We start from the raw sequence: 71,305 nt of genomic DNA on the forward strand, positions 1-71,305 counted from the left end.
CAAGTTTCTATTCCCTGGTTTTTCAATTTCTCAAATTTCTGTAAGGATTATTAGGATTTTTGCTACATTAGCTTATCAACCTGCACTGTCATTGGCTTTACATTTTTCTTTAAGTTGGTTCTTAATAAATTTACTTTTAAAGGAATCTCTTTTTGTATCACTTCTATAAATGGAAAACCAGTATCACTTGCCATAAATAGAAGGTCAAATGTGAAAATAAATACAATGTAAATGAAGTTATTAAGTTTCAAGTAGACATTGTTTCCTGTTAAAGGCTTTGACCCCAAACTCTGCTCTTTGTTAAAAAAAAAAAAAAAAAAAAAAAAGCATCTAATGGATCAGCAAGTTGGAAAAGTGTCAGATTCTAGCACCAAACAGACCTTCTCCTGGAGTGTTGAGGTGGATGGAGTTGACAGTGATACTATGTTGTTATTTATTTATGGTGGTACTGGGAATGTGCTGGGCACTGAACTACATCCTCATCCCTTTTTATTTTTAATTTTGAGACAAAGTATTGCCAAGTTACTGTGGCTGGCCTTAAACTTGTGATCCTCCTGCCTCAGCCTCCCAAGTAACTGGGATCACAGGCAGGCACAACCATGCAGGGAAACCTGTATTGTGGCTGGGAGCCTCTCAAGTGCAGCCATGCCCAGGGAACCACTCTGTACTTCCTGCTCAGGCTGCTGAGGAGCACTTGGAGACTCCCCTCTAGTCCCTCGCATGCTAGAAGTTGAAGGAGCAGTCAAGCAACAAGTAGCCCCCAGGCAGAGGGACCAAGAACCCTGCGAAGCCTCTGTCCCCAGGTGTCCTCATCCACTTGCATCTTGAACACCTTCTTCTGAGCCAGGTGTTGGAGGAATGAGACCTGCCCCTTCCCTCAAGGAACTCATAGTATAGGTTGGGGGATGAAGGTAGGGGTGAGATGGGACACAGACTTGAAACTGATGCAAGGTAGAAATCAGGTCAAAACTGACACAAGGGCCAGGAGTGGTGGCGCACACCTGTAATTCCAGCAAATCAGGAGGCTGAGGCAGGAGGATCACAAGTTCAAAGCCAGCCTCAGCAACTTACGATAAACTGTCTCAAAATTTAAAAAATAAAATAAAAAGGGTTGAGGATGTAGCCCAATGTTTAAGTGTCCCTGGGTTAAAAGAAAGAGAAAGAGAAAAAGAAAAAGAAAAGAAAAGAAAGGAAGGAGGGAAGGAAGGAAGGAAGGATGGAAGGAAGGAAGGAAGGAAGGGAGGGGCTGGGGTTGTGGCTCAGCAGTAGAGCGCTCGCCTCACACATGCGAGACCCTGGGTTCTATCCTCAGCACCACATAAAAAAACAAGCGAAATAAAGGTATTGTGTCCAACTACAACTAAAAAATAAAATATTTTTTAAAAGAAAGAAAGAGAAAGAAAAGGAAAAACTGATACAAGATGGAAATCTTGTCACTCATGAGCTGGGTAACTGTATCAGTTGTCATGGTCATGGTCATCAGCTGACAAGATGGTTGTGGGGACTCTGCTCACGAGGAGTAACAGTCTACCAGGGGAAAAACAAAGAGAGACACTGGGGTTCAGAACTTAGGAGCTCCCCTGCCAGTGCTCAGGAGAGACAGCATGCGCTAGACAGGAAACCAGGGTAAGGTGTCTGGCTTTCAGTTTGACTTTATTTCCCATCACTTTAGAGATTAAGAAAAGTGTTTTTTGTTTTTTTTTGTTTTTGTTTTTGTTTTTATTTTAGGGCCTCATGTTCTTTCTCTGTACAACAAGAGACAGGAAATAAAACAAGATGTTCTATTGCAAATTTTTTTTAGCTGTGACACTGGAGGATGCTATAAAATGAAAGGTGACTGAACCAATGGATGGGTGGATGGAGGGAGAATAGATAGCTGGGTGAGCAGAGTTGTGGCTGGTGGATAGATGAACACGTGAACAGGTACACATGATCTTCCTGAGGCCAAGTCCAAAAACTTGCTATCCCCAGAATCATCTTCCCATTCCCAGACCCAGAGCATGGGGTTCCAAGACATAACAGAAACCTCAATTGAAGGAGGATGAATAAGTGGATGGATTAATAGGTGCATTCGTTTTCTTTTTTCTCCTTTCTCTTTCTTTTAAACCTCTCTCATTTTTAACACCACATTTAACACCATCTTTCTCATGTTGGTTCACTCTTTTACATCTTTAAGCATTTAAATTGTACTTACTGTACAATAACTTTAATGTCTGGGGTTCTAGGCCAAGGCGAATCCTGTTGGATGTTGTGTCTGCTTTGTCTCATTCACCACAGATTTTTTTCTTACATTTTGTAATTTGAGGTATGATCTGAGCTTCATCAGAGTTTTATCAGTAGGAATTGACATGACCAGGTTTGAGGATGCTATACTTTGGATCTTCAATGTCTCCCAAAGGTCCCATGTATTAATGGCTTGGTCCTCAGGGTAGTACTATTGGAAGGTGAAACCTTTAAAAGGTAGGGCCTTGTCTATGACCATACTACCCTGAATGCACCCAATCTTGTCTATAAGATAGGGCCTAGGGGGAGGCATTGGGCCAGGTCCCTGGGGGAGATTTTGGGACCCTGGCCCATCCAGTCTCTCTCTGCTCTCTGGTTTTTCTTCCACCATGTACTCCTATCACGAGGTGCTGCCTCACCACCGGTCCAAAGCAAAGGAACCAACCTGTTATGGACTGAACCCTCCCAAACTGTTGCCAGGTATGGTGGCTTATGCTTGAAGTCCCAGCTACTTGGAAAGATGAGGTAGGAGGATCACTCGAGCCCATGAGTTCAAGACAACATAGTGAGACTCCATCTCGATAAATGAATAAAATTATGAGCCAAAATATACCTTTTATCTTTAGAAGTTGTCTCAGTCATTTTGTTATATTAACAGAAAGCTGACTAACAAGGATTAGTCTTTCTAGAGAAGTTTTGTGTTTGATTTTTGCCTCAGATAATTCAGGGGTATTACCAATCCTGGACCACAATATTTATTAAATGTATTTGGGTTTCCCAGACCATGAAGATGGTGTAAATTTAAACCTCAAATCTAAGTGAGAACAAACTGTTGGTTATAAAATATCAGGGGACACTTTTTATTGTTGTCAGATCTCAGGGTGAGACAGACAAGCTCTTTTATACTCCCTGGGCTGGGAGTCAGATGTCATCCTTTAAAGGTCTAAACTTTCCAACAGGATCTCAGTTTTTAATTCCCTAGGGAAGTGGAACTCACTAGCCTCTGGAGGCTGAGTCACAAGGATCCAAGTTTGAGGCCAGCTTTGGCAATTTAGTGAGATCCTATCTCAAAATAAAAAGGACTGAGGATGTGGCTCATAAGTAAACTGCTCCTGGGTTCCATCCCCAGTACTGGTACTGAAAAAAAAATTCCCCAAGCCTCTTTTTTGCCAAGAGCCTCAACCACCCAGCACCTCCCACAGCTATGGTTTTCTGTTTCCTCTTCATGTACTGCTTCTGGGGAGGTCTCTTACTTTCTTGTGGCTTGGCTATGCTTCTCCCCTCCCCCACCGCCCCCATACTGGGAATTGAGTCCAGGAGCACTCTACCACTTAGGTACACCCCCCAGCCCTTTTTATTTCTGAGACAGGGTCTCCCTAAGTTGCCCAGATGGGGTTTGATCTTGTGATCCTCCTGCCTCAGCCTCCCAAGAAGTTCAGATTAAAGGCATCCACAACACACCTAGCTTAGCTGTTCATCTTAAAGGACGTTTGCTTAATTTTATAAAGTGCTTCTGGATGTTTCATGGTAGACATGCTTGGCAAGTTAATCTATTTATAATATCATAAACCCACACACACTGACACAAAGCCAGACTATTTCCTCATATAAATGAATTTCAGATCTCTTTCACCAGGTGCTGGGTGTGGTGGTACATGCCCATAGTCCCAGCTCTCAGGAGGCTGAAGCAAGAGGATCACTTGAGCCAGGAGCTGGAGGCCAACCTGAACAACAGAGTAAGTACCCTGTCTCAAAAAGCAAGCAAACAGACATCTCCTGCATCTTAAAACACAGCCAACCATGAGCCAGGTACTATGGTGGTGCATGCCTATAATCCCAGCGGCTCAGAGGGCTGAAGCAGGAGGATGGCAAGGCCAAAGCCATCCTCAGCAACTTAGTGAGGCCCTGTCTCAAAATAAAAAAGAAAAGGGCAGGGATTGTGGCTCAGCGGTAGAGCACTCGCCTAGCATGGGCAGGACCCGGGTTCAATTCTCAGCAACACATAAAAATAAAGGCATTGTGTTGTGTCCATCTACACCTAAAAAATAAATATTAATAAATAAATAAAAATAAATAAAAAAGAAAAGATACAAAAAGGGCTGGGGATGTGGATCGGTAGTTAAGTACCCCTGTGTTCAATCACTGATACTTAAACACACACACACACACACACACACACACACACACACACATACACACACATATACACACACACACAGCCAACTAACAATGAATTCTCTCTTTCACATATAGCATGACTTCTCATCTCCTTCATAGCCAATTCTGGAAAGAGTTATCTAACCTAACAGTCTCAATTTTCTTGCCGGCTTTTCCAGAACTCTACAGAAACTGCTTTTGCCAAAATCACGCCTGTATATTTTAATCAAAGGACACTTGTAAGCCTCTTGCAGGCAGCATTAGACATGGTGATTCACTCCTTGGAACTTTCTTTTCCCTCGGCTCCTATGACTCCACAGAAGCCTGACATCCCTTCTTTCTCTCAGTGGTCACACTCCCTGGCTCTCCTTGCTGGGTGGCAATCTCACCCGTGACTTCAATTGCTGTCTCAGACCCTGCTGATCTCCAAGTCTGTACCTCCAGCTTGTACATGCTGTCTTCCCAAACTGATGATTATAAAGCAACACAGTATGATTTCTATATTAGTCAGGGTTTCCTAGAAAAACAGAATCAACAGGAAGTATGATTATTAAAAGGGGATTTAGCCAGGCACAGTGGTGCATGCCTGTAATCCCAGTGCTTGGGAGGCTGAGGAAGGAAGATGGGGAGTTCAAAGCCAGCCTCAGTAACAGTGAGGTGCTTAGCAACTCAATGAGACTCTGTCTCTAAATAAAATATAAAATAGGGCTGGGGATGTGGCTCAGTGGTCGAGTGCCCCTGAGTTCAATCCCTGGTATCGGAAAAAAAAAAAAAAAAGGGGGCTGAGATTGTAGCTCAGTAGTAAATCACCTCTGGGTTCAATACTTAGTACCAGTAAGTAGTAAGTAAATAAGGGCTGAGGATGTAGCTCAGTGGTAGAGCCTTCATTTAGCATGTATGAGGCCTTCAGTTAGATCCCCATCACTACCATCCCAATTGCTAAAAAGGGTTTCTGACTCCCATAATTTCATGAACAGTTTTCTTTTAATGACAAAGCAGTCAAACATGAAAAGACTTATCAACTGCTCAGATACAAGGTGTCTGATTAGAAAGTCCTAAAGCTCCAGGAGTTTCTACTAGGACTCCCAGTGCACCAGGGAGATATAATATGGGTTTTCCCCTTATACTAACTCTGGCATATTTAACTCCATTATAGGAATCTTGAGAATGAAAGACTAAACTAAGCACTTTTCTGTTTCAAACTCAGCAGTGATATCCCATCAACTGCAGGCCCAAACCCCTAGAGGTCTCACAGAACCAATCACCATGTTTTGTTTCATTTGAGGTCCTAGGGATTAAACCCCGGGGCTCTCTACCACTGAGCAACATCCTTAGCCCTTTTAATTTTTTCTTTTTTTCTTTTCTTTTTTTTTTTTTTTTTTTTTTTGAGATAGGGTCTTGTCTCTTGATTTGTACCTTGCGAAACCCAGAGCAGACAAAGAGCTGATGCCTGATGTATGTGAGTTTCTTACACAATGTGTGAGATAGCAGGTGCCGGTTTAAGCCACTAAGTTGGTAGTATTTGTTATCACAGCAAAAGGAAACTCATACAAGCTCTCTATCTCCTCTGATCATCCTTCCCTGCCTTAGCTCAGGCTTGGCCTTCTCTAAACTCCTGTCATACTAAACTTTTTTCTTTCCTTCTAGTCCCCTTTGCATATCCTGTTCCCCTCTTATAATAGTCATCTCCCTCCCTCCACTTTGTCTTGGTTATTTTCTACCTTTAGATCTTAATCAAACCGTCATTTTCTAGGGAGGCCTTCTTCAGAGGCAGCACTATTAGAAAAACAGATACTATTTCTAAAGTCTAATGTGGCTCTTATATCATCAGGAACATTCTAGGCTTAAAGTAGCAGGGCACTGGTTATTTAAATCCAGTCTTAAGGGATAGGGAGCAGATACACTGAGCATTGGGGGACTAAAGGGTTGGAAAGAGTGTTGGGGCTTCAAAACATTGCTGAGCCTCCCTTCCAACCCTAAATGGCCTTCAAGAAACCTCTTAGCAGACCCTTTACCATTGGTCATAACCATGTCACAGGGGCATTAACATTTACAAGGGAGTTTGAGAAACCACATAGCTAGCAGTAAAAAATGGGTTTGTCACAGGGAACCCAGGCCAACAGTGATTCACCCCCTAGGGCTAAGTTCACCCCAAACAAAATTAGCACTGTGTTAGCAAGAAAGAAGAGTAGGAGGTGAAATGAAGAACATTGGGTAGGTAATGAACCATGAAGGGTGTCTGCCATAAGGAGATATAGATTGATGATAGATGATAGAAGGTTCATTTTGCCATATATCACAAAGCACATCACTTTATTAATAAAAAATAGCATTTCTTTCAATAAAACTAATCAGTTGATATATAAATCAAATGGAAAAATCTAAAATAAACTTTGATAACATAATAAACAATGAAAATATTCTATCAATAAAAATAAATGTGCCGGGCATGTGGCACAAGCCTGTAATCCCAGGGGCTTGGGAGGCTGAGACAGGAGGATCCTGGGTTCAAAGCCAGCTTCAGCAATGGCAAGGTGCTTAGGAACTCAATGAGACCCTGTCTCTAAATAAAACACAAAATAGGGCTGGGGATGTGGCTCAGTGGTGAAATGCCCCTGAGTTCAATCCCCAGTACCAAAAAAAGGAAATAAAATAAAAACTAAAAACATACGATATGGGTGCAGTGGCCCACGCCTGAAATCCCAGCAGCTCTAGAGGCTGAGACAGGAGGATCGTGAGTTCAAAGCCAGCTTCAGCAAAAAGCAAGGCGCTAAGCAACTCAATGAGACCCTGTCTCTAAATAAAATACAAAATAGGATTGGGAATGTAGCTCAGTGGTCAAGTGCTCCTGAGTTAAATCTTCAGTATCCCCAGAAAATAAAAATAAAAATAAATGTATTCTGGGCATGGTGGTGCATGCCTGTAATTCCAACAACTCAGGAGGCAGGACGATTGCAAATTTGAAGCCAGCCTCAGCAACTTAGTGAGGACCTAAGCAATTTAATGAGACTCTATCTCAAAATGAAAAATACAAACGGCTGGGGATGTGGCTCAGTGGTTAGGTGCCCTGGGTTCAATCCCTAGAACTAAACCAAACAAACAAACAAACAACAACAACAAAAAAAATGTGAAGCTGGGTGCAATAGCACACACCTATAATCCAAGCACTTGAGATGCTGAGAAGAAGGATCCCTTGAGCTCAGAAGTTTGAACCAGCCTTAGAAACACAGTGAGACCCCCATCTCAAAATAAATAAATACATAAATAAAGTAAAACAAAAACAAACGTGGACATTTAAAGTAAAGCAAAATACTTCTTTAAAAAATTGATATTAGCAAATGATTTAGGAGTAACTTCCTTTTTTTCCTCCTCCAGTTATTGGATTTCTCTGGAAATAATGCTAATATTTTATTAAACACTTGTCTCAGACTGTTCCCTACAAAGTTTCTAGTTTTAATTTTGGAAAAGAACATTCTGTGGTAGATAATGAGAGAAAATTCAAAAGCATAAAATAGTAAGATTTACTTTTTAGGAAAACTTAGATTCATGTTGTAGAGTTCTATATTAATTCTAGAAGTCCAAGTTCCCAGAAGTCCAAATCTCAAGCAAATATTAAATAACTGGGCATGGTGACATTTGCCTATAACCCCAGTGACTCGGAGGCTGAGACAAAAGGATTTCAAGTTCAAGGGCAACCTCACCAATTTAGCAAGATACTGTGTCAAAATAAAATAAAAGGGGATGAGGATGTACCTCAATGGTAAAAAAACACCTCAATACTGCAGAGAAACAAAAACAAAAACAAATGTATTAATATAAATTTAAAACAGTGCTGAGAGTGGAGGGGACATCAGCAGCTCATACATTAACATGAATTTCTACAAGACAGAAAATAAATGGTATCATACTGACAAAGAAACTAGAGCAGTAGAACCTTTGCCTAGAACCTACCCAGGAGGGGCTTGGGATGTGGCTCAATGCTAGTAGAGGGCTTGCCTAGCACGTATCAGGCCTGGGTTCATCCCTAGCATTGCCAAAAAACAGAACAACAGCAACAACAAACAAACAAAACCAAATAGAACCTACCCAGGAGAGGTGAGGGGCTACAAATAGAAGGCACTGGATTTGCAGAGAGGAGTGGGAAGTGGGAGAGAAAATGAGATGATTAATTAAAGGACAATCTCATAACCACTCCGTGGCTATCCTTGTGTATAGAATCAAGATTTCTTCCCTGGACAAAAAAAAAAAAAAAAAAAACCCAAGCACATGGCACAGGTGAGGGAAGTGGATGGGAGGTTGTAGGTAAAAAGAGACCACCTGCCTGACTCTAAGGGCAGCTTCACTCACCTATCTGTTTCTATTCTCTGAACTTCCAGGAAAAGCTAGAAACCTGGATTTTTAGTTAAAAGTAACCGAATTGTTAACAACTTCTTGAATATATATGTAAATCTCTGTCCACAAAAGCTACATGGGGCCCATGGACCACCAGATGGAGGTTTCTTCTAAACAAAATTGAATGAGCAACCCTGGAAGTTTCCAGAAGTGAGTGTGTGTGTGTGTGTGTGTGTGTGTGTGTGTGTGCGCGCGCACACGTGCATGTGCATGTGCGTGTGCGTGCATACCTGCATGCATATGCACATGCATGCACGCATGCACACCGGTGGGATTGAACCCAGGAGGAAATATTTTTAGACACCTCTAGGGATGTAGAACAAAATGATAAAGAAATGGGAAAAAAGAGTTAAGCGATGGAAGATCAATTCATTCAGTGTATAACATAATTTCTAGAAAGAGAGTACAGGGGAAATGGAGCAAAATAAATAATCAAAGACTCTATTTGATGGAGAAAAAGGTGGCTCTCACCTTGGCTGCATGTTGGAATCACCTGAGGAGCTTTTCAACCACTGCTGGAGGACTCCCACTTCTGGCAAGATGGAGGAGCAGGGCCCCCACGGGAAACAACCGCCATCACCATCACAAAGACATAACAAAGACAGACAAAATACAGGAAGACAACAGTGTTCCAAACAGTGCATCAGACAATGACAAACAATAAGGAAGGCAATGAAATCCCAGAGAGAAAGGAAACGTGCAAGGTTTGCTCTTCTAGGATTGGCCACTTACTCTCTCAAAAGAGTTCCCAGTGGCAGAGCAAGGAGGGAGAAGTGAGGTGGAGCCCAGAGGACTTTCTGAGCTGAGGAAATGGAGCTGAGGGTCTGAGGAGACCACAGCAGCTGGAGCTGGAGATGAATACTGGGGAAGAGAGAGCTTCAGAGAGAGAGCCCCAGAGACCTTCAGAGGGTTCCCTCAAGTACTCAGCAGAGAACTAATCAGCACATGTGTGTGAGGAAACTACCCAAGGACAGGGAAAGAACCATCTGAAAGGATTAGAGGGAACAGTGCCCAGGACTCACACAAGGCCAGGGCCAGGGTATTTTTCCACCACCCAGGCTGCTAACGTTCAGATTCACACAGCACTGGGGAGGGAATAATTAACCCCAGACTGATACTGCTCTGGGCCTGCCTAACAAGTCCTAAAGATTATGCCAATATCTGGTGCTCTACAAAGTTAGATTTACAATATTTGGAAATCAAAGTATTATTAGGCAAAAGAAACAATGCAGAGACAACATACAGGTTGGGAAAAACTATTTACAAACAACACACCTGATGAAGTGTTAATATCCAAAATATATAAGAATCTCAAGGGCTGGGGTTGTGGCTCAGTGGTTGAGTGCTTGCTTAGCATAAGTAAGGCACTGAGTCCAATTCTCAGCACCATATATAAATAAATGAATAAGACAACTAACAAATATATAATTTTTAAAAAACTCAAAAACCAAAAACAAATATCCTGATTTTAAAATGGGCAAAAGACCTGAACAGACATTTCTCCAAAAGAAGATATACAAATGGCCATCAGATAATGCCAGACATGGTGGTGTGTACTTGTAATCCCAGCAACTCAGAAGGCTGAGGCAGGATGATTGCAGATTTGAGACCAGACTGGGAAATATAGCAAGACCCTGTTTCAAAATAAAACATAAAGATGACTGAGGATGCAGCTCTGTGGTAAAGCAGTCCTCGTTTGTCAGGTAATAATTAGCAGTGAGCAGTGAAATGCATGCCAAGGTCACAAGTGTTCTTTAAATTGCTATAGGGTTTTTCTTTAAACACTTTCAAGATGGACAAGAAAGCAAAAGATGGTCGTTAATTTGTAGAAAATAAATGAAAACAAAGGAGTTAACTTGGAAAATATGTCAGGAGAAAAGAACTAATGTGACTAAATCTTGACAAGGTCCATTGAGGTTGATATGAAACTCGGGATTGTGGCTGTAAGTGTTTCTGTTGTCTGGGAAGGAGGATTCCTTCAGTGGTGACATGCTAGGATAACCTCTGACCAGCTACTGGCCCCAGTGTCCACATTAACGGGATTGACTTGTAGATGAAGCCCTCCTAAATAGGATGGCCACAATGACAGTTCTGGAGAGGACCAACTAAGGTCAAAAACTCCACCATCTGACGTGAAGGAGGAGTTGGGCACCTGATTGGTGAAGGGTTGCTGGAAGAGGACCCCAGTTCTCCTGGTAAACTTCAAACAGTAATAAATTTGGAGGCAGCATTGTAACCCTTGTCATTCTCTGCTGAGAGATGTACTCTCTCTCTCTCTCTCTTTCTCTCTCTCTCTCTCTCTCTCTGAGAGTGCTCTCTGCTTGAGCCTCACTTTGCTTTCACTTTACTTTCATCTCAATTTCACTTATAATAAAGTTCTCTCCTATGGATTTGGGTGTCTGACTAAATTTTTTTTGTTGTTGGAACATAAGAACCAAGGTTTGGAGTTTTAGCTCTCTGCTTTCCTGTGACAGTTTCAATACCGGTACCCACACCCTCAGAAAGAAAGAAAGAAGTGGCCGGGGGGCGGGAGGTAAAGAGGGGAAAAGAAGGAAAAATAATACTTGATTTCAAAAGAAAGCAGAAAAAAGGTAGTGTGGTGGCACATGCCTGTAATCCCAGCAACTTGGGAGGCTGAGGCAGGAGGATCGCAAGTTTAAGACCAGCCTCAGTGAGACCCTGTCTCAAAAAAATAAAAACAAGTGAGGATGTAGCTCAATAACAGAGCATCCCTAGGTTAAGTCCCCAAATCCCCAGTACCCAAAAAAAAAAAAAAAAAAAAAAAGGAGGAAAAAGGGACCAAAGAACAGATGGGACAAAGGAGAAATAAATACCTTTGGTAGTGGCTCTTGCTATAGAGCCCCCTCCTGCTGGTGCGTGAGTACATGTGTATGCATGTATGTAACTGTGTACCCCTCTGGGCACCTGTAATGAGCCCAGTCAGGTTTGTGTGTATGTATGTGGAGATGGAAACCAATGGGCCAGAAAAAGAAATAAAAGGCATCCAAAATGGAAGGCTATTTTTTTTTTTTTAATGCAATAGTGAATATTGAACCCAGGTCCTTGCACATGTTGGGTGGCGAAGACAGTTGGGGGCCGTCTTCTCTTCCTCATGGTAGCCTTGTCGGGAGGATGATACCAGCGCAGAGGCAGTTTGCAGAGCCAAGCGGTCAGGACAGGTAATCCAGATGTTCACTGCAGGAGCGTCTCCGTCTTGGCCCTGGAAGAATTCCGGAGCAGAATAAGGAAGGGCACAGAATGGGCCCAGGTTTGGGGTCAGCCATGACCCTGCGTTCTGCTCCTTGCATATCATAGGCAGCATCCAGCAGAATGTTCTCAAGGTTAAGGTCTGATGGACAGTGCCCTTCTGGTGGCAGTGGTACACAGCAGCTGTCACCTGTGTGAACTACCTTTGTCACACTACCTTTGTCACACTTTTAACTACTATAGATTCATATACTTTAGCGTTAAGAGAAGAAACTCTTGTTTTTAAAAAAATAAAGAAGAAAAAAATTAAAACATAAGGAAAAATAAGAGAAAAAGTGTGAGTGAGATAAATTCTTTGTCCTTCACATCTCATTATTTGGGAGGGGGGATACTGGGATTGAACTCAGGGGTATGCGACCACTGAGCTCCATCCCCAGCCTTATTTTGCATTTTATTTAGAGACAGGGTTCACTGAGTTGCTTAGTGCCTCGCCATTGCTGAGGCTGGCTTTGAACTGTGATCCTCCTGCCTCAGCCTTCCCAGTCGCTGGGATGACAGGACTGTGATTTTGTGTGTGTGTGTGTGTGTGTGTGTGTGTGTATGTGTGTGTGTGTGTGTATGTGTGTGTGTGTGTGTGGTGTAGGGGCTCAAACCTAGGGTCTTGTGCATGGGTGGCAAGCACTCTATCAACTAAGCCAAATCTCCAACCCACAACACATTCTTAAAGCTATAAAAGATCCGTCTTTACAATCCGAGAGGAAGCTTCTGGAAGAATTAAAAGCAGAGCCCCTTAGAAGTGGTTATCTCAGGGGGATGGGAGTGGATGGGGATTTTTTTTTAACTCTCTTCATTTTATATGCTGGTAAGTAAATTAACTAACTGGGGAGTGAATTAAACATGTCAGAAAATTTATGATGAACTTTTTTGGGGAATTCTGCTTTAATTCTTATACTCAGAGCGTCACCAGATCGTTGACTCATAGATTGTGTAAACAGTTCTTCCGAATGTTCTATGTTTTCCCCAACAGACTTTTCATCCAATGGAATTAATTAGTCAGGAATAAAATGTGTAAGACTTGATTTGGCCCTTGAAATCTTACATCCAATTTAGGTAATTACTATACCAACAATATAAAAATATATTAACTGTAATCCTTCATCTAAAAAAACTGCAGAGTCTCAGTGAGTTCCCCTTTTGGGCTCATAACAGATTGAAAAACAAAGCAGATTGTACAAAAATTCAAATTAAGTATTGTTTTGGTTTTTAGTGAGATTTACCAGGACTTTATTGCTTATTATTTTTTAAAGCGGGAAGCATGTTTTGTATTCAGCTTTAAAGAAAGGAATATTTTGGATGAGTGCGGTGGAACAGGCCTATAATCCCAGGAAATTGGGAAGCTGAGTCAGGAGGATCACAACTTTGAGGCCAGCCTTAGCAGTTTAGCCAGGCCTAAGCAACTTAGCAAGACCCTGTCTCAAAATTAAAAAAAAAATAAAAAAAATAAATAAGGGCTGGGGATATAGCTCAGCTGGTAGACTGCTTGCCTTGCATGCACAAGGCCCTGGGTTCAATCCCCAGCACCAAAAAATAAATAAATAAATAAAAATAAAAAGGGCTGGGAATGTAGCTTAGTGATCCCTGGGTTCAATCCCCAGTACCAAAAATAAATAGAAAGAAAGAAAGAAAGGAAAGAAGAAAGAAAGAATGAACCTTTCTTTTTAAAACTATATCAGTTACTTAGGTTCTTGGTAAGAAATTTAGAACACCAATTTGTGAGGATTTTTTGTGGAGACGGTGATAACAGATTTGTGGTGTGTTCTATGCAGAGGAACTCAATTGAGGGACAGAGGTCCGATCACAAATAGCAAGCCACTGCTCAAGTGCTTCTGGAAAACTGCTCTCTTCCTCTGTGGCACTCACTGAGGATGATCAAGATGGTCCCGGAGCGATGCTCACACTGAAGGATTTATGCCCAGGCTCCATGACTTTTATTGCCCATCTTTGGTAGGATAGTACCTGGGCATTTTGTGAAGTTTAACCACCCTGGTACCATGGTTTTTGTCACCACCGATTGGTTTTGTGACAGAAGAACCTCCTTCTTTCAATGTTCCATTTAGCAGCTGAGTACTCTATCTTGTATTTCTGCCAATTACTTTAATCAGGACAGGTTTTTGGCTGCACTGGGTCTCCATTTCTTGGGCGCCTTAACCTTAGGATTTCCCTTTTAAACTGTGCCAATGGCATCAGGCTTCTTGGTTCCAAGTTTCTTCTCGTTAGTGTCCGGCTTCTCAGCTTTTTCACCTGTTATTTTGCAAGATGGGAAAAAGAACTGAGTCCCCTGCTTGCTTTTTTCCTTTGGTTAAAAAGTGTCCAAATGGGGCTCCAGGTGTGACTCAGTGGTATGCTCAAAGCTTCCTTCCTAAGCATTGCAAACACCAAAGCAAAAGAGCATCCAAACTGGGCACAGTGGTGCACACCTGTAATCCCAGTGGCTTGGGAGGCTGAGACAGAAGGATCGCAAGTTCAGAGCCAGCCTCAGCAAAAGTGAGGCACTAAGCACTCAGTAAGACCCTGTCTCTAAATAAAATACAAAATAGGGCTGGGGATGTGGCTCAGTGGTTGAGTGTCTCTGAGTTCAATCCCTAGTACCAAACACACACACATACACACAAACACATACACACCTAGGAGAACACAATTTGCAGGACAGCTCTTTATTGGTTCTGTGTGAGGCTCCTGACTTAGGTGAAGAACTGAAAGAGGAAAGAGATGAAAGAGGTTACCAGGAAGTCACCAAACTAAAGATATGTATGATCACTTTGCCTTGCTAATTTTCCAGATGTGCTGTGCTGTATTCTAGTCATCAGAAGAGCAATAATTATCTAAAATAAGGAAAGTTCACATATACTGGGGAGAAATCAATAATAGAAGATGTTATTCATAGCCTGTGGTCAGATGTTTGAGTGTGTGTGTGTGTGTGTGTGTGTGTTTCGGAGGATTGAATCCACAGGTGCTTCACTGCTGAGCCACAACCCCAGTCCTTTTATTTATTTTTCTGAGACAGGGTCTTGCTAAGTTATCAGTACTACCCTGGAACTTATGATCCTCCTGTCTCAACCACTTGAATTATGGGAATTACAGGCATGTGCCACTGTGCCCTGTCTGGGGTTAGATTTTCTTAGGTATTTATAGTTTTGTTTCACAATCCTGAGCTACTTAGGGCTTCAGAGATCTGGCCTTAAATGTTACTGAGTAACTGCCAAAATGATCTATGACTCATGAAGTCATCGGAACAAAGTATAGAGATGCTGAAACATTTATGGAATTTTACCTACTCTATTGTCTTGGAAGGCTAGCGACAAAGTAATGTATGAGTCCCCAGAATAAAACCACAGTGGAATGTTTTTAATCCAAAATTGAATTATTTTAAGATACAGCTTGGTTTGCTAAGAATGTCTGATTCCACCCTTCATTGGCTGTGGCACACAAAATCTCAAGCCTACTGAGGCAGTCCACTGACAACCTGCTTTGACCTCTTTGACCCTGTAGATTGGATGGCCTAGCTTTGGGTGTCCATAGCATCAGTCGGTGGGTGGAGAGGGGTGGGAGGAGGAATGGGTAGATGGAAGCATACAGGGCACTTAGTATATATGGGTAGTCAGGAGGGCCGATGGGGTGGGTGATCAGGCAGGTGGGTAGGTGAGAAAGAGGATGGATAGAAGCTGAGTGGGTAGGTAGGGGAAGCGGATAAGCAATAGATTAATGGAGGGGGTGGGTATTGATGGGCTGGTGAACTTGAAGTTCACAGGGCTTTGAAAAGTAACTGAGGTACCTTGGGCAGTCCGATGAGGATCTGATGAAGAGATTCAGCTGGAAAAGTGGATGAAAAAAAATCCCACTTCAGCTTTCAAGTTGTTCCTCAGCTTTCTTCTTGAGCAGATGCTATACTTGGTATTCCTTGCCACCTTGGCTATTGTCTTAGGAATCCATAGTCAAAAATCAGAGAAGGGAAGGTGGTGTGGTTGCAGTGCCCTCTGGTGGTTATTTGAGGATTTGGCGTTCTATATCTTTTCCTTAAGGATTCTTCATTGTCTGTTCTTCCCCACCTCCACCCCAACCAAACACAAGAATATAATCTCCCTGAGGTCAGATAATTTTGTTTTCTTTTACTCATAGTTTCATATTCACCATCTGGAAAGGTTCCTGGCACATAATAGGTGTTCAAGAAACACTTATTAATGACAGATTTTAAACTCTGCCCCACCCACTTTTTGATGGGTGACCTTGAGCAGCTCTCTTAACTTTATAAAGCTTTAATTTCCTTGTGAGTAAAATGAAGATGCTAACACCCACCCCCCACAAGCATTAACCAAGGGAAGGGGACATGTACTGGACCAGGCCACTCAAATCAGTTCTTGTTTTCTTCCCATCCACCAGTCCGCATTGGTGCATCATATACCGATGGCAGTATATCATTTTCATTTGGCAAATTGATCTGATGGGCACATTTGCCAAATTAGCTTTACATATGGGCTTGGGGCAACTTGGGGAAATGATCCAGGATTAGTCTGAGACTGGCCAGGCAAGGAGGAAGTGTAGCCAGCTAGACAGGAAGATCCCAAGGAGGTGTGAGATTCCTTTCCTGCCACCCATCCCTCCCTCCCCACCCCCACAGCCACACCCCATTGTTCCTCCATCCTGAACCCAAAGGGCTCCCTCTGTCCCTGAGGCTTTGCTTTGCACATTCTCCATCTCCTGCCTGCCTTCCTTTCTCTCCAACCCCATGGGCATGACCTGCATTCAAGCCCTCTTGGACAGCCTCCTCCTGACTCTCTGCCTCCACTCTGCCCCCTCAAATGCACCTTCCTGCAGTGGACTGGATCTAAACTACAAATAGGCTTATCTCATTTTCCAGCTTGACTCTGATTGTTCTTGGGACACAGTCCAAATCCTCTGACCTACCACTTTGTGGTCTGGAGCCAGCTCATCTCCTCGCCATCTCATCTTTCTTGATTCCAGTTTCAAATCTTACACCACACAATGCAAGCTATTTCTACCTCTGGGCCTTTGCCCATGCAGTCTCTTCTGCCTGGAAATCCATCCCTCTGCAAGAAAGGGTGTGTGCTGCTTTTGTTCACCCAAGATCCATTTCCTTTTCCTCTGGTAATGGATTCCTGCCCACCACCCCTCCATCCCCATTCCCCCCTCTAGGTCTCAATTTGGAGATTCCTGTAAGGGCCAATAAAGCGAGGTCCTAAGCAACTCAGCAGAAACCCTGTCTTAAAATAAAATATTAAAAAGGGCTGGGGATGTGGCTCAGTGGTTCAGGACCCCTGGGTTTAATCCTTGGTACCCCCCCCCAAAAAAAAAAGTGACCTTAAGATTCAACCTGGCAGATTTCTTTTTTCATTGCAATGCTGTGGGTGTGACATATACCCTCCACAGCTTATCCTCCAGCCACAGCCACACCCACACCTCCCTCCTGGCCACAGCCCACTGTCTTCATTTCATCCCAGTTTCACCCATTTAGTTTATCCATTTTGGTCCTGGAGGTGTTTTAGTTTGGGACTCCTGGTTCACACTCTGCTGCTCTCCGGCTGATTCTCCCCTGAATCCTACGTGTTTTGCCTTCCAGTTCCCAGATCACCGCTGAGCCCGAATCTCTTGCTCTGCTGCCCAGGAGTGCCCTTGTTCTAAAGGGGTTCAGTTCTCTCCCTTCAAGCATGAGGAGCAGGGAAGGCCACCTTGCTGATGTATCCTTGCTTCTCTTGAAGGAAAGAGAGGAGGACCCAGGGTGGAGGTGGGAGTTAGCGTAGGTACATCGCCCACCTGGCTCTTCTGAGCTGAGACCTATGGGAATAACCCCTTTGGCTCAGCGCTTCACCCAAGGCAACATTTAGGTTAGTCCAGCATCTCCATAAATGAATCTGTCTGCCTCGTGCTTTCTAGGTAAATTCTAGGATTGAGAGGAGTGTGACGGCAGCCATGGAGGTGAGCAGGACCTGGCGGTGTGTGCTTGGGAGCTGGCCTGTGTCCTCTGCTTAGATCCCCAGGTCCTGACGTAGTGAGGAAGAAAGCTTAACATTTGGACATGGACCCTCCGCCTGCCTCATCCTCACTCCCTCACTGACCTTTGCTCTGGCCCCAGCAGCTGTGTCCACCATCTTCCCCACCAAGTGTTAGCCCCATGGGGCCAGATCCTAAAAGGCCCTCACCCAAATGGGAGTCTTTCGTTTTGGGAAGGATGCATAATGGGGTGTTGGAGACCCTAGAAGTGAGGAGGGGACAGGTTCTTACTGCCACCAGAGAGCTTCCAGAAGTAGGTAAGGGGCAAAAATTCCTAATAACTTGTACTAACACAGGCATCGGATGGAATGTTCCCACTGAATAGCAGACCTCGTGCCACATAATCTTCATATAGAAGAAACTATTGATTATAAAACATCTTATTTTTCAAAAGAACACTATCAATTAAACTATGAGCAACACTTTCTTATTGCTTACGGTTTCTATTTTGTACATACGGAAAGAGCTATTTTAAGTCAGGCACGATGGCCCAGCTACTAAGTAGTGCCAGCTACTAAGGCAGCTAAGGCAGGAGGAGCACTTGAACCCAGGAGTTTGTGTCTAGCCTGGGCAACAGAGTGAGAGAGACCCTGTCTCTAAAAGAAGAAAGAAAAAAAGAAAGCTATCTTGGGCTATTTCAATATGGATTTTCTTTTCCCAGTGCTGGGATCAAACCCAAGAGCTTATGCATGCCAGTCAAGTGCTCTAACATTGCAAGCCCCTTCAATATAGATTTTGTCAGGGGAGTGTACTAGGGATTGAACCCTGGGGCACTCTTCCACTGAGTCACATTACCTATTTTTTTTAATTTTGAGACAGGGTCTTGCTAAGTTGCCAGTCCATTTGACATTGGATTTATATTGGGTATCTATGAGCTTCATGCATAGGCCACAGTGGTTGCATGATGACAGGGGTCTTGTTATAAAACACTGTGGACCATCACTGATTAAAGGGGCACCCTGACGTCATAGAAGGTAGCTTGTGAAAAACAAATGTGCATCTTGGAATAGATGAACTATGGTGGTCTCTAATACTTACTGACCACTTGCTATGTGATAAGTATCAAACCCCATAAGCTTAGGTGTTTATTAGGACCATTCTACAGATTACAAATTGAGGTGAAGTCAGTCCCTGGCAGGTCACAGAAGCAGTAAATGGCAGAGCTGGAGCCAAATCCAGCCTAATGCTGAGTGTGTCCTGTTGGCCACTGAACCTAAAGATGTGTAACCTAAGGGTCCCAGCAGGTCAGGTTGACACTGCTGTGGTGGTATCCTCTTTGGCTTTAGGAACGGCGGGAATGGGGCACTGGAGTGGCCCCTTCAGCAAACAACTTGAGGGAGAAGTCAAGGGCCGGGGCAGCCTGGGTCAGCATCCCCAAAGAGATGACATCAATGTGGGGTCCACAGAACTGAGAGATATTGCTCAGTGTGACACCCCCACTGGCTTCCACAGCTACTCTTGGGAACTGGGCCTTCAGTGCCTGGGCTATAGGATGCAGCTCCTGCAAGACACAAGCAAAGGGGAAGTGAGAGCCCCCAAAAGCCCCCTCCCAGGAATCAGAGGCCACCTCACCTCAGGCTTGAAGTTGTCCAGCAGAACCAGGTCAGCCCCAGCCTCGGCTGCACGCACAGCCTCCTGCAGGCTGCTGCACTCCACCTCCACCTTCAGAGCGAAGTCGACTGCCTGCCGGGCGCTCCTGACTGCCTGCCAGGAGGAGGAGAGAGAGGGGGAGGATGGGTGGCCTGGCACCAGGCACTGGGGCCCCAGGGAGAAGGCACTGGCATTCAAAATGGCCCAGGTGGATAACGAACCCGGGATTGATGAGGAAACCGATCGGGGAGGTTCTATGAGGTTAAACCACATAAGAGGACCATGGTTGGGGGTGAAAAAATGGACCTGAGCTCAGCTTGACTCAATATTCAAATTAAAAGGACCGACACTGAGGGTGGCCCTGTGCCACAGCTTTGGAAATAGGCCCAGAGTTCAAGCGATCCTCCCAAGGTCCACCGCCTGCCATTGACAGTGCCATTGACAGGCAAGTCTGTCACCTGTGCAGATGGGACAGCTGGGGGTGGAGGAGTTGTTTCCCTGACCCCCCGGCCACCAGGCAGTGGTGGGGGCGAGGGTCAGATGGGAGCGCGGCAGGGACTCAGCAGACACGCACCTTCTCCACACCACCGGCGGCCACCACGTGGTTGTCCTTCACCATCACCATCCCTCCCAGGTCGTAGCGGTGCGACGCAGCCCCGCCCACCAGCAGCCCGTACTTCTCCACCAGCCGGAAGCCTGGCGTGGTCTTCCTGGTGCCCGCCACGTGCCCTGTCCAGCCAGTGTCCCTGGCGATCTTCACAGCCGTGGCGGCAGCGCTGGCAATGCCACTGCAGCGGGCCAGCATGTTAAGGGCCACCCGCTCCCCCAGGAGCAGGCGGTGGGCGGGGCCCCGCACCTCCGCCACCTGGACCACGGGTACCAGCTGCGATCCCTCGGGGAGGAGCCAAGTGACCTGGCAGTTGAGTTGGGCAAAGATGGCATCGAAGAAAGGCCGCCCAGCCAGGACCCCGGGGGATTTGGCCCACAGAGCTGCCTGCGACGGGGCGGCCCCAGTGACTAAGGCGGCGAAGTTGAGGCCTGGGCAGTCTTCTCGGAGCCAGCTGTCTGCCAGGGCTGCCAGGGTGGTTGGGGGCAGCAGCAGAGATAAGCCTGGGAGGGAAAAAGAGAGACAGCTGTGGCATTGGACTACCTCCCTTGTAGCCAAGGGTGACAGTCAAAATAGTTAACAACTTATTAAATAGGACACTAGCACTCAGGGTGAAGACCAGGATCTCAGGGAAGGGACTGTCACTCAGGGTGGGACTGGTGCGTTTGTACAAGGTTGCCAAATGGAGCAAATAAAAACACATCTAGTTAAACTTCTGATATGCATTAAAGATTTTTTAAAGAGCACATGTGCTCCTTCCTGTCATGACTGAGCTTCCCTTTTTTAAACTTTATTTACTTAATCTTATTATAGATTTAAAAGGAGAGGGCATGAGATCAACACTCTTAACAAATTTCTTTTCTTTTCTTTTTTTTTTTTTTTTTTTTTTTTTTTTTTTTACTGGGGATTGAACCCGGGGCACTTAATCACTGAGCTACACTCCCAGCCCCTTTCCATTTATTTTTTAATTTTTGAAACAGGGTCTCACTACATTGTTGAGGCTAGTCTCAAACTTTCGATCCTCCTGCTTTAGCCTCCTGAGTTGCCACCATGCCAAGCTCTTTTAACAAATATTTTAGTATTCAATGCCATCTTGTTAACTACAAATACACTGTTATATAGCACATCACTAGAGTTTTTTCATTTTGCAAAACTGAAACTCTACTCATCATATAACAATACGTCCTTGATGACATTTAGAACATATTAAACATTATGTATAGTTTATCTGAAATCCAAATTTAACAGAGCACTCTGTATTTTATCTGGCAAGCCTAGTGCTGGGTCAACAGCTAATTACCAACCAGAAGAGGAGCATTTTAATATTTTAGCAACACATACAACCATCCTGCAGGCACCACCTGAAGGTCACCCTGCCTCCATTCTGGTCTGCGTTGCCAGGAAAGATTAGTTATTTATAAACTGAAGCCCTCCGGCAAAATGGGACCTTGTGTGTCCCTTTCATCCTAGTACCTCTATAGTAGCTAGCACTTTAAAGCTGGAAATTCGGAATTTTACTGACGCAAAGGACCATAGGGAAAGGCAAATGGGTGAGGGCACCGGTAAACTGGCCACAGGATCAGAACCAGCCCCCTTGTGGTCATGGCTGGCTGTCCCTCTGCATTTGGACATGTCTCTTAAGGCTGAAGCTTCAACAAACTGTGATCTCTCTAGAGATGAAAGCCGCACAAGGAGAAAACTTGGGATAACTGGTTTGAACGCCTGTTCTGAGAGACACCACTTCAAGGACGTGGGCAGGGTCTATAATGTCCTTAATTGCCTGAACCCAGGGGCTATTCTTTCAGGATTGTTGAACTGCTTGACTGCAGAGGCAGAACCCAGACGCGGTACAACATCGCCATCTATCGGCCAGAAAAAGAGCTTCAGCCTCCTGGGCATTCGCCACCCTTAACTTTGGCTTCCTGGGGTCTAGGAGACAATTAGCTTGTGCTTTCACACACACCCATGCACTTGGGCTTGCTCCACTCCCAGAAGCAGGCGCCCTCTTGTCTAGTCTTTTCCTAAAGCCAAGCACTCAATCTCCACCCCCTCATCGCACCTCTCCTGTGCCAGTCCTCAGTGGCTGCACCCCACCCTCCTCCACATTCTCTCCCACATCTGAGCTGTGAGCTGCCTGTGCCTAGGCTGGGTGCTGAGAGCAAAAAAACCCTTGTCCCCGTGTACACCCTTCACCATCCCTCGAGGAGAAGGCCTGGGAACAAACGACAGCCATGCAGGGACCGGCCCACCCCACTTGATTCAAATTAGTGAAACCAAGCATTGAGGATGTTTGGGTGCTTAGCCGGGTTCTGCAACTAACCAAGGAAGGATATTTTGCAGTCATTGCAGAGAATTTGTAATATGTAACATACAGAGAAAGGATAGTCTTTTCTTTTCTTTTTTAAGTTGTTGATGAACCTTTATTTTATTTGTTTATTTATATGTAGTGCTGAGAATCGAACCCAGAGCCTCACATATGCTAGGCAAGTGCTCTACCATTGAGCCACAACCCCAGTCCTGAGAAAGGGCATTCTTGTTCACTACCAGGAGTTTGATGATCAACTGACAGCTCAATAAGAGGGCCTTGGGGCAGCTAGGCCCATCTCTTGCCTGTCTGTTGTATAACACGTGGCTAATGAGTGGCAGGATTAGCCAAAAGAAATAATGATCATTATTTCGAGAATTGCTGAAACTGAAAAACACCTCATGACTAAGTAAGTAGGATGTGCATCATCCAGGCCTCCTGCTGCAGGAAGGCGCCCACCAGTCTGGGGAACACCCAAAGGCCACCTATAAGCCATCTTGGATCAGTTTCCTGGCAAGAAGGGCTCCCCTTTTCTCTTACTGAGCTGGCTTGCCAAATAGTCACCTTCCGAGACACAACACCTGGCCTCTCAATTTAATTGGCTGATCATGGGAGAGGCAGCCAGACAGTAATTCTGGCAATACAAGATGCATTGTTTTTTTTTGTGTTTTTTTTTTTAAGCAAATTTGAATCCTTTAAATTAATAGCCAAGGAGCTCAGTATCAGATAAATAAACTGTTGCATCTATACTATGGAATTCAACTCTGCAATAAAAAAGTAACCAACTACTGATATGCACAACAATAGGAAATTTTTGTTTCAAATATATAATTATTTTAAGCACAAAAAGCAAGATTCAAAAGGGGATGTAGCTCATTGGTGGCACACATGGGCAAGACCCTGGGTTCAATTCCCAGTATATTAAAAAAAAAAAAAAAAAGGCCACTGACTATATAACTCCATTCATATGATGCCCTAGAAAAGCAAAACTATAGCAACAGAACAAACAAATAAACAAATGGGTGGTTGCCAGGGCGTAGGAGAGATTGGCCACAAAGGGGCAGCACCCAAGGGCTGTTTGTTTGAGGATAGAACCGTCTTATCTCTTATCTGTGGTGGTGGCTGCGCATCGGATGCATGTGTACCCAGAAAAAGATGAATTTGACTATTTGTAATTATACTTCATAAAACTCATCTTTAAAATGAAACAATATAAAAGGAACATAGGAACAGATCACTCAGAGTCTCTCTTTCCAAACCAACCCAGGCTCCCCTGAACTCTTCAATGAGGAGGCCCTCACTTTTGTGTGTTTGTTCTGTATTGTCCAATTTTAGCAAGAATCCTGCTAAGAAAGTTTAGCCAAAATTCCCCCACCCTCTTGATCACTCTCATCATCTGATTCAGTTCTTCTGATCTAATTCCTCATCCTGTCTTCAGCAGTTTTTATTTTGAGACAGGGTCTCATTCAATTGCTTAGGTTCTTGCTAAGTTGCTGAGACTGGCCTCTAACTTGTGATTCTCCTGCCTCAGCCCCCTGAGAAGCTGGGATTACAGTCCTGTAACTCCATTTTTCATTCATTCATTTTTTTTTCCTTTGTAATATTGGGCATCGAACCCAGGGCAGCTCTGCCACTGAGTTTACCACTAGCTCTTTTGTTTATTTATTTATTTTTGGAGACAGCCTCTTGCTAAATTGCCCAGGTTGGCCTCCAACTTGTGATCCTCCTGCCTCAGCCTCCTGAATAGCTTGGAGGACAGGTGTGCACCACCTCACCTTGTTCAATCATTCTTTTGACCCGTCCTTTTTGAGCACCTACTCTCCGCCAGGTACTAATTGTTGGGCCACAATGGTGACAGACCGGGCAGCTCTTTCAGGGGTGTTTGTGCCTGTAAGTGCCTTTGTTGCCATCACCCCAATACACCCCTCCACATCTCGCTCCTCTATGGGGGCTTCTCTTACATATGTTTTATTCAGTGGGCCTCACAGAGCCCTGCACTCAGCTCCCTGTCCTCTTGCCACTGCCATGCTCTGTCACTGTCTTCTTCTCCCTACAGCGGCCTCTGCCTGCTGTTGAGTTTGTATTCTAAGTGCCCTGCATGCTGAACTGTTCAAATCTGCTGCTTTTTATAGGTTAAAATAAAAGGTCCAATATTGCCCATTTTGTGTTAATATTTATTTTTTAGCTGTAGTTGGACACAATATCTTTATTTTTTATTTATTTATTTTTATGTGGTGCTGAGGATCGAACCCAGGGCCTCGCCCATGCTAGGCAAGTGCTCTACCCTGAGCCACAACCCCAGCCCTGTGCTGATAGTTTAATAGTAAGTACTCAGTGATACTTATCGCCTCACAGGGGCCACATGTAAAACAACTCAGAACTCAGACTCCAGGACCACACCACCTGGGTTTGAAAGTATTCACTTTTAGCTGTGGCCAGTGACTCAGCCTTTTGGGGGCCTTAGGTTCCTCATCTATAACAGGGACAATAACAATAATGGCCTCATTATGTTATTATTAGGGAAGAGATAAAGGGCTGTTTGATGGATTGCTTAACCCCCAGGCATAATCTCTGAGCCAAGTCTCTGGACCTGGGGTTAGAAAATAGCAAGAGTTAACATTTGCAAAGCCCAGGGGCATCGTCTGGCACATAGTAGGTGTGTTTGCAAAAGAAATGATTGAAGCATTTCCCAAGTGTGGTGGGGGCCCTGGAAGAAGAGGTGACTAATTGTCCCTGAGAAGGAATGAGTCATGTTTGCCAGACAGAGGTGTGGAGTGGAGGCAAGACATTGGAGGCTGAAAAAAGAGGCATTCGGGGCTCAAAGGCAAAGAGCAGAGGTGGAGAGAGGGCTGAGCAGAGAGTGCACAGGAGAAATGGCAGAGTACAACAGCACTGGCCTATTTAGCTGAGAACCTGGACAAAATCCCAAGCCAGTCGGAGGAGGGGACAGCAGAAGGCAGTAACTGAACAGAAATCCTGTGGCAAGTGGGCACCGTGATTCTTATATGCTGTCTCATCTGAAACTCCCCACCAGGGATTATTCCCATTTTACAAGTACAGAAGCCACACCTCAAAGTTCCCGTAGGGTGCCTGGGCAATAGAGTCTCTCAGCAGCCCAGCTGGGGAAAGGACCAAGTTTGATTCTGCAGAGATTAAGGTTGAGATGCCTGCAAGGGACGTAGATGGCCATTTCCAGACAGTGGGTAAGAGGATGGGTCTGGACTTCCAAAGAGATGGGGGGTAAGGAATAGAGTTGGGAGCCACCAGTAGCACATGGGCACCATGACTGAGTGTCAGTGGAGGAGATCCCAGAGGACAGGAAGAAGAAGTGGGCTCTGGGGAAGATCAGTAAAAAGACAGAGAGGTGTGGCTCTCGCTTTGAGGGGCAGTGCTCAGAGAGAATGTCCAGATGTCTGGGAGGAGAGGGTTCAAGAAGTGGAGTGGGGCCCACTTGAGAAAAAAAGACTGAAAATGGGCCACTGGACTTGGCAAGTAGGAGGTTGTGGCCAGAGCAGTTTCAGTGCATAGTGATGAGGCAGAAGCCACATCACCATGGTCAAGAAGTATGTGGGAGGTGAGAAATTAGACAATGGGTATAAACCACTCCTTTCAGAAGATATAAATAAAGGCCCTCAAATGAATCATGTGGAAATATTTTCAAACTTTCAGATGCTCAGGCCCACTGCAGACCAACTGAATCAGAATTGGGGAGGAGGGTCCCACGCATGGAGGTTCTGGAAGAGTCACCCCCACCCCTCTGTGACTATCACGCCTGAGGGTTAAGAAGCCATGCTCGGGGCTGGGGTTTCATAAAGCACATGATTAGCATGCAAGAAGCCCTGTATTCAACACCCAGCACCCAAGGGGAGAAAAAAACGAGCCAAAAAAACAGTGTTCATCTCAGACCACAACATATTTCTGTACGTCCATTGATTTGAAATGCCGGAAAAGGCGAATCAATAGAGACAGGCAGCAAATTAGTGATTGCCAGGGGCTGAGAATGAACTAAAGAGGAAATGGGGGAAGGGAAGAATAGAAGTTCATTGGATTAGACAAAGGGGAATGAAGGGGAGGGAGGGGGGATGGGACTAGGAAAGACAGTGGAATGAATCGGCCATAACTTTCCTAATAAACCACAGTGTAACCCCACATCAGGTACAACCACAAAAACGGGAAGTTATACTCCGACCATGTTTGATATATCAAAATACTATCACATGTAACTAAAAAGAACAAATAAAAATATCTTTCAAAAAAAGAGGAAACGGGGTTGTGAGGATATCCTATGGGGATTGCTGCATATTAAAATCATTGATTTGCCAGGTGCAGTGGTCCACGCCTGTAATCCAAGCAGCTCAGGAGGCTGAGGTAGGAGGATTGCCAGTTCAAAGCCAGCCTCACCAAAAAAACGAGGCCCTAAGCAACTCAGTGAGACTCTGTCTCTAAATAAAATACAAAATAGGGCTGGGGATGTGGCTCAGTGGTCGAGTGCCCCTGAGTTCAATCCCCCAAACCAAAAAAAATAAATAAATAAATAAATCATGGATTTGTCCTCCCCCCCACCCACTGTGATACTAGAGATTGAACCAGGAGAGCTCTAATACTAATTCACATCCCCAGACCTTTTTATTTTATTTTGAGACAGAGTCCTCGCTAAGTTTCCCAAGCTGGACTTGAACTTTGATCCTGTCTCAGCTTCCTGGATTACAAGCCTGTACTTTTGCACCCAGCCATTGTCTGTACACTTAACCAACAGGAACCAATGTTCTGATACAAGGCATAAACCATTTTGCAGCCCTTAGTGAAACCAATTGATCCAAATGTGCAACATTGAAGGCCAATATCAAGAATCCAGGAAGCCAGACACTGGGCACCTTCTGATGGAAGAACACACCACCTCTCCCAGTGTCAATCTCTTGCCAAAACAGCTGGACAGAGTCAGATCAGACTTCTAGATGCAACTACCCATTTATTAAACAAACAAAAACAAAGGATAAGGGAACATGTTAAACTATACTATGGGACTACTACCAGCAAAATTGAGACTACAGCTGGGCACAGTGGCACACGCCTATAAACCCAGCAGCTCAGGAGGCTGAGGCAGAAGGATTGTGAGCTCAAAGTTAGCCTCAGCAACTTGGTGAGGTCCTAAGCAACTCAGAGAGACCTTGTCTCAAAATTTTAAAAAATAATAATAAAATAAAAAGGGCTGGGGATGTGGCTCAGTGGTTAAGCGCTCCTGGGTTTTCTCTAGTACCAAAAATAAAATAAAATAAATTCAGACCACATGTAACTCTACCACAAAATAGACTAATTTCTTCCACAGATAATTGCAAGGAAAACAAAAGATTAAGAGACTCTTGGATTCTACTGTTTTTTGTTTTTGTTTTTTTGGGGGGACTGGGAATTGAACCCACGAGCACTTTGCAACTGAGATACATCCCAGCCCTTTTAAATTTTACTTTGAGACAGGGTCTTGCTAAATTGCTTAGGGCCTTGCTAAATTGCCAAGGCTTGTCTCCAATTTGCAATCCTCCTGCTTTGGCCTCTTCATTGCTGGGATTACAGGCCTGCAAGAAGGTAGCCTGCATTTGGGGGATTTTATTTTATTTTTTAATTTTTTTTTTAGTTGAGGCTTCATCACCTGGGCGTGATGAACTAGTCACTCATCTCCAGCCCCTTGTCCCTTTCCAGAGCTCAGGAGTGGGAGAGTTAGTGGGCAAACATCACTGACAGTTCCCAGCTTCTAACCATGGCTTGATCTTTCTGGTGATCAGCCCCATCCCATAGTTGCCTCATTCGAGCTAAAACTGTCCCTGTCACCCAGGAAATTTCAAGGGACCAGCAGCTCTGTGTCAGGAAACAAGGGCAAAAACCAAATATTAGATCCAAAGATTCTTCTAGAAGCCCTATTGCTCAGGAAATTACCAAAAGATTCTTTTTTGAAGTTTCGAACACCCCAGGCACTTCCACCCTCAGGGGCTTCCCTCTTGGACACGTCTCCCAGCAGTTGTTCTGGCTGCCTAATGTAGTTCTAGGTGCTCTGCTTCAGGTTCTAGGGATGAAGACCAAAATATGTATTTCTTATTCCAAATCATAATATCAGAATGGGGTGCTGGTTCCGCACCTCAGCCGCACAATGGAACCATGTGGGAAGTTTTACCAAAATGCTGATCCCTGGGCCCCTGAGTCCTACCCCTAGAAATTCTGGTATAATTGGTCTAGCATGTGGCAACCTATATCCAATTTGTAGGAGAGCTGGCAGCATCTGAGTACAAGAGAGAAGAGCTGCCACATATTGGTGCCTACTATATGTCAGGCACTTTCCTTATCACAGATCCTGATGTTGGATCGGAAAAAAAAAAAAAAAAAAAGAAAGGAGACAGGTGCATGCCTGTAATCCCGGCCACTTGGGAGGCTGAGACCAGAGGATCACAAGTTGAAGGCCAGCTTTATTGACTTAGCAAAACGCTGTCTCAAAATAAAATTTCAAAAAAATGACTGGGGATATAGCTCAGTGGTAAAGTGCCCCTGAGTTAAATCCCTAGTCCCAAAGAAAAAGAAAGAAAAGAGACATAAAGGAAGGACAAGAAATAAAATTTTAAGTCAGAAGTTCCGCATACTTCTCCAGGCCTGCAACCTCCTAAATCAGTCTTCTTTCCCAGGCCCAACACTCCCAAATTCCTGGGGAATATGTAAACCTACCATGTACTCTGTTAATTAACCCAACAAAAATGAATTAAGCAAAGAGAGATACAGCTGGGTGCGGTGACACACACCTGTAATCCCAGCGGTTCAGGAGGCGGAGGCAAGAGGATCGCAAATTCAGAGCCAGCCTCAGCAATTTAGTGAGGTGCTAAGCAACTCAGTGAGGCCCTGGCTCTAAGAAAATACGAAATAGGGCTGGGGATGTGGCTCAGTGGTCGAGTGCACCTGAGTTCAATCCCCAGTATCAAAAACAAAACAAAACAAAACAAAACAAAAAAACAGTAAGAAATTTATAATTTAGGGAACTATCCAGTGTAGATATTGATCAGATAATGAAAACCCTGTCAGCCTAAGTGTTAGGAAACAGACAGATAAGGACGGTAGGAACACGAGGTTAAGAGAATAGTTATATAAAATGTGCCCACCGTGCTGACCCCCACATGCTTCCTTTTCTAAGAAGCAATTTATCTGCAGCCTTGCTTGGACTCTATGGACAGGCTTTTATACCCCTTAGCAAACTACCCGTTCACTGCAGAAGAAATGCAGGCCCAAAATAATATTGATAAGAGGAACCCAAGTTACCCTGAAGGAGGAGACTTTTGTGACCAGATCCTGAAACTCTGGGAAATAAGGATAGTTACCCCTAACCGTAAAATCTATAAGGCTAGAGGATTGCATGTATGGTTGAGAATCCAATTAGATTCAGTCAGCATGGGTCAAGGTGACCAGAGTTACCATGACAGTAGGGATTTGAAAGTCTGAAGTCACCCTGCATCAAAAGTCAAGAGATAGACCTGGGCAGGACTCTATGGAAACTTCTCTGGAATTCCCAATAAAACTGGATGCAACTTGGTGAGACCTTGTCTCTAAATAAAATACAAAATAAGGATGGGGATGTGGGTCAGTAGCCAAGTGCCCCTGAGTTCAATCCCTGGAACCCCCCACCCCCCAAAAAATAAAATTGGAGTGCAGGAGAGGCACGTTGTCCCTTTCCTATCTGAGAGGATCCACTCTCTCCCTTAAGAGTGTCCCTTTATCCCCTTTCCTATCTCTACTGATAAACTGACGCCTGCTACTGAATGACATGTCTGAAATCTTTCTGACTTTGAAAGACCCCAGCCCAGCAACCTTAGGCTTAGTTACAAAATTATTAGGGCACGTCACAAACCTGCAGACAATGTGTTTTTCAGATAATCAGTTAAGTGTGACCGATTGAAAAGGGAAAAACAGGATGGTTGGGAAAGAGCAGAAAAACAGATTCCAGGGCATGCCTGAATAAACAGGGGCTAATAAGCAGGAACAGAAAAATCAGAATGCTCATATGTAACTGTCATGTGGTATTGTTCCAGGAACATAAAATGAAAAATAACTTTACCCTTTAGGTAACCTATATGCTGGGTTCAAAATAGCCAATAAGAAACCTGTTGCTTACCGCGCGTGCGAAACCTGCCCCTTGACCCTATAAAAAGCCTGTACCCCAAAGCCCGGTGTGCCAGCTCACCGAAGCTCCGGCTGAGGTTTCGCTGAGCACCCACAGACGTCTGTGTCCGAATAAACCTCATGCGTTTGCAGCCAGTGCCTCGTGCGTCTTTCCTGGACAGGGAATCGGTGGGTCTTTCATTTGGCGAGCCAGCCAGGAGAACTCCTGTAACCCCGTCCGGATCCCTGCCCGAGGAACACCCGATAACCACTGGGAGGTAAGCTGGCCAGTTCGTGTCATTGTGTGTCTCTGTCTATGTCTGATTGTTATCTGTTCATGCGCAGCGTCTGTACAATTACGCGTAATTGCTCTGTATTCTGGGCAGCTTGAGAAGGAGTTGACGAACTCAGACTTCTCCCCTGCCACCCTGGGAGACGTCCCAGGGACTCAGGGAGGCCCATCTGGGGGGGCCTCCAATGTTCTGTAGAGTACACTGTACTCGTGGGTGACGGAGGTGACGGTATCCCTCCTCTCCCTAATCCGTTCGGTTTGTGCTCCAGCCGCGCAGCGTTCTCTGTGTCCAGTCTGATATTTGTGTCTGTCTTCTTGCCTTTGTACTTTCTCATTCCATCTAAGACTAACATGGGACCTTAAAACCAGTAGATATCCCTTAACACTTAGGTGGCTTCTTTAGTCCACAGATCCACCATGAGGAAAAAAAGAGTCAAGAGAGAAATTTGAGCCGATCAAAGTACATACCCTCTTCCCCCTTTAAGACCTAAGACAGATAAAAACTGACTCTGCTGGAAAGTTAGGAGATATGCCAGATTGCCTGAAATTGGGTCTATCCAAAAAAGTTGATCCTTTAAGTGGAGGAGAGACTGAGAAACTCCCAGCAGCTGCCAGAGCCATCTTTGCTCTGGGGAATTTCCTCATTCTTTCCCTGCACTGCAAGGATTACTCCACCTGAATGCAGTAAAGTCAGTCACACCGAGACCCTTGATTTTATACCTATAGTTGCCCCTATGTAAAAACATCTGGTCCACTCGTGGAAAATCTATGGTGCCACTGATAGGAGTCATAATTAAATGGAAGTTCAAAACCTGGAGAGATATTTTCTTATCTAGTTGTCTGATTGTTTCTTGGGGATAATCTAGGTTAAATGTGTGTCTAAAGATAATTTTTTTATTGTAACAATCTGGTACCTAAATAAGTTTGAAGCATTGCATAATCCTGCAGTTAAAAGTTGGGGTTAGGTAATTGTTTAGTTTGTGATTTCAGATAATTCATGCCAGAAAACTTAAATACTTAGGATAAAAAAAATTTAAAAGAACTCTACTTCCAAGTTGGCAAGTAACTCCCAATCATTCAGTTTTATTTTCTCCATCAATTTTGAACTGGGTAGCCTAAAAAGATTTCACTAGGTGTACCAGTGCATTAATTTAGGCAAGGATAGTAAATTATGATTTGGTATCTGTTCCCCTTAGTGTGTAAGATTCAGAAAAAAAATGTTAAATTAAAATGTTGGTCTGGCTTATTAAAATAACATTAAATAACAACAGTCTTGAAAATATTTAAAGCTTAATTTTGGATATACATGGTAGTGTGTGGTTCTTTTTTAAGATTTTTTTTCCAGGTGATTTAATGTAACTTAGTACTACTTTAAAAACTTCAGAACAAAGAAAGTGACTTAATGATCCTGAAGGGATCTCTTCTGATGGTAGTTTTATATTATTAAATAAGATCCTATTTTCAGTTTTGTGTGAGCAAGTTTTTCTAGTATAAAAAAAAAAATAGTAAAAATGTCTTTTTATGGGAACTCAAACTAGATTAAACCAGAGGGTAAATTGTATGGCATTTACTAATTACTGGCCAGTCAATTTTTTCTAGGATTTTTGCTTTTTCCTTAAATTTTGTATTTTTTTTGAGCTCATGATTTTGATCCTACAGACAAGTTAATGTTTTTCTGATAAGTTCTATTTTTGATCAACTATGGAGTTTTTAAACATTGCAATGAGATATCACCTGAGAAAGCAACAAGGCCTTTGCTATTGTATTGTGTTACACTTGTTACGTGTTATATGTCAGTATGTCTGTATGTGTGTATGTCCGTGTATCATGTAGTGATATGACAATTGACAGATGAGGAGCGCTCATAAAATATTTTAAAAATGGATCCAAATATCTTTGACTCACGTGATTAAAATGGTTCAATTTAAATTGGGTAAACAGATAAAAAAAAAAAACTAGAAGGTTCTAGATATAAATTTAATAAAAAAAATTTCTGGATAAAAGTCTATATGATTAAATAATTTAAAAAGTTTAAGTAAATAATATAAAAAAGGTCTGTGTAAGTTGCTTATAAGTTTTTAAACAAGTAATCTTAAAAAAATTAAACAGCTGGTTAAACAAGTGCTGTTGTTTTAAAAAATTGTGCTATGTTATCTCTTTAAAAAGCTAAACTTGGTTAATATAAAAACATCAATGTAATTGTGGTGCCATTAATATGTTTATATCTTCCAGGTATACAAGTCTGTAAGGTAAAAGCTTCAAAAGAACATTATATCAAACTGGTGTCCTAAAGTTGTATGGTAATTTTAGGTTTAAAAAATGTTAGAAATTTATATATATCATTTGTGTTCTATAACTGGACTTGTTATCAATAAGATATGTAAAGTTCTATGTTACTTTTTACACTGAGATACAATTTAAATATATTTTTAGGTTAATGAGAGCCTAATCTGTGTAAAGGTTTTATTGCAAAACACAAAAGTACTTTGCCACTTTTCTACAAAAGGTTAAAAGCTTTCAGCCTTTCTTTAATTCATGTTTTAAATGTGATATTATGTTATGTTTGCTCAAGTTCACAACAATTTATGTAGGCTTTTATAAAATGATGTCTAAAAAGTAAAGATCAGTCTCAGAACTGCAGTACTTAAGATTTATAAAGAGCCCCGCCTTACTTGAGATAAAGCTCTATGTCCCATCCCACTATATGTAAAAGTGACTATAAAAAAGTAGGCTAGATTTCAGTACATTTAAAGTTATGTCCAAAAGTTAGTTTTTGTTAAGATTACTAAGATCTCAAAAAAAAAATTATAATGTATAACTCTGCCAAAATTCAAGGTAGCTACTATATAAACTGAATATGTTTTTACTCTTTGATAATTTTATCTTGTAGTTTTCAAAATGGCTGAAAGACTGCCTGTTAATGTTTTGCAGAGGTACTGATTTAAGAACTCACAACCTGGGTTAATATAAGATAAAAAGTTATCACCTACAGGATAGAGAGATAGACATTAAAGCCCAGTGCTCTTAATATAAGGCTGTTGACTTATTTGCTGGATGTTTAAGATCAAGTTTTAAAATTAAAAATTTGGCTTTTGCCCTCTGAGTCAGTCTGAGTCAGGGGATAGGGGACTTTTCCAAAGGGCTCTGCAACTCTAGGCCACATAACCTCCTGAACAGGGAGATTAATGAGACCAGTGGAGGACAGAAAGCCAATCAGTGCATTTGCTGTAAAGAGGAGGGTCATCAGAAAAGGGAGACATCCCTGATGCTTCCGAGGGAAGCCACATGGTCAAGCAAGGCCTGGACCCATCCTAGCGCAAATGGCACTAGCAGATCTGAAAAGCTGCTGTAAGTTCCCGAGGACTCCCAAGGAAACTCAGCTGACTGTTAACAATAGATGGAAACAAAAGTCAGTTTGACTTGCTTCATCTTAAACACTTAGCAAAGACAGTCAAGGCCAAAACACAGTTATTCCTGGACATTTTAAATAAAATAATAGTTAAATGTAACTTCCATAAATAAATAAACTGGAGACTTCAAAAGAGATTCTTATGTAGGAATGCCTGATAACTATCAAAAGAAAACTGCCAGAGTAATTTTAACTTAAGGTTAAGGCCTTTATTTCTAACCTACACAGGTAGGCTTAATGTTTACTAATATGGTTATCCAGCCCTAATAACAGAATTAAAGATTTTACAAGATCAGATGACATTAAATTATTAAACTGTGTCTTAAAAAAAGGACATCTGTAACCCTAAAAGTTAAATGTTATGTTTACAGTCCTAATAACTGGGGATGTTAAAGCCTGGTAAAAAACTTATGTACAGTGACATGTTCCAGCTGCTGCAACACTTATTCAGTACTCATGGTTTTTGTTTCTCTCATAGAAGCACCCATTCCCAGATGACAACCTGTTTTTCCCCAACCAGACCTCAAATGGAACTGACTTCTAAAAGGAAACTCACGTCCCCCACGTCGCTCCCCAACGTCTTCAAGCCCCCTCATGTTCGACACCCCTTTTCAGCTCTGAAGCAGCAAGAACGAGTCATCGCCCCTTCTCCACACAGCAATAAAGTTTCTAAAATTAGGGGGGGAACAAAGCCAAAAGTAGATAGATAGTATAGATAGGTAAATCGAGTCAGGTTGGATCTAGGAGGTCAATTTTAAGTAAGTCTGGGAAGTTAAAGACTGTCCCCTGAGGATTACTGTTTACTAAGATGTAGAGCCAGCCCAAATAGGCCCCCAACTGAGGGAACCATGATTGGTTCCCAAGTTTCCAGACAAAGGGGGGAATGAAAGACCCCAGCCCAGCAACCTTAGGCTTAGTTACAAAATTATTAGGGCACGTCACAAACCTGCAGACAATGTGTTTTTCAGATAATCAGTTAAGTGTGACCGATTGAAAAGGGAAAAACAGGATGGTTGGGAAAGAGCAGAAAAACAGATTCCAGGGCATGCCTGAATAAACAGGGGCTAATAAGCAGGAACAGAAAAATCAGAATGCTCATATGTAACTGTCATGTGGTATTGTTCCAGGAACATAAAATGAAAAATAACTTTACCCTTTAGGTAACCTATATGCTGGGTTCAAAATAGCCAATAAGAAACCTGTTGCTTACCGCGCGTGCGAAACCTGCCCCTTGACCCTATAAAAAGCCTGTACCCCAAAGCCCGGTGTGCCAGCTCACCGAAGCTCCGGCTGAGGTTTCGCTGAGCACCCACAGACGTCTGTGTCCGAATAAACCTCATGCGTTTGCAGCCAGTGCCTCGTGCGTCTTTCCTGGACAGGGAATCGGTGGGTCTTTCAACTTGACAGCAAGATCAGGGTGTGAAGAGGAGTCTTCACATTGCCTCAGTTTCTTGGAAGGCCCCCAGCTCTGTAACATAAGGATCCTGAGAATGACCAGACCACCAGAAACCATCCTGCAATCACCAGACTGATACCATTCCCACGTTCCTTCTTATACCCACCCCTCACCAAGTTTCCTTTTAAAGAAGAGCCAGGGGCTGGGGATGTGCCTCAGTGGTAGAGTGCTTGCCTGGCTTGTGCAAAGCTCCGGGTTTTGCCAGAGACTCAGGAGGCTGAGGCTGGAGGATGGCAAATTAGAGGCCAGCCTGGGCAATTTAGTGAGACCTTGTTTTGAAATTTTTAAAAAATTAAAAAGGGCTGGTGATGTAGTTCAGTGCCTCTGGGTACCTGAATAAATAAATAGCTGGCAACCCCCAAAATGCATCTCTCACTTTGAGATGGCCCAAATTATCCCACAAATGTATATTCTTTGCTTTCCCAAATAAATCTCTGTGTCTCTACCCACATATGCTGAAATTCTTTTCATCATGTGTGTCAAAGAATCCCATTGGGCCTGAGTTGAGTCCTCCTTCCCTCTCTCTCTCTCTCTCTCTCTCTCTCTCTCTCTCTCTCTCTCTCACACACACACACACACACACACACCCACGTCCATCCCTGAGAATTCCTAGGGACCCCTTTCCCCAGATAGTCTATTCTCCCATACAAGCCTATCTCAGTCTTTCAAGGCAGGGAGCATTCATATTCATACGTGGGAATTCAAGACTCACAAATGTAAGGGGAAAATTACCCAAAAGAGCGGAGCTAGAAAAAATATTAAAACTAGAACTTAATAAACATGGACAGGCCTTCCCCTCTCCACAGCAGGTCACTTTTAGAACACCCTAGCAGCTGTCCCCTGCAGGGTTCCCTCTGGCCCACTTATTGGAGATCAGTTGTTTTGATTGCATAATCTAGAGGCACAAAGTTCCACTTGTGAAAAGTAAATAAACACATCTGGTTTTCTTTGGGCCCTGACCAGCTCATGCATTTCCAACAAAAGGGACTCCTGTGGGTTGCTTTGAATATCCGGGCTGCTAATTAGCAGCTGTCCCTGAAAGGCACATACTTCAGAGAGAAGCTGCTTGTAGGTGGAAGACAGGCATAGAAAGCTCTAGAGAGGCTTCCTCCAGGGAAGATAGTTGTGCCAGCCCAGTCCTGATTTCTGGCCTTGCAGTTATTGCATGTAAAAGTTCTTCAAGATGCCAGGACTTCAGAAGTCATCGTTTTATCCTGAGGGATGTAACCTTGATCTCTCAAGGGAATTCTTGCTTTTTTGTGTTTTATTTATTGGTTGCTATTGGGGACTGAACCCAGGGGCCCTTTACCACTGAGTTATACCTCCAGTCTTTAAATTTTGTTTTTTTTTTTTTTTTTAATTTTGAGAAGGGTCTCACTAAATAGTGAGTCTAAGTTGCCAAGGCTGGCCTCAAACTTGTGACCGATCCTCCTCCTGCCTCAGGTTTCAGAGACCCTGGGATCATAAACATACTCCAGGTGGAGGTGACAATTTATTAAGTGGTTGTCTGGACAGCAATAAAATAAGTATCTCTCTCTCTGAAGTTTCCCAAAGCTTGATATTTTCCACATTCTTCTCTTTATGAACAATGTAAAGCGATACAAATAACTGAATAGATGAGGATTCTCCCCACCTCTGGCCCTTTAGCCGTTGGATTTTGCTGGATCATTGACTGATTTATTGTGTTTCTATGATGTGCCTAACCATAGTTCCCTGCTGGAGGGCCAAGGGATGATGTTGGAATCCAACTTCCCATTCCTCCATCTTTCATTCAATCACTTAGCAAACACTTTTACTGGGAATGCAGGAGCCAGTCAAGGCCTAAAGAGAACCAGATGTTCCAGATGTGCCTTTGTCTTAAGGCCTGGCGAAGCTTCCCAGAATGCACACAAAATAAATAGGGCAAGTTTTGCTCTGTGCTTTCAACAAACAGTGGTGTTAGATGAGGCTGCCAAAGTAAAAAGTGTTCTGTAGTTAAAACCAAGTTACGGTGAGGTTCTATGAGCCAAACCCAGAGCCCCAATGTTCTCTGTCCCGGGTGTACCAGGAAGAGTCCAGATGGGGGGTCAGAAACACCTGGGCTGGAACCATGACTCAACCAACTACTCCCTGGGTGATCTCAGGCAAGTCCTTTGCTCTCTGAGAGTTTTATGGGGATATTATTGGGCTTCCTGCTGTGAGGACAGACTGGTGCAGTTCACAGCAAGCGCCTGAACCAAGTGCCTGTTTTGGAACCCAGGTGTCTGACTCAAAGCTTTGTTCTCATCTATTTATCTGTTGATTTATTCAACAAAACACCAGGTGGAGACAGAGGCTAGGAGGCCTGCATTTTCTTCTGCAGCACAACAGCCTTCTGATGAATGTTCTTTCCTTTTTTTCTTGTCTCCCCAGTAAGAAAAATGACTTCCAAATAAAGCCTGGCATGATCCTCAATCACCCTTATTAAGATGTGGAAGCAAAAAAGAGTCTGGGATAGGTTAGCTCTAGAACCAATTGGAATTTGATGGAGAGGGAGGCCCAGAGCAGAGAATAGAGGCCACAGGCCGCTAAGGAGGCCGAGTCTCAGGCATGGAGGGAGAATCAAGAGAGAAGGTGAGCCTCAGAGGGAGCCAGACTGAGCTGGCCTTGCATGAGAGGCCAGAGTAAGGTTCTACTCTGGAAGCAACAGGAAATCACTATGGAATTTTAATCAGATGTCACAGGATCAAAGGACCTAGGAATTAGACCAGAGACTCTGCACCTAACGGAAGAAAAAGTAGGCCCAAATCTTCATCATGTTGGCTTAGAATCTGACTCCGTTAACAAGACTCCTAAAGTGCAAGAAATAAAATCAAGAATCAATAAATGGGATGGATTCAAACTAAAAAGCTTCTCAGCAAAAGAGACAATGAGGTGAAGAGAGATCGTACAGAATGAGAGCAAATTTTTGCCACACGCCCATCAGATAGAGCACGAATATCCAGGTTATATAAAGAACTCAAAAAACTAAAAAAAAAAAAAATGAATAACCCAATCAATAAATGGGCTGAGGAAATGAGCAGACACTTCACAGACGATATACAATCAATCAACAAATTTATGAAAAATCGTTCAACATCTCTAGCAATTAGAGAAATACCAATCAAAACCACTTGAAGATTTCATCTCACTGAAGCCAGAATTAGACAGTCAGTATAGATAGGTAAATTGAGTCAGGTAAGGAGCCAATTTGGACTGAGTCTGGGAAGTTGGAGATTGTCCCCTGAGGGATTGAAATGTTAATTCCTTCAAAGCCCTTCCTCCACCCTCATCAAGATCCTGCCCCTGCTCCAACCTGTTGCCAAGGTACCCTTAGCATACCAGCCATGGCCCTTCTCCCTCCTGGGAGAAGTCTATGTTACCCCTTTCTAAATAAACCCTGTTTTATACGCTTGCCTCGGCTTGCTTCTCTAATGTTCAAACTTCAACATTTAAGGGAGGGGCTGGTAGCGCGCCCGCCTGGCATGCGTGCGGCCCGGGTTCGATCCTCAGCACCACGTACAAACAAAGATGTTGTGTCCGCCAAGTACTAAAAAATAAATATTAAAAAAATAATAATAATAATAATAAAAACATTTGAGGGAGCAGAACTCGCCACTGGTTACCAGCAGAGTAACCTAGAGTGGTTCACTCTAGGCAGAACGTCAATTATCAAGGATTCAAGCAACAGTGAGAGCCGGAGAGGATGAGGGAAAATGTACACTGACTCATCGCTAATGGGACTGCTAAATGGTGCAACCACTTTGGAAAGCAGTATGGAGATTCCTTAGAAAACTTTGAATGGAACCACCATTTGACCCACTCAATCAGCATACTACAGTGATGCAGCCACCTCAATGCCTGTAACAGCTCAATTCACAATAGCTAAACTGTGGAAGCAACCTAGATGCCCTTCAATAGATGAATGGATAAAAAAACTGTGGTATATATATACAATGGAATATTACTCAGCCTTAAAGATGAATGAAGTCATGGCATTTGCAGGTAAATGGATGGAGCTGGAGAATATCATGCTAAGCAAAGTAAGCCAATCCCAAAAAACCAAAGGCCAAATGTTTTCTCTGATAAGTGGATGCTGATCCATAATGGGGGGTTGGGGGCAAGGGAAGAATGGAGGAACTTTGGGTGGAGCAGAGAGGAGAAAGGGGCGGTGAGGGGGTATGAGGGTATAAAGATGGTGGAACGAGATGGACATTATTCCCCCTCTGTATGGGTAGGATTGCACCAATGATGTGACTCTACATCATGTACAACCAGATAATGAAAAGTTGTACTCCATTTGTGTAAAAAATATAAAATTAATTAAAAAAAAAAAAAGAAGTCACAGGATCAAAAATGAACTTTAAACATTTAAATTGTGTCTTGGTTGGGGGGACTGTTGGGCCTGGACAAGATTAAGTAATGAACTGTGATGGAAGGGTGTCCCTCTGTGGGCCGCCTGGATGCTCCCACGGGCCCTGCCATGCTCACAGCTTGGCCCAGCCTGACCACTCAGCCTTGGCCTTGGCCTACCCCTGCCCAGCGGCATCTGGACTAGCCCCTTTCTTTCTTCCACATCCCCAGCCTGTGTTTGACTTCTCCCTTCTGGCTTAATTCACGTGGGTCAGTGACCCGGGCAGCCCACAGTTAAATGAAACCGGAACGTGAGGTGAGATCAAAGGGGAAAAGACAGAGACAAGGAACTACATGTCCAGCCCACGACCACCAGGTGGTTTCTGTGAGCCAGGCTGTTGTTCCTAATCCTCCCCACAATCCTATGAGAAGGCAGGATTTTCACAGAGAGGGAATGGTGCACAGTGAGGCTAAGCATCTTGTCTGAGATCACACAGCAAGCAGGTGGCAGGGGTGACACCTGAATACAAGTTTCTAACTCTAAGGTCATTTCTAAGCTGTGTGGTGGGAGGCTGAAGAGGTGGATGAAATGTGGATGAGCATCCTTGAGGGTTTTTTTGTTTTGTTTTGTTGCTGGGGATTAAATCCAGAGGCACTTAACCATAAAGTCACATCCCTAGCCCGTTTTACTTTTTTATTTTGAGACAGGGTCTCACTAAGTTGCTTAGGGCCTCACTAAGTTGCTGGGGCTGGCTTTGAACTAGCGATCCTCCTGCCTCAGTCTCCCGAGTCGCTGGGATCACAGATGTGCCCCATCATACCCTGCCCGTGCTTGACTTTCTGAGGTTTTCACTTACTCTTTAGACTTTGGGTCTGATGAACATTGTAGACTCCCTCTCAGAAAAAAGAAAAAAAAACATGCATTACTATGTGCACACAAAGGCATGTAATTTCCCATACGTATTTTGGGGCTCTTGAACTCCCCCAAAGCCTATCCATGTTTCCTCGGTAAAGAACCCCAGCCCCAAAGGAATCAGGTGAAGATACCTTGACATCAGCTAAGGCCATTAATCCTCCCTCCAACCCACAAAGCCAATGCCATCAAGTCCATTTTCCAGATGTGGAAACCAAGGCTCCTGCAGCTTAAGACACTTGCTAGGGTTCCCCCGGCTGATGAGTGGCAGCTGGGACTCAAGTCCAGGTCAGTGTGATTTCAAAAGGGAAAGGCACAAAGGAGACTGGAAGGTAGGTGCTCAGTGAGTCATCCTGAAGGGAACCCCAAGAGCAGATCCCACAGCCAAGCAGAGGGGTGAGTGTGGGGGTCCCTAGGAGGCCTGGATGGGGGTGAGTGGCTGGAGGCTGGGGAAGGAGCCCCCAGGGAGAGAAAGTGAAAACACAGGGAGATCAAGGGAGGACCTTCTGTGCCTAGGCCCTGGGAGGGCACCTGCCAGATGGCCTGTCCTCTGTCCTCCTGTCAACTTCGAGGGCAGGAAACTGTTACTGTCATTTTACAGATGCAAGGAAATGAGTCTCTGAGAAATCAGTGACCTGCCCAGTGTCCCACAGCCTGGGCCTGGTGGAGACTGGACTCACACAGGAGCCCTGTGGCTGCAGAGCCTGGCCCTTGTCACTCTGTATACAGGCTCACTCCCAGGCAGGGACTCACAGACCCCAGGTCCCTTCCCCCACCGAGCCAGCCGCAGACAGGACTTTGCCTTTGTTCCTCCTGAGCCTCCAGCGAGTGGCTATGGAGGGGCAGAGTCCAGAGTGGCTCCCCTTCCCACTACCAGTCCCTGTCTGCCCCCAGGAGACCGGCTTCCTTCAGGGGGCTCCTGCTCTCTAGGACTCCAGGGCCCTGTCTTCTCTGGAGCTCCTTGGGGACCCAACAGGGAAGGAGAAAGCAAGACAGAGGAGGCCTCTGGGTTCCCTGAGGTTGAAGGAAGGTGAAGGGCAGGGGAGTGGATGGGGAGGCCAGAGAAGGCGGGAGGGATGGAGAGAAGTTGGGAAGAGAGGGGGGCAGCCAGCAGTGGGGAGAGGAGTGCGGAGACACTGGGGAGAGAGGTCCCTTCACCTTCAGTGTCCATGGTGACTTGGAGCGGCCGGCTAGAGTGTCCACTGCTCAGATCCCGTGTTCCCAGAGGCCCAGGGTGGGGGTGGGGCTGCCAGAGGGAGGGAGGGGAGGGAGGGAGGGGCCAGGCTCTGGCCGGTCAGCCCTTCCCAAGGAGGCCTCCCTCCCGGCCTCCAGCCCTCCTCCAAGACCAGAGGCCCTGTTCTCGCCCTGCATCCTACTTGGCCCTACTCCCAACCCCCCGCAGGGCTGGAGGCTGTGAAAGCAGGAATATGGCTCCTGGAGAGGGCCAGAAAGCCTTTTTTATTTATTTGTAGTTGTAGATGTACACGATGCCTTTATTCATTTATATTCATGTGGTGCTGAGGATCGAACCCAGACCTCACATGTGCTAGGCAAGCGCCCTACCACTAAGCTACAACCCTGGGGAGCCTCTTGGATGGCTTACTGGGAAAACCATGGTTCCATTTCCTAATTCCGATCTCTTTTACCTCCAATGCTCTTTTCTGTGTGTCAGTTTTCTTAGCTATAAAATGAAATAACAGCCGGGCATGGTGGCGCACACCTGTCACCCCAGCGGACTGGGAGGCTGAATCAAGAGGATCTTTGAGTTCAAAGCCAGCCTCAGCAATGGCGAGGCCCTAAGCAACTCAGCGAGACCCTGTCTCTAAATAAAATACAAAAAAATAGGGCTGGGGATGGGGCTCAGTGGTTGAGTGTCCCTGAGTTCAATTCCCGGTAACCGCCCCCACACACACAAAAAAAAAAAGAAAAAGAAAGAAAGAAAGAATGGCTACTGAGCATCAAGTCAAAACAACTGCAGGTGACAGAGAAATGTCCCCTTCCTTTTCCTTCCCCCTTCCTGGGTGATGGCTTGAATTCCCACCTTCCCCACCCCCCAACTTAACCCCCAAATTCATACATTTAAGGTATATGGAGGTGGGGCCCTTGGGAGGTAATTAGACTTAGATGAGGTCATAAGGAACAGGAACAGGGCCCCAAAATGGCATTAGTGGTTTTATAAGAAGGAGAAGAAAGAGTCCTGCTTTCTTTTTCTCTTTTTTTCTTTTTTTATACTGGGGATTAAACCCAGGGGTGCTTAACCACTGAACCACATCCCCAGCACTTTTTTAAAAAATATATTTTATTTTAAGACAGGCTTTCTCTGAGTTGCTTAGGACCTCACTAAATTGCTGAGGCTGGCTGCGATCCTCCTGCCTCAGCCTCGGGAGCAGCAGGGATCATAGGCATGATGACCCTGAGAGCCCTGCTTTTTTGCTGTTTGATGTTCTTTACCATGTGACAATGGACTAGGAGGCCCTCAGCAGATGCAGGCAGCTTGATAAGGGACTTCCTTGTCTACAAAATTTTGAGCAATACATTTCTTTTCTTTGTAAATCACCCAGTCTATGCTGGGCTCAGTGGTACACATTTGTAATCCCAGAGATCTGGGAAGCTGAGGTAGGAGGATTGTAAATTCAAGGTCAGCCTCAGCAACTTAGCAAAACTCTGTTTCAAAATAAAGGGTTGGGGATGTAGCTCACTGGAGCACCCTTGGTGCTAAATAAATAAATAAACAGTAAATTACCCAATCTTTGATATTCTGTCATATCAACAGAAAATGACCTAAGACACCAAGCCATAGTAAAGGCACAGGGGTAACACATCCCTGGAACACATCCCATTATTGGAAGGAGATGCCTACTGAGAATTTGAAAAGTGGATATCTCCCAAATTAAGGAGTGAATCCTAACACGGGCCGTCAGGGTGCCCTGGGACCCCCAACTAGAGCACACCTGGAATGTGACCCTTGAAGAGTTTCTTTAACAAGCCTCCTGTCCATTCTGATTGGGAGAGTCACAGCCTTTGGGACAAGAATCCCTTGGGTTTCTCCTTTGCTAGCAAAGCAATAAACCTTCTTTTCCCCTTTTCTTAAAACCTTGTCTTCGTTATTAAATTGGTATTGATCCTCATTGGGGACATGGACCAAGCTTTCAGTTACAAAGGCTAATCAGAGCCAGGCTTCTGAGTTAGAAAACTGGGAAACTGTCGATAACCTGTACTGTCTGGGTGCAGTGGCACAGGCCTGTAATCCCTGCAACTTGGGATCCTGAGGCAGCAGGATGGCAAGTTCAAAGCCAGCCTCAGCAATTTCTTGAAGCCCTGTCTTAAAAGGGCTGGGGATGTTAAGTACCTCTGGGTTCAACTCCAGTACCCATAAACAGACACACATACAAAAAACCTGTACTTGGACTTCAGGCAAGTTCCTGTCCAAGAACTTGCAATGTTTCTGTTCTTCAGCAGAAACTGTTCTTGCTAAAGTTGCTCACAGAGCCGGGTACAGGGGCACATGCCTGTGATCCCAGTGGCTTGGGAGGCTGAGACAGGAGGATCATAAGTTGCCTCAGCAACTTATCAAGGCCTTAAGCAACTTAATGAGACTCTGTCTCTGAACAAAATATAAAACGGGTTAGGGAGGTGGCTCAGTGGTTAAGCGCTCCTGGGTTCAATCCCCGGAACCAAATAAATAAATAATAAAATCCCTCACAGGAACCAGTGGTTGCCAAATCCTCTGGTACTTTCCCAGCCCTTTCTCATTTCTCTCTGGGTCTAGGATGAGGCCAGGAGGCATCTAGAGTGTGAAATTTAAGGAGGCCTCATCCTCATGTTCACTTTTCACCTTAAGCATCTTACTCAAGATCCGGGCCTGCTTCTGAAAGACCTTCTCCAACTATTCTTATCCCCCTGCCCTGCAACCAATGCCATCTTCTCCTGGTGTGTCTGTCTGTCTGTCTCTCTTTTCCAGTGCTGAAACTGAACCCAAGACCTTGTCACTGAGCTACATTCCCCAACCCCAGTTTATCTTTTTTATTTTTTTTAATATTTATTTTTTAGCTGGAGTTGGACACAATGCCTTTATTTTCTCTATTTTTATGTGGTGCTGAGGATCGAACCCAGGGCCTCGCACGTGCTAGTCAAGCGCTCTACCGCTGAGCCACAACCCCAGCCCCAGTTTGTCTTTTAATGTTTCTTTTTGGTCTCCTGCAGGCCCTTGTTCCTATATCCAGCTCTCAAATCTTGGTGTTCCCTCACCGTGGTAGAGACTGGTTCTCCTTTCCTCCCGTGCACTCAGCTAAACTGCACTCACTAGCCTTCGGTGCACGGAGGCAGCCATGAGGCTGAATTCTGACCAGTGGAGTGTGGGCAATGTGGCTTCCAGACGTGGTCCATGAGCCTTCACACTTCCTCCTCTCTCTGTCTCTTCTCATCAGCTGATTGAAAGCAGAGCTACAAAAGTGGAAGGAGATGGGCAGGGGTTGTGGCTTAGCGGTACAGTGCTCGCCTGGCATGTGCAAGGCCCTGGGTTTGATCCTTGGCACCACGTAAAAATAAATAAATTAAATAAAGGTATTGTGTCCAACGACAACTAAAAGATTAAAAAAAACAAAATGGAAGGAGATTGGGTCTCTGTATGACCTTTTTGGAAGGTCACCTTCAAATGCCAGGAATGAGTCATTCATTACATAAAGAAGGAGAAAACTTCTCTTGAATTAGACCCCTGAGTCTTGGGGGTTGTTTGTTATAACAGTTAGCCTTCCCTATTACACTAAGCCCCCTCCTCATGTGAATAGTAAATGCTAAAATTTATGCATTTATCTACCAATATCATCAAAATTGTTATTCATAGCTGGGCAGGGTGGTGCACACCTGTAATCCCAGTGGCTAAGGAGGCTGAAACAGGAGGATTACAAATTCAAAGCCAGCCTCAGCATCTAGCAAGGCTCTAAGCAACTCAGCAAGATCCTGTCTCTAAATAAAATATAAAAAGGGCTGGAGATGTGGCTCAAAGGTTAAGCACCCCTGGGTTTAATCCCCGGTATTAATAAAATAAATGTTATTTATGCTAGGCATGGTGGCTCGTGCCTTCAGTCCCAGCTACTTGGGAGGCTGAGACAGGAGAATTACTTGAGCCCAGGAGTTCAAGGCCAGTCTGGGCAGCATAGCAAGACCATTCAAAAAAAAATTTTTTTTTTTTTTTTGCTATTTATAATCATATGACCTTTAAATTCATATCTCCAGCCCCAAGTTCATTCCTAACTCTCTCCAAATCAAATGGTTCCTCCTAAAAGTTCTAAAAATTACATTGTGTGGGGCTGGGGATGTGGCTCAAGCGGTGGCGTGCTCGCCTGGCATGCATGAGGCTCGGGTTCGAATCTCAGCACCACATACAAAGATGTTGTGTACGCCGATAACTAAAAAATAAATATTAAAATTAAAAAAAAAAAGAATTACAATCTTTAAAAAAAAAAAATTACATTGTGTGTTTCCCCACAAACCACTCAATTCCCTGATTTTCATCCACCTTTCTTTAACTTCCCCAAACAGAAACCTTGAATCCTAACCTTATTCTTGTCCCACCATTTCAACAGCCAATTCATTCTAAAATCTTTTTTTGAGGGGAGTGGGGTATCAGGGATTGAACTCAGGGGCACTCCACCACTGAATCACACCCCAGCCCTATTTTGTATTTTATTTAGAGAAAGGGTTTCACTGAGTTGCTTAGGGCCTTGCTTTTTTGAAGAGACTGCCTTTGAACTGGCGATCTTCCTGCCTCAGCCTCCTGAGATGCCGGGATTACAGATGAGCATCTTATTCTCTGAATAAATCAATTTCAAAGCTGATCTCTTATTCCATCATTGACTTTGTCTAAGTTATGGTAGAATAATGTTATCTCGTGGGGCCTCCTGGAGGACATGGTGAATTCCAAAAGACAGATCTGTTCTTGTTTCAAAAAAATAGTTTTTTGTCATTCAATAATTCATTCATGCATGCACGCAGTAACCATAGCAGCTACTGCGTGTCAGACACTGGACTCTGGAGCCACAAAGATGACACATGGCCTTGGAGGGGCTCACACCTTTGCATGCTTATGGCCTGTTGTTCATGATGTCACAGGAGTAGAGACTGTAGGAGTAGAGACTGAACAGAGGGCAGGGGCGGGGGCCCGCTTCACAGAGGCAGTGACATTTGAGCTGAATCTTGACGGTTGAGGAAGAGTTGGTGACAAGTGGAGCTTGAGGGTGTTGTGGGGACAGCTGGGGGTGGGCTGGCTTCAGGCAGAGCGGGTGCGAATGCAAGGGCAAGCAGGTGGCTGTCTTCACAGCCAACAGTCGGCTCTGCTTGAACTGGGATTTTGGCCAAGTGCAGCCAGGCTGTCCTGATGCCGTGAGGCTCAGGGGGCTGAGGGACACAGGCACACACTGCGGCAAGTAGCAGTCTCCAAAATACTCAGGGTTTCCACTGTCTGGTGGCCCCTCCCCAAATCTCCCCCAAACCCACTGAGAAGTTCCTCAACCCAAGCAACACTTTAGAGTTGAACATTTTCTTCTTTCCTTTGTTTCTGCTTTGAGCAGATTCCTCTCTTGGCTCGTTGACAGTCCTCATGTGATCTGCCTCCTGGAACGCACAGTTCAAGCTTGGCAGCCCAGGATGGAGGTCTGTTTCTCACTCCCTCAGCCCTGGGGCTGAGTTGGCAGGGGCCACTGCACCCGAGGGAGTGCCTGGTTCCTTCCCTGTCTTTGCCCAGAGCAATTGGACACATACCACATTTCTGGTCAGGGTCAGAAATGGACATGCAAGGAAAAGTGGTGTAAATATACATTTTCAGCAATGAAATGTCCTTAGCACCGTGTATGGAGCCTCTTTTCCTGTCTGCCTGTCTGCAAAAGTGAACTGCATTGACAGATCTCTCAAGACCTTCCCCATCCAAATCCTTCCTTCTTCATCTGGCATTTTTACTTTAAATGGCAAAGTCTCATTTGTAACCATGATTTTATTTCATTTTTTGTAGCACTGGGGATTGAACCCAGGGGTGCTGTACCACTGGGCTACATCCCTAGCCCTTTATAACAGGGTCTAGTTACTGAGATTGACCTTGAACTTATAGTGCTCCTGCCTTGTCTCTGAATGGCTGGGATTACAAGTGTGTGCCACTTTGCCCAGACGTAACCATGATCTTTATGTGTACTCTTGAGAGTAAAATAGAAACATATATTTCAAAATATAAGATGAAGTATAATATACTGTAAGTGATGATGTGTTTGTATGTTTATGTAAGAGAGAGGAAAATTTTGTTATTTAAGAACCTAGAGGAGCTGGGGTGATGGCTCAGTGGTAGAGCACTCGCCTTGCACGTGCAAGGTCCTGGGTTCGATTCTCAGCACTACATAAAAATAGATACATAAAACAAAGTTATTGTGTACAACTACAAAAAAAATAATTTTTTTTTAAAAAAAAGAAGCACCTGCATAATTAACTTTTGTAAAAGAGGAAAAATTACTAGTTTGATCTCTGAACAAAATAAATATTTTCAATATTTTAAACTATAAACTCTCACTCCTTGAAAGAGCACAGGACTTATTCAGGGAGGAACAGGAGTTTGATGAAGCTGGGGATCTATAATGTGTGGGCAAACGGCTAGTCAGGCAGGGTGGGCACAGGAGGGGCAGGGCTATCTTAAGAGGGAGGGCTTTTGGATGCAGGAATGATACCTGGAGAGCTGCGCCTTTGAGAAGGGTCCTGGTTGATTTGTTATCTTGGCTGTTGTCACTAGTGCTTCAGTAGACAAGGGAGTGTAGGTGTCTCTTTGAAATACTTATTTCCTTTGGGAATATACCTAATTATGAAGTTGCTGGGCATATTGTAGATCTATTTTTAACTTTCTAAGGAACCTCCATACTGTTTTCCATATGGCTGTACTAACTTACATTCCCACCAACAAGTGTATGAGAGTTCCCTTTTCTCCTCATCCTCGTTAGCATTGATTTTTTGTCTTTTTTGATAGTAGCTATTTTATTTATTTTTGTGGTATGGGGCCTTGTGCATGCTAGGCAAGCACTCTACATGGAACTACATCCCCAGCCCTTTTTAAAGTTTTACTTTGAGATGAGGGTTCACTAATTTGTCAAGACCAGCCTTGAACTTATGATCCTCTTGCTTGAGCCTCCTGAGGGATTATGGGCATGTGCCACAGGATGAGGCAGTAGCCTTGTTAACTGGAGCAAGGTGATATTTCTTTGTGGTTTTGATTTGCATTTCCCCTGGTGATTAGTGGTATGAATATTTTTTCATATACCTGTTGAGAAATGTCTATTCAGGTATTTTGCCCATTTTTAAAAATTTTTTTTAGTTGTCAATGGACCTTTATTTTATTTATATATGGTGCTGAGAATCAAACTCAGGGCCTCACACATGCTAGGCAAGCACTCCACCAACCCCAGCCCATTTTGCCCGTTTTTTAGTTGGATTATTTGTTTTTGGAGTTGTTGAAATTCCAATTGCCCATCAGTGAAAGAATGGATAAATAAAATGTGGCACATGTACACCATGGAGTACTTACCACTCCGTATTTGGAATAGCATTACCGTAAATGAAATTCTGTCATTGAGGATAACATGAAAGGCATATGTGATGTGAAATACGTCAGACACAGAAAGATAAATACTGCATGATCTAAAAAAATCTAAAAAAGCCAATCTCATAAAAAGTAGAGATTAGAATAATGGTTATAGAGGCTCAGGAGTGGTCAGAAAGCAGAGTGTGAGGTCAATGAGTACAAAGTTACAGTTAGGAGGAATAATTTCTGGTTTCTAGCTGGGAGCCCTGTTCTACACCTGTAATCCCAGCAACTCGGGAGGCTGAGACAGGAAGATCACAAGTTCGAGGCCAGCCTCAGCAACATATCTATCTTGAAATAATAAATGAACAGGACTAGGGTGTAGACCATCCTGGGTTCAAGCCCCAGTACAAACAAAACAAAACAAAACAAAAAACAACCCCAAAAGAAATCATAAATCTTCACAAGCTCCCTGTCTCAAAATAAAAAATAACAATTTTAGGCCCGGCACAACGGTGCATAACTGTAATCCCAACGGCTCAGGATGCTGAGGCAGGAGGATCTCGAGTTCAAAGTCAGCCTCAGCAATAGCAAGGCACTAAGCAATTCGGTGAGATCCTGTCTTTAAATAAAATACAAAAAAGGGCTGGGGTTGAGTGCCCCTGAGTTCAATTCCCAGTACCCCGCCCAAAAAAAAAAGTAAAAAGACTGGGGATAGAGTTCAGTGTTAAAACACTCCTGGGTTCTGGTGTTCTGTTGCACAGTAGGGCAACTACAGTTATTAATATTATTTTTTTGTATTTCAAAATAAGATTTTTAAGTCTTTCACCAGAAAGATATGATAAATGTTCAAGTTGATGGATATGCTAATAACCCTGATTTGATTATTATACATTCTATATGTATTATTGAAACATCGCATTGTACCTCATAAATCTGAATAATTAATTTGTGTCAATTAAAACTATAATAAAACTTAAAAAAAAAAAAAGAATTAGAAGGGTCTGTGGGCCTTCACAAGCACGGGATGGAAGGAATTAGGATCAGGCAAAGAAGTCTGGACAGGACCCAGTGATGGGTGATGGGGCCTGGAGAGAGGGAAGAAAGAGACCCAAGTTACAGTGGAAGAAGGGTCAGCTGGACTTGGCACCTGAGGAGCAAAAACAGAAGAGATGGTTTGAGGATGTTGCCTAGGCGTGTTGCCTGGACAACCAGAGAAACAGTGGTACCCATCCCTTGCGGAGGCCCGGAAAGAGGCAGGCGCGCACTGCTCTGCTGACTTTGGTGACTCTCTCGCCCTGTCTTCCTGTGTCTGGCCTATCCACCCTCCGCTCCTCCTTGCAGGACACCAACCTGCCCTTCCGGCCTCATCCCCAGCTCTCCTCAAACCAGACGCACCCCCACGTCGCCCTGTGGAACATCTTTTCTGTCAACATTTTTTCTAAATGTCAAAATCTCAGATGTTTATTGTACAAAATTTGGAAAATACAGAGAGGTATAAACAAAATTAAAATCACACTCATCACTTTATAGACAAGCACAGCAAACATTTGGCAAGATTCCTTTTTCTTTTTTCTATAAGTGTATATATGTCTTTTGATTTTTTATTTATAGTGCAGCAACATCCAAATCATGACAGATTTTTGGTTCTGATTTTGTTTTGCCATAGAAATGTGCTCTGCCTTTGGCAACACGCAGTGCCATTAAATAGTGTGTGTGTGTGTATATATGTACATATATATATAGTTTAGTTGTAGGTGGACACAATACCTTTATTTTATTTATTTATTTTTATGTGGTACTGAGGATCGAACCCAGGGCCTCACACGTGCGAGTCAAGTGCTCTACTGCTGAGCCACAACCCCAGCACTCCCAGCCCTTTTTAAGTGCTGTACCACTGGGCTACAACCCCAGCCCCGTATAGCTTTTAAAAACATGGTTTCGAGTGACTATCACAATTATCATTTATAACTATTTTCATAATGGATACATTTGAACCTAACACCATATTTTTATATTTCATTATTTCTCTCAGTCTTTTTTTATTTCTCCTCTAGAAAACTGAAAGGCAGCTGGGTACCATGGTGCACACCTGTAATCTCAGTGACTCAGGAGGCTGAGGTAGGAGGATTACAAATTAGAGGCCAGCCTCAGCAATTTAGTGAGATCTGCCTCAAAAGAAAATGGGCTGGGGATGTAGCTCTGTGGTAAAGCACCCCTGGGTTCAATCCTCATTATATATAAAAAAAAAAAAATTGAAATGCCTCTATGTTTTTGCCTAACATATTTATTGTGCTCTTGCTTTCCCCTCTGCCAAAAAAATGTCCTTCCTTTTTCCAGCCTGGAAAATCCTTCCTATCCTTCATAGTCTCTGAGGGGTCACCTCTTTCATTCATTCACTGAGGACCTGCTACCTGCCCAGCACAGTAGCCACTAGGAATGTCACAAAGACCCTGGGACAGACTCTCTTTGCAGCCTCCCAACCTCCCCTCAGGAGTGAGCGAGCCATGTGTCATTTTTTCCTTTAATGCACTCATGAAATGAGTAACTTGCTTGTGTTTGTGTCTCTATTTTAACCCTCAGAGACCCTAGAGATTTTCTAGACTGTGAAATTACTGTTGGGTGCTTTCCCACTCTGCCCCTGCTCTCTTCAGGATTTGCCCAGGACCTGAAAACCACGGCTCAGAAGATGACTGTATCTTTCCAGTGAGAGGGAGGTGGAGCTGATGACCTCTCCATCTGGTGACAGTGTCTTCTAAATCTGAAATTGGGGCACTTGGTTTGACAAATCTAAGATAGCAGTTGCTGTACCCCTAAGGGGCTTTGGCAACTCCCTTCTGCCATTCTGGGGCTGCAGTTAGTCCAAACAGCAACCTTGGGAAAAATAGGAAAAAGTGCTCAGTGTGGCCCCCAGGTGCCCAGTCTGGCTGCCAAAGGACACATTTCCATGCCAGCTTAGCCCTTCCCCATGGGCCAGGACTAGAAGCAATGGCCCAGTTTAAACAATAGCTAGATGCTGCCACCACTCTTCATTCCCTCCGCCCTCCGACTCCCTCATCCATAGGCCCTCCCCTCCCCTCCCCTCTGGGCCACATGGTGGTCACACTCACATGGCTCCCACATCTCTTTTTTTAATAGGTCAGTCTGTCTGCTTTCAAACAACTGCACTCTGACTCAACAACTTCCTCTTTGCAAATTTCCTCTTGGCTCTGGGGAAACAGCACAACCACCTTTGGCCCCTTTGGGCTGGGGCAGGGCTGCTCTCAGGGGCAGCTCAGCTGTGAGGTTTGTCCCCTCCCTTCTACCCCAGACCCACAGGGGAAGTCCCTGGCACTCCCCTCCCTGGGCATCCCCTCTCCTTATTTGACTCACTCTCACTGATTCCCCTGGGAGAAGGGAAGAAGCTGAGCCCTGAAAGAGGACACAGGACAGCAAATTATACAGGCAACAGCAGGGACCAGTCCCCTCACTTCCAGGCAGACTCCTTTCCACAGCCTCTGAGTGTGTGCATGTGTGTGTGTGTGTGTGTTGGAAATGGTGGCCGAGCTGAAGGAACGGACTTGGTGACACATTTGGTCTTTTTATCAAGTTGGCAAAATTGGCATTTTGGGGGTGGGGGGGGCTACAGAGAGAGTCAGATTTTCTGCTGGGTGCACCCCCTCTGAACCAAGACAAGAGCACATATATTCTGAGCAGTCCCTGGGTCCCCCACCCTAGGTTTGGCATCTCCTTAGTCTCTGCCCACTTTCTGTCCCATCCCTCCCACTGCACTTACTACCACCCTCCGTAAACACCGTGGAATCCTCACCTCTGGCACAAATGGCACCTTGAGTGGACCCCAGCAGGTGTGGGGCCTCTGAAAACTATATGAGGCCAGAAAGTCTTTTCATCTTTGTCCGTGGAAGACGAAATAATGAAATCACTGGCAGCTTCAGTCCATAAGTCGGGGACAGGGTCATGGCTTTGGCTATGGGCCAGCCCAGAGTCCAGTGCTCTGGGAAATGTCACAGAGGACACAGCTGGATAGCCCTGCCCAGTCCCGGCTCCTGGCTGGTCCAGAGTGAATGCAGGTCCCTGGGCTGGCCAGTAGGACCGACCTACCTGAGGGACTTGGGTCATCTACAAAGTTTAATCCTAAGGAATTTGGAGGATTGTCATTTCCTTCTCCAATGTCCTCAAGAGAGATCCTTTGAGAAATCAAGTGAAGGTTGGCATCATGGAGAATCAGCAGCTGGTTCCAAGAACAAAAAGTAATGGGGAAGCTGTGGGGAAAGCGGTGGTCAATGAGAAGGCTGTTTCGGTTGACAAACATTCTATTCTGCAGGTGCGCCCTGGCCCAGGTGACAGATGTGGCACTGGGTAACAATGCTGGCGGGAGGCTCAGGGTTGAGAAGGTAGGTGCAATTCTGAGTCAAGACGCTGGGCAAGAACCCAGAGGGTGCTGAGTGAGTGTGCTGGGTGAGGAAGGGGTTGGAAGCCATGCTAAGGGAGGAGGTGATGGCAGATGACAGGGATCCTCAGAATTGCATTATTTACAAACTTGAACGTGCAACCCCATCCCCCACTTCTGGCCCATTGGAAGTGGGGGCTTCCACCGCCTCATCCTCACTGCCCACCAGTGGCTCCTCTTCCCCCTTTGTGTTGGAACCTGACCCAGACTTTAGTTCCTCCAGCACCAAGGAGCCCTGGCGAGACTTCCGTCTGCTGAAGAAAGTGGTGAGCAAGGGCCGCTGGCCAGCCACCTCCGTCTCAAGGACCCTAGAGTCTTTGTTGCCCCCAGCCCCTCCCCCTGGAGTGGTTGTGGCCTCTTCATCAGGGACCCTGGCTGGCCCAGCCCAGGCATCCACCACTCCATTGCGCTTTCCACCTGTGTTCAGCATCAGGACCCCGGTTCGCCTCTTCTGTCGCCGGCGCCACAGCAGGAGCAGGGCCAGGAGGACTATGACCACCAGCAGGGCCACAAGCACAGGTACCAGCAGCATGCCATTCGACCCTGATTTTTGCGGGGAGCTGGTGCTTATGCTTACAGAGGACTGGGAGGTAGTAGATGCAGAGGTTTTTATGCTAGACACTAGGGGTCCTTTGGTCACAGTGGTGGTCCCCAGAGAGCTGGTTGTCATGGTGACAGAGTGTCTGTTGGTTTCATTGGAAGGTTCCAGAGAGATAGTTGCCATGGTGACAGGGAGTCCACTGGTCTCATTGGAGGGTTCCAGAGAGCTGCTTGTCATGGTGACAGGGGGTCCACTGGTCTCATTGGAAGGTTCCAGAGAGACAGTTGCCATGGTGACAGGGAGTCCACTGGTCTCATTGGAGGGTTCCAGAGAGCTGCTTGTCATGGTGACAAGGGGTCCACTGGTCTCATTGGAAGGTTCCAGAGAGCTAGTTGCTATGGTGACAGGGGGTCTGCTGGTTTCATTGGAGGTCTCCAGAGAACTAGTTGTCATGACGACAGGGAGCTTATTAGTCACATTGGAGGTGTCCAGAGAGTCAAATGTCGTGTTTTCACTTGTCACAGTGAGGTTTCCCGAAGACTTCACTGTGTCGGTGTCAGAAGGGTGACTAGTTGCATTAGAGGTTTGGGGGAGTACTGATGACTTCTCAGTGGACACTTCCTGGGATGTTGTTGGCTCAGGTACAGGGGGCCCAGTGCTGGCGCCAATGAAATTCTGAGGGTGGGTCACATCACTGGTTGTAAAGGTAGTCGAGGAGGGTGGGTCTGAGACCAGGCTTCCAGTGCTACTGGCCTCCTTAGGGTCACCTGTTATTGGCATGGTGGAGTTATCTGATTTGAAGTTCCGGGTTTCAAAGTTACCTGCGATTGAAGAAGCAGAGGATCTTCCTGTGGTATGCGTCATGTTCACCAGAGACTCTTGGCTCACCACCTGGACCCAGAAACCCCCAAAGAGAAGGAGAAGCAGCGCCATTTCCAGAGCGACAGGCATGCACAGGAGTTGAGACCTGCGAGTGGGGAAGTTGGAGAAACAGAACACTCAGGGGCTAGGGGAAGGACCTAGCCAAGCCCTCCCCTCTGCCCACTTCCCTGCCAACTGCCAGTCCAACTTGTGGTTTAACGACTTTTCTACCCTCACTTTTATTATTATCAAAAATAACAAGGGAATGTGCTGGCAGCTCCCCTATCACCCCCCACCATATGTACCCCGCACCCCAAGCCTTGGCAACTGAGACTCCAGCAGTGACTATGCCCTTCGGGCCTCTCCTTATTCTATGTAGCCCAATGGCTCCAGATTCTCTCTTCCCATCACCTGTCAGGATCTTTTTCAGCCATATGCACACTGGGTAGGCCTCTGCCTACCCCAGGTCACACACTCTTACCAGTTCAATTTGATAAGGTGCAGGGCTGGCGCCAGCCACTCCAACTCCTCCTAAGGTTCAGGCAGGACTGGGGCAGACTGGGCCCCAAGGGGAAAGGAAGTGGGCTCTGGCTCCACCCACCCCACCCCTGCATCCTGCCCCACCCGCTCCCGCTCCCATCACCACCGTGGTACTGGAGGACTTGGGGGCTCAGCAGAGGGAGGAGAGAGTGTGGGTTTTCTGGAATGGGAATTTGGGTCTTAATTGGGGTACAGGATGGCAAAGGGTAAGAGCTGGCATAAGAAGATGCATCTGGGGGTGCAGAGGAGGAGATGGCAGGGGAGGGTGGTTTCCTTTACATCTGTGGTCCCCCAAGCTGTTAGGTCAGGACCCAGGGTGGTGCATTTCCTGTCCCCAAGAGCTCCCAGGAAGTAGCAGGGTCAGGGGAAGCCCCAGACTCTGACTGGGGGCCCTGAAAGCCTTTGCAGGCTGATAAGTTCTTGACCACACCACAAGGAATTAAGGGTCACCACAGCAGCCCCCATTAGGACATGCTTAACTAAACCAAGGCCATTACTAAACATTTCCTACACCATGATCTTATTTTTGTATGCTACTAGTAAAGATGTGGGGATCTATATGGAAAATGGTCTGGAAATATATCTATTGAGGGGTTAGCCCAATTGTACTTGGCTGGGTGAGAGTAGGGATTCTCTCCTCCAGCCCACCCAAGGTGCTGGGGATGGAATCCAAGGCCTCGAACATGCTGTGCAGGGGCTTTACCACTGAGCTACACCCCCAGCCCCAAGTAAAGAACTCTGTAAATTTTTTTTTCCTTTGGACAGTTTGTTTCCTGACTTTCCTCTAATTCAGAAGCTTAAACTTTTTGGTATGTGTTGTTTTTGGGGTTTTGCCTTTAAAAACTGATTTTTATATTGTAAAAGCAACACTTGTGCATAATAAATTAGAACAAGTCCCTAGCAGAGTCAGGGAGTATACCCAGTTACAAGCTGATGAGTTAATCTGACCCAAAGACATGAGACTCTTGGGTCAGAGACTTAGGAATTCATTACTCACAGAATAGCAAGAAAAATGAGCATTAGGTTTATATCGATGCCGGGAGTCCCCGGGGGGAGGTGACACAGAAGGGTCCATTTTGTGTGTGTGTGTGGGGGGGGATTGAATCCAGGACTTTGTGCATGCTAGGCAAGCACTCTACCAACTGAGCTATTTCCCCAGCCCAGAAGGGTCCACATTTCCACTGTGTACACAGTAGGCCAACAAGGCAGCCAAGGAACCCTGACCTTGAGACAGGGTATTGCCTCTTTTATAGCCCGTGGTAAGCCAACTACTGCATGTCTTGAAGGGAGACACAGCTTCATCCCTGAGTTGCCCACCACAATACAATGCTGAAAACGACTTGGGTATGGATATCAGGGCCTTGCATCTTTGGCATACCAATAAGAATGTGCAGGGATGCTCAGGGGCCGTGGCTGATGGCTTCTCCCACCAGTCAGCAGAGTATCAAATGAAAATGAAAAGTTTCACACCCACCCCCAGATAAATACTTCTTACAGTGTGTTTACACAAGCATATGTTTGTATATTTTGTTATATACTGTTCTGAACTTTTTTTGGTTTTGTTATTGAAAAATATTTTGGCAATTTATATATCTCCCATGCATACATTCAAAAAAAATTTTTTTTACAGTGCTAGGGTGTCGAGTTCCTTGTGACTAAGACACTCAGGGTTACTCCAGGGGAACTGGGCTGGCATAAAATAACCACACAAGAGACAGAGATACCTTTTCCTTTGGAGTCCTGTGGTGGGTCCTCTGACCTTAAAGGTCCTGAGAGAGAGAGAGAGAGAGAGAGAGAGAGAGAGAGAGAGAATGTGCTGAACACTTTTATTGGGAAGAAGCCATTCAAATGAGGCAAGGGGTCAAGTTTCAGGGGCTGAGTCTACCTTCCAGATGTCTGCTGTCAGTGGGTTGACTGACATCTTGGAAGGCCACACCCAAAGGCAGAGCAAGAGAAAGGGACACACAAAGTGTTTCCATGGAACATTCTATCCAAAACAGGGCAAAGGGGTAATATCACAAAGGAACAGGTGAGCGTAGCTCAATCCATGGGGCAACAGGCCTGTGTCTGAAGATGCGTCCTCAAACTTCCAGGACCAGTCAATGTCCAGGTCATTCGAGATGTAATGACAGTCAAAGCCTCTCTGGCTCAGAGAAGGAGAATGCGAATCATTCAGACTGGCTCCCCACACTAGGGATGGAACCCAGGGCCTCATACAAGCTAGGCAAGTTCTCTACCACTGAGCTATAATCCCAGCCATATGCATTGTTTCAAAAAATACCAATCTATCTATTTATGTTTGCAGTTCCAGGGATTGAACCCAAGTACCATTTTACTACATCCACAGTGCTTTTTCTTATTTCTTTTGAGACAGGGTTTTCTTAAGTGTTCTAGGCAGGCCTTGAATTTGAGACCCTCCTGCCTCATCCTCCCAAGTCACTAGGATTCTTGCTTCCAAATGCATTACATTTCATAGAAAGCACCTCAATTTAAGTATTCCTTATTGATGAACATTTAGATTGTTTTCAATATTTCATCGTTATTAACAATACTACAGCTGGGCGCGGTGACACACGCCCTGTAATCCCAGCACCTTGGGAGGCTGAGGTAAGCCTCAGCAATTTAGCAAGGCCCTAAGCAACTCAGTGAGACCCTCAGTGAACCACTTAGGATGTGACTCAGTGGTTTACCACCCCTGAAATCAATTGCTGGTAGAAAAAAAAAAAACCTGCAATAAATGTTTTTGTTTATTTTTGTGGGATGATCATGTATTAAAACAAAGATTGGGGAAGAAGAGAGACATTGGGAAAGGCAGAGAGGGAAGAAGGAAGGAAAGCAGAAGAAACTTTCCCACTGTTAGACATTTACATCGTTTTGACCTTTTGCTATTGCAAATAGAAAAGCAAGAATAGGCTGGGCACAGTGATTCACACCTGTAATCCCAGCAGCTCAGGAGGCTGAGACAGGAGGATTGCGAGTTCAAAGCCAGCCTCAGTAACATCGAGGGCACTAAGCAACTCAGTGAGACCCTGTCTCTAAATAAAATACAAAATAGGTCTGGGGGTGTGGCTCAGTGGTTGAGTGCCCTTGAGTTTAATCTCCGTTACCTGCCCCCCACCCTCCAAAAGTCAAGAATACTTAGCTGCAAAACTAGGTGGGGTGGCACATGCCTGCAATACCAGCAGTTCAGGAAGTTGAGGAAAGAGAATCACAAGTTCGAGGCCAGCCTCAGCAAACTTGTCTCAAAAAAAAAAATCATAAATAAATAAATAGCTGCAAAGTAAATAGAGGTGAAAAATATTTTAACTGTAGAAAAAGATAAAAAAAAATGATGTAAGACTGCACAAAGACTCTCATCCTTTAAAATAAAACCCACTGAGGCAAAAATCATGTTTGACATGGCCAAAAATAAGAGACCCTAAGGTGGAGGGAGAAATTAAAAACAGGAACTAGGGGTGACCTCAAGGTACCAGAGAAGAGTGAAACTGAGAAAACTGCTGGCAGCAGTGGGGACTGGCACTTGTACCTGGCACTTGCCAGGTACAGTGCCAAAGATTCTCCCTGCCTGATTCCAATTGTTCCTCACAGCGTGAGGAAGCAGAGGCATTGAGAGGTTGACTAGCTGCCCGAGGAGCTTAGGTGAGCTGGGCTCAGAGCCCTGCATGGTCTATGCACATAGCATTTACTCCTGAAATCACCCTGTGACATCCATGCCGTTAACCCCATTTTACAGGTGAAGAAACTGAGAAACAAGTCTGAAAAACACAATGATTAAGAGATTTGCAACTCCTTCAACCAGCAGGTGCTAGAGATGAGATTCAGAGCCAGGCTATTTAAAGGCCAAAGACCAAGGGTAAGGATCTTCATCTGATGTTGCTTATGTAAGAATAATCCAATAGAGGCTAGGTAAAAGAAAAAGAAATAGAAAAAGGGGCTAGATACAGTCTTAAGGTGTGTCTAGGAAGATTTCAGAGAAGCAATATATTTGAGCTGGATCTTTAAAAAACTAAAGGAAGCCAGAGGCCAAGTGCAGTGATGCACGCCTGTAATCCCAGCGGGTCCGGAGCCAGTTCAAAGCCAGCCTCAGCAAAAGCAAACTGCTAAGCAGGTCGATGAGACCCTGTCTCTACATAAAACACAAAAAGGGTTGGGGATGTGGTTCAGTGGTCAAGTGCCCCTGAGTTCAAACTCTGGTACTTCCCACCAAAAAAAAAAAAAAAAAAAAAAAAGCTAAAGGAAATAGGGACCCATCTCTTTCTCTATCTATCTATAAATGCAGTCATTTCTACCTTCAAAATGGACCCAGCATCTGACAGCCAGATCTTGGCTTCCAAATACTCTGTCCCTGTAGGAATCAGGGCTCCTCCAAAAATGACTGATTCCGGGGCTGGAGTAGGCACAGCACGAGACAAGCCTGGAAAATCTTCTTATCTCAAATAAGTGCTTGAAGAATAATAAAGACATGTCCAAAGGACAAGGAACCAGCTTGAAGGAGTTGCCAAAGCCAAAGCAGGAATACTTTGAGCATCAAAAGAAATAATGGGGGCTGGGGTTGTGGCTCAGTTGTAGAGCACTTGCCTAGCAAGTGTGAGGCCCTGGGTTCGATTCTCAGCACCGCATATAAATAAATGAAAAAAAAAAAAAAAGTCCATCAACATCTAAAACAATATTTAAAAAATAAAAAAAGAAAGAAAGAATGGCAAGGCAGGCATGGTGACACACTTCTGTAATCCCAGAGACTTAGAAGGCTGAGGCAGGAGGATGGCAAATTTGTGGCCAGCCTTAGCAATTTATCTAAGACCTAAGCAGCTTAGCAAGAAATAAGTGCATCAAAGAAGAAAAAAATTAAAAAGGCTAGATATGGGCTGGGGTTGTAGCTCCATGGTACAGCACTTGCCTAGCATATGTGAGACACCAGATTTGATCCTCAGTACCATATAAAAATAAATAAAATAAAGGTATTGTGTCTATTTACAACTAAAAGTTTTGTTTGTTTGTTTGTTTGTTTTTTAAGGGCTGGGGGTGAAACTCAGTGGTAGAGCATTCCTGGATTCAATTCCCAACTCTGGGAAAAAAAAAAAAAAGTTAAAAGAATTATAGAGTTAAAAACTGACCAATTACAACCACCATAATAATAATTGGTTCAGATAAAATGGATATTAAAATCACTAGATAAAACTGGAGGTGTATGTGTGTGTATACAGTATTTATACAGTCTTAAAGTATCTCCCCACGGATTTTATATATATATATATAAATAAATATAAATATATAAATATAAATAAATATAAATATAAATATAAATTTATTTATTTAAATTTCAAAGGAAAAATAGTAACTTTAGAGTAGAGAAATCTAACCGACAACTTTCTTTTGCCCCCAGTGTCAGGAATAAAGGCCACAGCATCCCACAAGCTACGCAAGAGCTATAACTAAGTCACATCCCAGCCCAAGAGACCTGTCTTAAATAAAGTAAGAGGATACAAATTAACCTTACAGGCCTGATATGATTCAGTGAAAAGAACACAACATCTCCAACAAAAAAATGCACAACCTGAATTTAACCCCCAAATACCAAGCAAGTTGGGCACAGAGGTGCAGGGTTGTAATCCCAGCCACTTGGGAGGCTGAGACCGGAGGATTATAAATTCAAAGCCAGCCTCAGCAACTTAGTGAGGAGACCCTGTCTTTAAGAAAATAAAAATAAAAAACAAGAGCTGGAGATGTAGCTTAGGGGTAGAGAGCTCCTGGTTCAATCCACCATATGAAAGAAAGGAAGAAAGAAAGAGAGAGGAAAGGGTGTCGTTAGAGACACTGTCAGGATAATTAGAAAAATTTGAATGTAGATTGTAGGTAACAGTGTTGAATTAATATTAGCCTTCCTGGATTTGATCAGTCAATTATGGTTGTGAAAGAGAATATCTCTGTTCTTAGGAAATACATGCTAGAAGTATGTAGGAGGGAACAGTCACAGTGCCGGCTGACTTCCTCTTCAATGGTTCCACTCAAAAAATAATAGCAGTAAAATAATAATATAGGAAGGCAGGTATAGTTGCCTATAATCCCAGCTACTCAGGGGACAGGAGGATTGCAAAGTCAAGGCCAACCTGGGCAATTTAGCAAGACCTGAGCTCAAAATAAAATTTAAAACAAGAGCTAGGGATATAGCTCAGTGGTAGAGTGTTTGCCTGGGGTGTGGGAGGCCCTGCGTCCAATTCCTGGTATGGCAAACTGAATAAGTAAAATAGTAATAATGCAAGAGAAAAAATATAGCATATGTGGTCAAGTGTTCACAGGTAGTAAAGCCACATGAAGGGTCGATGGGTGTGTCCCATTATTCTTGCAACTGTTCTGTAAATTTGCATTTTTCCAAAACAGACAACATATTAGGAAATATAAACTGGGCATGGTGGCACACATTTGTATTCCCAGCATCGTAGTAGGCTAAGGCAGGAAGACCGCAAATTTCAGTTCAGCTTGGAGAATTTTTGAGACCCTGCCTCAAAATTTAAAAAGGTCTGGGAGAATGTTTTCTCTAATATAAGGAGGCTGACTCATAGAGGGGTAGGGAGGGGGAGCATGGGAGGAATAGATGAATTCTAGATAGGGCAAAGGGGCTGGAGGGAAAGGGAGGGGGCAGGGGATTAGCAACGATGGTGGAATGTGATGGACATCGTTATCCAAACTTGTATGAAGACACGAATTAGGTGTTAACCTACTTTATATACAAACAGAGATATGAAAAATGGTGGTAGATATGTGTAATAAGAATTGCAATGCATTCTGCTGTCATGTATTTTAAAAAAATAAAATCAATTAAAAAATAAAAAGGGCTGGGGATGTAACTCTCAGTGGTAGGGCTCTCCCATGTTCAGTCTCTAGTACAAAAAGAAGAAGAAGAACTAGAATCTGACCACCTGACCACTCTTGCCCTTTTTACTGTTTTTTGTTTTGTTTTATGGTATTGGGAATTGAACCCAGGATGCTCTGCCACTGAGCTACACCCCTGGCCCTTTTTATTTTGTTTGTTTGTCTGCTTTGGGTACCAGGGATTGAACCCAGGGGTACTTAATCACTGAGCCCTTTTTATTTTTTATTTTGAGACAGGGCCTCACTAAGTTGCTGAGGCTGGCTTTGAACTTGGGATCCTCCTGCCTCAGCCTGTGGAGCTGCTGGGATGACAGGCAGGTGCCATCATACCTGGGCCTCCTTGGCTCCAAGCTGTTATCATCCCTCCTGTGGATTTGTGGCATTAACTCCGGTCTGGTCCCCTCTGTGTGTGACTCATTCTCCTTCAGCTTGCCACGGAGCAGCCAGAGGAAACGGAATTGAACATCTGATTTCATTCTTCCTCGGACACAGTTCCCACTTCACTCAGGGTAAAAACAGAAGTGGGCTACAGCTGATCCAATCTCGCCCTCCTTCCCAAGCCTCCATTGGTTCAAGGAGAATAACAGATGCCCAGAAAGCTCTTCTCTCAGTCTGGTTTTCTTTTCTCGAATATCACCTTCTCAGGATGGCTTTGCCTGGCCGTCCTACATACAAGTCACACCCCTCCCTCTGGCCTGCACCCCCATCTCATTCCTCTTTCTGCCCATAGTCCCTCTCACCTTCTAAAATACCCTATTACTTACTTTTAAATTTCATTTCTGTTAGGTCCTTAGGCCAAAGTAACTCCATTTTGAAAATCAGCACCTGCTTACCCAGGCATGACCTTCCCGTAAGGCCCACCCCAAAAGAGTCCCCAATTAGAGAAACCACAGCAAAGACGTCAAGTAACAATCACAGGACCAGATGGGTTATTTTTAACGACTCCATTGTACTTGACTATATGGTTTAGAAGTTTTTTTCCAGCAGGCCGCTGCACCTGGCAGGAGGGCAGCCTGCCAGATATTCTCTGTCAATAAACATTTGCTTGACTCAGAGATGTGTCTCCCATGGATATTTGCACAGCTACCCTAGCAGTTTCTGTCTTTCTCCCCTCCCTGAAACCGAAGCTCCATGGCCTGGGGCTACGTGTCTCACACTGCGCCACCAGAGAAAGTGCTTGGTAAACAGTAGGTGCTCCATCGTGTTTATTAACTGAAGACTTCCCAGGCTGAGAGAAAAAAGAGGACAGGAGGCTGAAAACGATTTGGGTGAAGGCAAGGAGGCCACGGAGGGGTTGAGGCTGGGGTGGAGGCTGTAGGGTGCTAGGTGGCCCCAACTGGCCACCAATCTGCAGGAGGTCAACAGAGGCCATCAGTGGTTATTGTTCTTCTACTGAGATAATGACCCTGCCCTCTCCAGGCTCCTAGTTGCCCAGCAGGGTTTTTTTTTTGTGGGGGGGGGTGGGCAGGGGCAGGTAGGTGGGTACCAGGAATTGAACTCAAGGGGACTTGACCACCAAGCCACATCCCCAGACTTTTTTTTTTTTGCATTTTATTTAGAAACAGGGTCTCACTAAGTTGCTTAGTGCCTCAAGGTTGCTGAGGCCGGCTTTGAACTCAAGATCCTCCAGTCTCAGCCTCCTGAGCCGCTGGGATTACAGGCGAGCACCATTGCGCCCCATACTCTGCAGGCTTTTGAGGGGCCCTTTCCTAGCCAGATCCCAAGGCAGACAGGAGCTGGCTGAAACCCAGGGATAGAGAAGCTACAGAAGAGAAGTGGGACTCTGAGCTTGATCCTAGTTACATCATCTGTGTGGCCTTAGGTCACACATTTAATCTGTCTGCCTGTTTCTTTGTCTATAAAATAGGGCCAATGAATATTATTTTTCAAAGTTCTTGGAGTATTAGACAATGTGTGGGGCCCTCAGTAATAGTCTAACAAGATCTATCTGATGATAAAAAAAAAAAAAAAAAAAAAAAAAAGATCTATCTGATGTTTGCAAGAGGGGGCATTGTGACCCAGCACCATGGCTCACGCCTGGAATCCCAGCAACTTGGGAGGCTGAGGCAGGAGGATTGAAAGTTTGAGACTAGCCTGAGAAATTTAGTAAGACCCTGTCTCAAAATAAAATATAAAAAAGGCTGAGATGGATCTAAATGATAGAGGGACCCCTGGGGTCAATTCTCAGTACTGGGGGGGTGGGGTGGGGAAGAGAGATAAAGAGAGAGAGAATTGCAAAAGTCTCTCAGGAGTTGACAACTTCCTCTAAGCCCCTGCACTTAGGAGACATAACCAAACTCTAGCAAGGCTTCTATCATGACAAGGTCCCATCCTCAGGATGACCCCTTACCTTCATTAATAAACCTGCCTGAGAAAGCTCAGTGCTGACACATACCTTGCTAACACACCTGAAGGTAGGCCCCTGACACCTTCTTAGAGCATTTGTGACAAAAGACTTACAACTGTACTGTAAATACAGTTAGCCTCCTTATCAGCAGGTCCCACCTCAGTGGCATTAACTAACTGTGGATCAAAAGTATTCTGGGGGAAAAAAATTACATCTCTACTAAACAGGCTTTATTGTTGTTATTCCAAAAACAATACAGTTTTTGTTGTTGTTGTTTTTGGTACCAGAAATTGAACCTAAAGGTGCTTAACACTGGGAAACACCCCCAGCCCTTTTATTCTTTTTATTTCTAGACATGGTCTTGCTAAATTGCTGAGGCCGGCCTTGAACTTGGAGATCCTCCTGCCTCAGCTTCCTGAGTCTCTGGGATTACAGGCATGCACCGCTAGTGTTGTAGGGACAGACGGGACAAGGCACCGAAGGTAGCAGGAAACAGTTTTATTTGGCTGCAGCCAGGTTCAGAGGGCACAGCTTTTGCTGTATCAATTAATCCTCTGAACCCTAAGTTCAAGTAGTTTCAGAATTTTATACCCAGCATGTAAGGGGAGGGGCTCAGAGGTTCACAGTCTGCAGAAGTTCACATAAAATCAGCTTTTTTTTTTTTTTTTTTTTTCCCTACTGTTTTGGGCTAGTTAACCCTTCAAGGACAACACCTAGAAGGGGAGAGCTTCTTCTCCCCTTTCTTTCCTCCTCCTGCCAGGTGTTACCATGAGCCCAATTGGTAAATTCTCTTATCTTAGAAATGTAGACATCTCTGTGAAGCCCAGCTCAAGGCCAGAGGCCTTGTTTATGCATTTCTACAAACTACTATACTGGATAAATGTTTGTGAAAAACTAATAGGGAGGTGTTCTTCCAGGCTAGCAGCCAAGTAAAACAGGGCAACCCGAAAATAAGAAGTTTATCCACATTGAACTCTTTTGTAGAGACTCTTTTGCTGACAGTCCTAAAATCAGCCATGGCGAAGATTTCTGAAGAAGCCCAGTTAAGATTTTTTGTGGAGGAAGGGGTGCCACTACACTGGGCCTGGTTTAACAACTATATAAATAGCATTTGTTTTGTGTTATTATAAGTCATCCAGAGATGGTTTAAAGTATGAGGGAAGATGTGGGTATGTTATATGCAAATTTACACCATCTCAGGAGGCTGAGGCAGGGGGATTGTGAGTTCAGAGCCAGCCTCAGCAACTGAGTGAGGTCCTGTCTCTAAATAAAATGTAAAAAAGGGCTGAGGATGTAGCTCAGTGGTTAAGGACTCAGAGGTAGAGCTCTTGCCTAACATGCGTGAGGCCCTGAGTTCAATCCTTAGCACACATAAGGATAAATAAAGCTATTGTGTGCACCTACAACTAAAAAGTAAATGTCTAAAAAAAATTAGAGTGGAGTTCATTTCTTTCCACCCCTGTCAGTAGTTATTGAATAAAATCTGTTTCCAAGCTTCACCTAATGTCTGGCTGTGTTTCCTTTTGACACTTTAATTCCCATTCCCATCCTCCAGGGCCATGGGATTTGGGGTTGTCCCTGGCCTGGGACCCTTTCTTCCCACCCACAATCCTCTCAGGAACAGCACGGGAAAGTCAGGCAGTCCCTGTCCTCTGGGGAATTTCTGGCTAGTCATGAAGCCATGTTTATGTACTAATTTCTTCATTGAAAATCATGATTTCTTGATTTTTACCAAAGTAAGGCTCATAATAAGGTTTGTCATAAATGTAAATAGTCCTTCCCCTCCCAAATCATGGTCCCCACTGACAGTGGGGAAATATTTTTAGTGCTTATTTTTTTGGTACCGGGGATTGAACACAGGGGCACTGTACCACTGAAGCCAGCCCTTTTTACATATTTTTTTTTTGTATTTTGAAACAAATATCTCACTAAGTTGCTTAGGGCCTCCCTAAGTGGCTGAGGGTGGTTTTTTAACTTGGGATTCTCCTGCCTCAGCCTCCTGAGCCACTGAGACTATAGGCATACACTAAGATGCCCAGCTCATTTTAAATACTTGTGACTTTTTCTCATTTTGATTCAACCCACCTCCCAAAGTCAGTAAAGTTCCTATTTTCAGTCCCTTCATTACTGCCACTAAAGTTACTTTTATAACTTTTTTTGGGGGGTGGGGTGCCAGGGATTGAACTCAGGGGCACTCGACCACTGAGTCACATCCCCAGCCCTATTTTGTATTTTATTTAGAGACAGGGTCTCACTGAGTTGCTTAGAGCCTCACCATTGCTGAGGCTGGCTTTGAACTCATAATCCTCTTGCCTCAGCCTTCTGAGACTCTGGGATTACAGGCATGAGCCACTGTCTTATTTTTGTAACTGTATCCACATTGTTTTGCAGTACTAGAGATCAAACCCAGGGCTTTGCACCTCCTAGTGAAGCACTAAACACGGAGCCACACCCCTAGACTGCTTTTGTAATTTTAAATTATTCCTCTCTATGGTCAGTTTTGGTATGGGTTAGTGGACCCAGAGAAGCACAGTGGCTCAGGGAGAAGACTCGGGTACCAGTCTTGCTGGGGCCAGACTGATTATTATCCTGCGCCACAAATGGAACCTTTCAGTGTCTCAGTTTGCTCTATGTAAGAAAGGGATAAGGATAATAATCCCTGCCTGGCACTGTCAGTGGCGTCATTAAAAAGTTAGGACATAGTGTGTGGAACCAGTGTCCCTGTGTGACCTGTAAATGTTGGCTGTAAAGAGGGCGAGGGCTGGGGTTGTGGCTCAAGTAATAGAATGCTCGCCTATCAGCACCACATAAAAATAATATAGATATTGTGTCCACCTAAAACTGAAAAATAAATATTAAGAAAAAAAGAATGTCAGTCCCTTTGTGACATAAAGATAGTGGCTTCCCTCCTGTATGTCTCTTCTGCCCAACTTCTTTTATCTGGACATTCACCTTTCAAATGTTAAGTGGAGATAATAGTGGATTTTCTTGTTCACCTCTTCTAGAGGCGCACAGCTGGCCCCACGAGGCTATTTTAATTAAAATTAATTAAAATTAAATGAGACTTAGAATTCAAGGAACTAGAAAAGCAAAAACAAGCCAAACCTAAAATTAGAAGGAAAGAAGTAACAAAGCAGAAATAAACAAAATTGAAACTAAAAAAGTTACAAAAGATGAATAAAACAAAAATTGTTTTTTGAAAAGATAAATAAGATTTTTTTAAAAAATGTAGCTAGATTAAGAAAAAAAGAGAAAGAAAACCCAAATAAATAAAAGCAATTATGAAAAAGGAGACATTACAACTGGTAGAAAGAAATACAAAGGGGAGACTATTATGAAAAACTACATGCCAAGAAATTGAAAAACCTAAAAGAAATGGATAAATTTCTGGATGCAGATGACCTATGAAGAAACCATGAAGAAATAGAAAATCGAACAGAACGATAATGGTAACGGGATTAAACTGATAATAAAAAGTCTTCCAACAAAGAAAAGTTCAGGATCAGATGGCTTCCCTGTTGAATTGGACCAAACTTTTGAAAAACTAAGGCAAATTCTTCTCAAACTGTTCCAAACAATTGAAGAAGAGAAGCTGGCACAGTGACACCGCCTGTAAACCCAGTGTCTTGGGAGGCTGAGGGAGGAGGATTGTGAGTTCAAAGCCAGCCTCATCAACTTAGTGAGGTCCCAAGCAATTTAGTGAGACCCAGCCTCTAACTACAATATTAAAAGGTGGAAGAAGGGCTGTGGCTGTGACTCAGTGGTAGAGCACTTGCCTAGCATGTGTGAGGCACTGGGTTTGATTCTCAGCACCACATATAGATAAAAAGAAAAGAAAGAAAGAAAGAAAGAAAGGTCCGTCAACAACTAATTTAAAAAATTTTTTTAAAAAGGTAGGGGAGGGAGGGGGCTGGGCTGGGGTTGGGGCTCAGTGATAGAGTGCTCCTCCAGCACATTCCGAGCCTTGGATTTGATCCTCAGCACCACATAAAAATAAATAAGTAAAATAAAGATATTTTAAAAAGGGGGCGGTGCTGAGGATGTGGCTCAATGGTTAAGTACCCCTGGGTTCAATCTCATTTGATTTATGGGATTTATCCCAGGGATACAAGGATGTTTCAGCATGAGCAAATTAACACATGATGCATCACACCCAGAATGAAGGACAAAACCCATACAGCCAGGTGGGGGTTGTGGCTCAGTGGTGGAGCACTTGCCTGGCATGTGTGAGGCACTGGATTTGATTCTCAGCATCATATTAAAAATAAATAAATAAATAAAGGAATAAAGGAATAAAAATGCAATAACACTATTAAAAATAACTATACAACTATCTCAATAGATACAGATAGAACATTTCGTGAAATGTAACACCATTCATGATTTTAAAAAAACCTCAATGAATTAGATATCAAAGGAACATATCTCAACATAATAAAGGGCAGACATGACAAACATATTAACAACATACTGACAACATACTAAGCAGGGAAAGGTTGAAAGCTTCTCCTTTAGGATTCGGAACAAGATTAGGATGCCCACCTTCACCTCTTTATAAAGTAAAATATAAAAAAGGGCTGGGGATGTGGCTCAGTGGTTAAGCACCCTTGTATTCAATCCCCAGAACCACAAACAAACAAACAAAAAACCCACATGATACTCTCCAGGCTTTTCCATATTGCTGCAAATTACAGAATTTCATTATTTTTTCTGACTGAATATAATCCATTGTGGGTATGTGTATTTATGTGTGTGTGTGTGTGTGTGTGTACATATTAAATTGCCTTTATCTGTTCATCCAATGACAAACACTTAGGTTGATTCTATTCTTGCCTATTGTGAATAATGCTGCAATAAATATGGAAGTATAACTATCACTTGAACATAATTATTTCCTTTCCTTTGGATTTATACCCACTGGCCTGATTGTCAGATCCAATGGTATTTGAAATTATAGCTTCTTGAGGAACCACCATACTGTTTTCTTTAATGGCTGTACTAATTTACACTCCCACCAACAGTGTAAGAGAATTCCCTTTCTCATCCTCTCCAGTATTTTTTAATATTATTTTTGTCTTTTTGATAATAACTATTTTAACTGAAATATATTTATATGTCTTTTGGGTAATGTCCATTTATATCGTTTGTCCACTTTTTATTATCATTTTATTGTATGTTTTAGTACTAAAGATTGAACCCAGGGGCACTTAAGCAATGAGTCACATTCCCAGCCCTTGTTATTTTATTTTATTTTTTTTGAGACAGCATCTCACTAAGTTGCTTAGGGTCTCGATTGCTCAGGCTGGCTTTGAACTTGTGCTTCTCCTGTTTTAGCCTCCTGAGCTGCTGGGATTACAGGTGTGCACCACCACACCTGGTCTTGCCCACTTTTCAAATCGGATTGCTTTTTTTGCTGTTAAATTGAGTTCCTTATATATTCTGGATATCAATTCCTTGCCAGATGTACAGTTTGTAAATACTTTCTCCCATTCCATAAGCTGTTTTTGCACTCTGTTTATTGTTTCCTTTACCGTTCAGAAGATTTTAGATTGATATAATCCCATTGTCTATTTTTGCTTTCATTGTCTGTGTTCTTGAAGTATTTTTTTTAAATATTTTTTTTAGTTGTCAATTGACCTTTGTTTTATTTATAAGTAGTGCTGAGAATTGAATGAACCCAGTGCCTCACACATGCGAGGCAAGCACTCTACCACTGAGCCACAACCCTAGCCAGTTTTTGAAGTCTTATCCAAGATTTTTTAAACCAAAGAAATGTCCTGAAGACTTTCTCCTATATTTTCTTTCATTAGTTTTATAGTTTCAGGTCTTGTATTTATGAATTTTAATTTTTTAGTTTTAGGTGGACACAAAATCTTTATTTATTTATTTTTTAATGTGGTGCTGAGAATGGAACCCAGTGCCTCACACATACTAGGCTACCACTTGAGCCACATCCCCAGCCCTCAGGTCTTGTATTTAAATCTTCAATCCATTTTAAGTTGACTTTTTTTGTGTGTGTTGGGGGTGGGGGTACCTGGGATTGAACTCAGG

The 71,305-nt window shown here is 44.2% G+C and overlaps 2 protein-coding genes across 5 annotated transcripts; both read right to left on the bottom strand.

Annotated features, from left to right (window-relative positions):
- Positions 1-11,876: 11,876 nt before the first annotated feature.
- On the bottom strand, positions 11,877-42,385 carry Qprt (quinolinate phosphoribosyltransferase). 3 transcript variants are annotated; one of them, XM_076840311.2, is made up of 6 exons: positions 42,253-42,385; positions 20,210-20,745; positions 19,618-19,749; positions 15,812-15,849; positions 14,664-14,732; positions 11,877-11,992 (listed from the first exon to the last, which is right to left on the bottom strand). In XM_076840311.2, the coding sequence occupies exons 1-6, from the start codon at positions 42,263-42,265 to the stop codon at positions 11,965-11,967; spliced, it is 816 nt and encodes a 271-aa protein (XP_076696426.2). In that variant the 5' UTR covers positions 42,266-42,385; the 3' UTR covers positions 11,877-11,964. The 3 variants fall into 3 exon arrangements, with proteins under 3 accessions (XP_076696426.2, XP_076696427.2, XP_076696425.2); XM_076840312.2 differs by lacking the exon at positions 14,664-14,732 and having other exon boundaries at positions 42,253-42,382; XM_076840310.2 differs by lacking the exons at positions 11,877-11,992; positions 14,664-14,732; positions 15,812-15,849 and adding an exon at positions 19,102-19,546 and having other exon boundaries at positions 42,253-42,372.
- Positions 42,386-52,775: 10,390 nt separating this feature from the next.
- Positions 52,776-63,721, bottom strand: Spn (sialophorin). Of its 2 annotated transcripts, none has more exons than XM_076840309.2 (2): positions 63,672-63,721; positions 52,776-55,603 (listed from the first exon to the last, which is right to left on the bottom strand). In XM_076840309.2, the coding sequence occupies exon 2, from the start codon at positions 55,585-55,587 to the stop codon at positions 54,178-54,180; it is 1,410 nt and encodes a 469-aa protein (XP_076696424.1). In that variant the 5' UTR covers positions 55,588-55,603; positions 63,672-63,721; the 3' UTR covers positions 52,776-54,177. The 2 variants fall into 2 exon arrangements, with proteins under 2 accessions (XP_076696424.1, XP_076696423.1); XM_076840308.2 differs by lacking the exon at positions 63,672-63,721 and adding an exon at positions 55,979-56,038.
- Between the last annotated feature and the right edge of the window lie 7,584 nt (positions 63,722-71,305).

This window comes from Callospermophilus lateralis, chromosome 19, assembly GCF_048772815.1.
Source record: "Callospermophilus lateralis isolate mCalLat2 chromosome 19, mCalLat2.hap1, whole genome shotgun sequence".
Classification (NCBI taxonomy): Eukaryota; Metazoa; Chordata; class Mammalia; order Rodentia; family Sciuridae; genus Callospermophilus; species Callospermophilus lateralis.

Excerpts from the sequence above, each read along its gene's own strand:
- Qprt (XM_076840310.2), bottom strand. Across the intron at positions 19,750-20,209 it reads CCGCCGGTGGTGTGGAGAAG|GCAGTCAGGAGCGCCCGGCA; the intron begins GTGCGTGTCTGC and ends TCCTCCTGGCAG. Across the intron at positions 19,547-19,617 it reads TGGACAACTTCAAGCCTGAG|GAGCTGCATCCTATAGCCCA; the intron begins GTGAGGTGGCCT and ends TGTGTCTTGCAG.
- Spn (XM_076840309.2), bottom strand. The coding sequence starts at position 55,587 with ATGCCTGTCGCTCTGGAAATGGCGCTGCTTCTCCTTCTCTTTGGGGGT.